The sequence below is a fragment of the Zingiber officinale genome, chromosome 3A (genome assembly GCF_018446385.1).
Source record: "Zingiber officinale cultivar Zhangliang chromosome 3A, Zo_v1.1, whole genome shotgun sequence".
Taxonomy (NCBI): Eukaryota; Viridiplantae; Streptophyta; class Magnoliopsida; order Zingiberales; family Zingiberaceae; genus Zingiber; species Zingiber officinale.
The window spans coordinates 89,909,181-89,981,269 of record NC_055990.1 but is presented as its reverse complement, the minus strand read 5'-3'; the positions used below and the strand labels follow the sequence as shown (position 1 = coordinate 89,981,269).

Here is a 72,089-nt window from a genome sequence, read left to right as displayed (position 1 = left end):
CTGGAAATCGCTCCTTTCGGAGGTGCAACCAAACCCATTCTCCTGGTTCAAACACAATTTTCTTGCGCCCCTTGTTAGCTTGTTGCATGTATTGCTGAGTTCTTTTCTCAATATTCAATCGTTCTTGTTCATGAATCTTCTTTACGAATTCGGCCTTCTGCTTACCATCTAAGTTTATATGCTCACTTACAACTAAAGAAATCAAATCTAATGGTGACAAGGGATTGAAACCATAAACAATTTCAAATGGAGAAAATTTAGTCGCAGAATGTATGGTCCTATTGTATGCAAATTCAACATGAGGTAGACAATCTTCCTATATTCTCAAATCCTTGTTAATGACCGTACGAAGTAAAAAGGACAAGGTTCGATTGACCACTTCAGTTTGCCCATCAGTTTGGGGGTGACAAGTAGTAGAGAACAACAATTTAGTTGCTAATTTCCCCCACAAAGTCTTCCAAAAAATAACTCAAAAATTTTGCATTTCTATCAGAGACAATGGTCCTAGGCATGCCATGCAACCTAATAACCTCTTTAAAGAACAATTCAGCTATATGTGATGCATCATCTGTTTTATGACATGGAATGAAATGCGCCATTTTAGAGAATCTGTCTACCACAACAAAAATTGGATCTCACCCTCTCTTGGTCCGGGATAATCCCAAAACAAAGTCCATTGAAATATCAGTCTAAGGTTCACTAGGTATAGCAAAGGAGTATACAAGCCATGGGGTTTCAATTTATATTTAGCTTGTTTGCAAGTGATACACTTCTCACAAATTCTTTCCACATCGTGTTTCATATGAGGCCAAAAGAAATGATCTTGTAAAACCCCTAAAGTCTTACTAACGCCAAAATGACCCATTAATCCATCACCATGGGCTTCCCTAGTGATTAATTCACGTAATGAATACATAGACACACACAATCTACTTTCATGAAATAAAAACCCATCATGCCTATAGAACTTACCAAATGCAACCTTATCATATGCTTTGAACATCTTAGAAAAATCAGTATCGTTAGTATATAAATCCTTGATATATTCAAATCCAAGTAACTACGTATCTAAAGTGGACAGTAAAGCATACCTTCGAGATAGTGCATCAGCAACTACGTTCTCCTTTCCTTGCTTGTATTTGATCACATAAGGAAATGTCTCAATGAATTCTACTCATTTAGTATGGCGTCGGTTCAACTTATGTTGGCTCTTCAAATGCTTTCTTTAGAGATTGATGATCTATGTGAATCACAAATTCTTTTGGCCATAGGTAATGTTGCCATATCTCCAATGCTCTCACCAATGCATACATTTCCTTGTCATATGTGGGATAGTTGAGAGTGGCTCCACTCAACTTCTCACTGAAATAAGCAATGGGTCTCATTTCCTGCATAAGCACAGCACCTATACCAACACCAGAAGCATCACATTCGATTTCAAAGGTTTTAGAAAAATCTGGTAGGACTAGTAAAGGAGCAGAACTTAGCTTTTCTTTCAAAGTGTTGAAGACCCTCTCTTGCTCCTCTCCCCACTTGAATGACTCATTTTTCTTGATGACTTTAGTAATAGGAGCTGCAATATTGCTAAAATCACGAACAAACCGTCGATAGAAGCTGGTCAAACCATGGAAACTCCTCACTTGGCTAATTGTTGTCGGTGTTGGCCACTCTTGGATTGCTTTCACCTTTTCCTCATCCATCTCAACGCCTTTAGTACTAACAACAAAACCAAGAAACACGACTTTCTCCGTACAAAAGGTGCATTTATCAAGGTTAGCAAAAAACTTTTCTTCTTTTAGCACTCTCAAAACTAACCTTAAATGTGTAACATGCTCTTATAAGCTTCTGCTAAAAATCAAAATATCATCAAAATACACAACTACAAATTTCCCTAAGAAAGCACGCAAAACGTGGTTCATCAAATGCATAAAAGTGCTAGGAGCATTAGTTAAGCCAAAAGGCATTGCTAACTATTCATATAAGCAATGCTTAGTTTTAAAACCAGTTTTCCATTCATCACCTTCCTTCATCCTAATCTGATGATATCCACTCCTAAGATCAATTTTTGTGAACACACAAGAACCATGCAATTCATCAAGTATATCATCAATCCTAGGAATTGGATGGCGATACTTTACCGTGATGTTGTTGATGGCTCGACAATCCACACACATCCTCCATGTTCCGTCCTTCTTGGGAGCTAGTAACACAGGTACAGCGCAAGGGCTCATGCTTTCTCGAACATACCCCTTTTCTAATAATTCATTAACTTGCCTCTATCGATTCAGAATGGAGGCACCAGGTATAAAGTCAATTTGGTGCTCAATTCCTCTAATGGGAGGTAAACCATGCGGAACCTCTTCAGGAAAGACCTCCTCGAATTCCTGTAAGAGAGAAACAATAACACTAGGCAAAGAATTGTTAAGGTCGTTAGTGCTCAAGAGTGCCTCCTTATACAAAAGGATAAGGGGCAGGTGATTTGAAAACAAAGCTCGCTTAATCTCACTTTTTTTTGCATAAAAAATATTTTTCTTTCTCTCTCCTTTTTTTTCCTTGCCCACTCCTTTTGTCTCTTTCCTCTCATCTTCTTTCCTCTCATTTTTCTTTCCTTCTACTTCTTTTTTCACAATTTTTTTTCTCTCAATTTCTTTTTATTTCTTCTTTTCGTTTGCTTTTTGTAGTCTCAACTTGTCCTCCATAACTTGTCTTGGAGTCAACGGTACAAGAATAATAGGTTGCCCTTTCAAAGTAAAATTATACTTATTTGTGAGGCCATCATGTGTTACCTTTCGATCGAATTGCCAAGGTCTTCCCAACAATAGATGGCATGCATGCATGGGAACCATGTCACACAACAGCTCATCTTCATATTTGCCAATGGAGATTGCTACCAAGACTTGTTTTGTTACCTTGATTTCTCCGCAATCGTTTAGCCACTGGAGTCGATAAGGTCGCGGCTGTTTCCGAGTTGGTAGTGACAATTTCTCCACCAAATCAGTACTTGCCACATTGGTGCAACTCCCCCCATCAATAATAACACTACAAACCTTATTATTGACAAAGCAACGGGTATGAAACAACTTTTCCCTTTGATTACCTTCTTCCTCCTTAGCTTGTAAATTGAGAACTCGTCGGGCCACCAATAAGTCTCCGATAACAGCATGTTGTTCATCATCACTGTCCTCTTTTTGTGGCATTTCTTCAACTATTTCATCCTTATCTTCCGACTCAAGTTCACCTTGAACGTTTATTACCATCACCCTTTTGTTCACACATTGACTAGCTATATGACCATGCCCTTGACATTTAAAACACTTGATATCATGAGTTTTGGAGGAAATGGGCTCGCGATTACCTTGAGTAGTAGATGGTGTAGGTTTGGGCTTCTTGAAGGGTTCAAACTTTGGATTATTTTGAGATTGTTCCTCCTTTCTTGGAGCTGTCCGCCATGTGCCATGAGTGGTCATTGGTTGTCCCCTCCTAGCCAATCCTTTCCTCTTGAGTTGTTCTTCCACTTTTTGTGCTTGGTGGACCATGTCTGATAGCTCAACATAATGCTGCAATTCAACAATATCAGCAATTTCTGGGTTTAAACCATGTAAAAACTTGGCCATGGTGACTTCCCGATCTTCATCGATATTAGTTCGGATCATGGACAACTCCATCTCCTTGAAATATTCATCCATACTTTTGGAGCCTTGAGATAACCTTTGAAGCCGCTAATATAAGCTTCTATAATAATGGCTGGGTACAAACCTTCTTCTCATGAGCACTTTCATCTCCTCCCAAGTGGACACAGGTTGCTCTCTATTCCTTCTCCGAGTCATCACCACTTGATCCCACCAAACAATAGCATAATCAGTGAATTCAATGGCAGCTAACTTCACCTTTTTAAACTCTGAGAATTCATGACAGTTAAACACCATTTCCATCTTAGTTTCCCATTCCAAGTAAGCTTCTGGGTTATTTCTTCCTTGGAAGGTCGGAATTTTCATCTTAATCCCTCCTAAATCATTATTTCTTCTAGTTCCGTTTCTATCTCCTCGATGTCCAATCTTGCCCCGATTGTAGTTTTGCTCATCAAAGTCTTCCATAATAACCTCTTCATCTTGTTCGACATCAATCCCTTGGGCATGTCTTCGTTGTGGTCTAGTAATACGGTCTTGTTGATGTCTTCTTGGTGTCCCATCCTCCACCCGATCCAACCTCTCATGGATAGATTCTAATTCCGCCCTCATCATCCGCTGCATCTCCTCCATCAATGTTTGTAATTGCAGGTTCGGAAGTGGCCTAGCCCCCTCATTTGCTCCATCCTCCTGATTGTTGGACATGGCTGCAAAATGAAAGAAAACCTCACAAGCACTCAACTCACGTTTGGGTGGTAGCTCTCAATTGATGATATCTCTCAGTTCTTGATCAAACTCTAGAACAAATCAGAATATTACGTAGCAATTCAAAAGATACCACCGAAACTTATGATGACATAATTTTAAGAGTAGAAGTTTGAGAATAAGGAAAACAAGAAAAGAATTATTGAAGACAATTTACTTCGATTCACATAAGCAGTTTTTTTTTTGCGCTTTCTTCTTCTTCTTCTTTTTTTGTCTTTTCGTTGAGCTCTTTTTTTTCCACGATTTTTTTTTTGCTTTGGCTGAACAACAAGTAAAGATAGATTTGCGCTTGCCTTCGAACCGAAGCTCTGATACCAGATGATACGAACCCCACCAATAAATGTGATGGAACCCGAAACAAAGGTGGATAGAACCCCAAGAACTAAACGACAAGAGTGTGAGCCTTAACCCATAACCAAGAATTGGCACGAACTAAGCCTACGAAGGAAAGAAACGCCACACCTAGGGGTGATAAGTTTCAATGGGTTGAACGCCACGAGTGTATACTCGATAAGTTCAGCAAGTTCTTTCAAGAACTAAAACTAAGTTCCTTCATACTAAGATGTCCCTCCCTTATATAATGGGAGTGAACAAGGAAAAATACAAGATAAGTACATGCATAATTAGAGTCCCAATGTTGCATGCCTCATGTAAGCTATCTAGAAACCCAAAACAAAATAAATACATGCACAATTAGAGTCCCAAGTTGCATGCTTCATTAAACAATCTAAAATACTTAAGTCTTCATGCATGAACGAATTCCCATGCTTTGCATGCTTATTAGCGTTCTTCCGTTAAGCGCGACCAGTCATGGATGGTTATACCCGATTATGTGGATTAGGCCACGACTAGCAGTTGCGATTATCTTGGTTTCTCCTTGTTCATAGTCCTCACAATATTTTCTGATTAGCCCATTTAGTGCTTCCTTGAAACGCTTTGCCCGTAGTCTTGTAATTGGGCATTCCGGAAGTAATAACTGATCTCTCCTATCTTCAGCCCTTGGGCATACATCAGCAGAGGTGCGGCAACGAGGCTTGATGGTGGGTCGGTCCTCTCTGCCGAAGAGTTAACAAAGGGAGACAGCGGTGGTGGCGTCGGCTAGGGCAAGGTGGCGGCAGCCGGCGCTAGGGTTGAGAGAAGCGACGGTGAACACAAACTAGGTAGCAGAGGAGGTCGGCGGCGCCACTGGAATCTCCACAGCGAGGGGCGACGGACGCCGGTGGCTAGCTAGGGCACGAGCACAGAGAAGGGCTGGCAATCGACTTGTGTTGCTGGGCTGGCTTCGTGCGGGAAGAAGGCTCGGCCGGCGGCAAAAAAAAAATCTAGGGCACGCGATGAAGAACGGATCAGGTTGGCATCGGGCAGAGGAGAGGAGGGAAAGAGAGCTTGGCCGAGGGTTTATCCGCGAGAGGAAACGACGGTTTGCATCGCCAGTTGGGAGAGGGCGGTTAGGGCACGGATGGTTCGGCGCGAGGAGGAGAAGGGAACGGAGAAAAATTGGAAAAAGAATAAAAAGAAAAAAGAATTAGAAAAAGAAAAGAAAATAAACTTTTCCTCTTTTAAATGGGGTAGCCTAAACAGACTTTTCCGGACTCCATTTTTATCTATGTTAACTCGTCCATACAAGCTCCGAAAAATTGCCGAAAAATTTCCAAAAATTTTGGAAAATTTTTCTTATCATTATCTGCCCTTTTCCGATATTTTACACTTATGACTGACTTAACGCTTCTTTGCAGCCTTAACCTCTGGCCTTCAAGCCTACTTCCTTTGACTCTCGTTCCTCAGATACATACAAGTCCGTGGCTCGTTTCCAATGTCATCTTTCGCGTATGCCTCGAAGTCGCTTCCCTCGGCCCTTGTCCTCGCTGCCTTGTCCAGGGTCCTTCGGATGCTCTATCTTTCACCGGACCCGAAGCTATCAACCTGAGTCACATGTATATCCTACATACCTGCACACTCACTGTTGGTTAGTCCTAGGAAAATTATACCGGTTCCACTGTACAAAAAATTTTGTATAAGTGTCGAACCTTTCCTTAAATAACTTATTGTGTTCTTTAGAAGTTAAATTAGGAATCGCAGACGAAACTTAACTTCATTGATTCCAAATTTAACTTATCTGTTCTTAATGATTTAGATTTGAATCGCAAGCGGAACTTAACACTATTGATTCAAATCCACCTATGTTATTAATTCCATTAAATATTAATTTTCAAAATTGACTTCCAGGATTGCATGGCGAGGCACATGACCCTCTTGGATATGGGAGCAACCACCACCGCCTAGACAAAGTCTTTTAAGGAAAACTAATATTTAATTTCCTTAAATAACTCTAGGTTAACCAAAAAGAACAATCGAATCACAAATTCGAAAAAGAAGAAAGCACAAACTCAAAAAACTAATTCAAAAAACTAGATCTAATGCCTCTTGTGTTTGGAATTCTTACAAAGAAAAATAACTATCATGATGCGGAAAACAATTGCTAATTATACCTTCTCTTTGTAAACTAATGACCTCGAGATCTTCTGCCGTATTCCTCGTCTTGCCTTGGACGTTGTGTGGGCGACGAACCTCCAAGATGATCACCACCCAAAAGCTTCCTTCCTCTTCCTCTAAAAACCGGCCACCACCACTACCAAGGAGAAGAGAGCAAAAGGGAAAAGAGAGGGGAGAGGGAGGGCCGACCACTTGAGGTTCTCCAAGCAAGAGAATAAGAATTGTGTCTCATGAAGCTTCCTCACCCCTTCTTTTATATTAGTTGCCCAAGGCAAATAAGGGAAGAATTTTTACAAAAAATTAAAATCTTCCTCTAACTTTTCCTTTTCCCTTTTAATTTTCCTTTTCTTTCCTCTTGATTGAATCAATCACCAAAAATAAATTTGATGATTTTATAATTTTAAACATGGTCGGCCACCTTGCTTGGGCACTAAGCAAGGGTGGCCGACCCCCATAAGAGGAAAAGGAATTTTAATTTTTTTATAAATTTTACAAGAAGAAAAACTCTTATAAAATTTTACAATCTCTCTTTCCTAAAGTAGGAGTTAAAAAAGGAAAGTTCTAAAAATTAAAACCATGTTTTAAAATTTAAAACCTCTCTTATAAAATTTCCTTTTTAACATGATGATAGAAAATTTAAATTTTAAAACTTATCTTCTTTTTTTTTCTAAACCATGAGGATGGTTAAAAAAATGAAAGTTTTAAAACTTTTTAAAACTTTATTAAAACATGTGACCTAATTTAAATAAGGAAAGTTTTAAAAAATTAAAATCTCTCTTTTAATACTTATAGTTTTCTACAAAGAGAAGATTTTAAAAATTCAAAAACAACCCTCCTTGTTTGAATATTGTGGCCGGCCCCTACATGTTTGGACACCTAGCAATAGGGTTGGCCCCTATAGATGAGGATGTGGCCGACCCTTGCTTGGTCACCAAGCATTGGACCGGCCTCTTTCTTGGACACCAAGATGAGCTTATATTTGGATGAACTTGAGGTTATAATGAGGCTATGACAGGGACCTAGAGGAGAAATTAGTTTTGACCTTCCAATGAGCTTGAGTATCCCGTGTTCGCCCCGAACACACAACTCAAGTTCATCGATAATAACTCATTCCACTAGAGAGTTATTATCGCACTACCACACCAATCCCAAATTACATTATGGGCTCCTTCTTATCATGAGTATGTTAGTCTCCCTGTGTTTAAGATAAAAAATGTCCACTAATTAAGTAAGTTACTGACAACTTACTTAATTAATATCTAGCTCCAAGAGTAGTACCACTCAACTTCATTGTCATGCCGGACTAAGTCCACCTGCAGGGTTTAACATGACAATTCTTATGAGCTCATCTTGGGGACATTTTCATCCTAGATAACTAGGACACAGATTCTTTCTATAATCAATAACACACACTATAAGTAATATCATTTCCCAACTTATCGGGCATATTGATTTTGTTGGTGCAGCGGGGACCGGCAAGAGGGGGTGAATTGCCTGCAAATAAAAGTTACCCTCTTCAAAGCGTTTCAACTCTAAAATAATGCAACACTAAATAAAAGAAAGAGAAGTGAAGACATAATTTTTAACCTGGTTACAACCAAGAGGGTTGTTAATCCAGGGCGATGGAAAGCGCAGTAAGAAACTCCTTCTGTGAAGGCGGAGAAGCCTTTTACACTTTGAGAGCACAGAGGTTGCTTAAACAAAGATTACAAGAGTTGGGTTTCATATCAAATCGTTGTTCTCTAAAGCTACCCGAGACCCTCTTTATATAGGGGTTCTCGAGCTTATCAGATCACCTGATCCTTCGGGATCAGGTTTGACTCGAGAGGGATTGGTCGACCGATCCCCAGGTTCGGTCGACCGAACCTGTTGTACCTGCCTAGTCTTCCGTCCAGGTGCAGTCTCTGAGGATGAGCTTTTATTCGGTCGACCGATCCTTATGTTCGGTCGACCGTTCGGCCAACGGTCTTCCAGCTGAGTTGGCCCGATCATCTTGCTCGACTAAGTCTCTGGATTAACTTCGGTTCGGTCGACCAATCAGGAGGTGCGGTTGACCGATCAGCTTCACCAACGGTCAGCTTCTGACGTGGCATTCGACGTGTCTACTACGGTTGGCTTCGGCTAAAGAAGGGTTCGGTCGACCGAACCGTTGACAAGTCAACTTCCAGTTGACTTCCTCTGGTTCGACTCCTTGGGTGATTGCGGCCATCCGGAATAGGGCTCACCCGAACCCAGTTCCCGGCCTTCTCCTCGAGCAGGCTTCCGTCCAGCTTCTCGTCCCTCGAACGCCGCGCACGTTCTTCTCGCTCCACCGGAGTACTCTTCCACAGTTCTCTCATCCTTCGGACGCACCGAGCCCGTCGTCTCCTTTCCCGTGCCGTTCTTCTCGCTAGCTGCGTCTTCCGCTCGACTTCCTGTGCTCCTAAGTTCCTGCACACTCAGACACAGGGATCAGACAAAACGCAGGACCTAACCAACTTGGTTGATCACATCAAAACTACCACGGGGTCCAACAATCTCCCCCTTTTTGATGTGCATCAACCCAAGTTCAAGTTAGGGTTAAAACTAGACAAATGTAATTTTAAGAAAATTAACAAGTATAGCATAAATTTGCAATAAATAAAATTGCAACATAGTTTAGAGAAAAAAATATTAAATTTTAACTCCCCCTAAACTTGTACTTTACTCTCCCCCCTTGATCACAGCAAAAACGGGGTTAGAATTCAAAAATATTTTAGAAAAATTTGTAACTTTAGAAAAAAAACTTCTATTTAATAAAAAAAATGATTTTGCAGATATTTGAATTTGTAAATAAAATTTTTAAGTAAGAATGAGGTTTGAAAAAATTTTCCAAGTTAAACTCAATTAAAAAAAAATTCTAAGTCAATTAATAAAAAAAATTCTAATTTCCAAAAAAAATTTCTAAGTAAAAAAAATGTTTGATAAATTTTCAAAGGATTATTTAATTTTTATTTTTAATATTTTTTCAGAAAGTTAATTAAACATTTTCTTTCAATATTTTAGCTTCCAGGTCGTGGCGAGGCACTAGACCTTCTTGGTTATTGGAGCAACGACCACTTCCTTAGACAAAACTTCCATAAAGAATTTCAATATTTAATTTTCTCACTGTAAGCTTTTAACTAAAGGTGAAATTTTAAACTAACAAAGATTTTAGAACCCAATAAAGGTTCCTTCCTGCAGGGTTGGTCAAAAACTTAGGGGGTACATGATTTTTGGGCACTTTTCTAAGTTGACCCTGGTGTTTCCTAATGTACCAATTTAATTTTCCATAAGTTCTTAATTTTGATTTAGGAAATTTATTTAAACATGCATCAGATTTCAATTTTTCAATTTCTAATTTTAATTTATCATTTTCTGATTTCGTACATCTCAAGTGGGCATGCTTTTGCTAATTTCATTTTTAATTCTTTATTTTCTTTTTCTAAATCGAATAAGTCTTTAGAAAACGATTTAATAAAGTGAAAAGACTGAGTCAGGGTTAGATTTCGTACCTGACTTACCTGACACGGTGAGGCTCCCCCTTCACTGTAGCTTTCCTCTTCTGATGTTCCTTTCCTTTATCGATGCTCTTCTCTGAGCTTGACTCTTCTTCTGGCTGATGGTTAGCTAGTAGAGCTAATCCTGCAAATTCTTCGACTTCTGACTCGGAGGACGAAGAGTTGTCCCATGTTGCCTTTAGATTTTTGTGCTTGGGTCGAGCTGGCTTCTTGCTTCTTTCCTTATCTTTCTGTTTGCTCTTCAATCTTGGGCAATCATCCTTGATGTGTCCTTTTTTGTTGCAATTGTAGCACTGGACTGTCCTTATTTTTTAATGACGTTTACTTGACTGCGATCTAAACTTGTTAGATTTAAAAAAACTTATTAAAATGTCTTACCATTAACGCAGCTTCGTTTTCGTCGATTGACGCTTCGGAGTCGGAATTGTCCTTTTCAGCTCGTAGGACAATGTTGAGGTTTGACTTCTCTATTGGTTTTTCTGCAAGTCGAGACTCGTGAAGTTTGAAAGTTGAAAACAAGTTTTCTAAGCTACTTATCTCAAAGTCCTTAGAGATGTAGTAAGCATCTACTAAGGACGCCCATTCTGAATTCCTCGGGAAGGCATTGAGCGCGTATCTGATGGAATCCCGGTTGGTTACTTCTTCTCCAAGGTTCGTTAATTGCGTTATCAGCTCCTTGATTCTCGCTTGGAGTTGCGCTACCTTCTCGCCGTTGTTCATCCGGAGGTTTGTTAGTTGTGTCCGGAGGATGCCGCGCCGTGCCAGCTTCACTTCAGAGGTACCTTCGTGAAGCTCCAGGAATTTCTCCCAGAGATCTTTGGCTGAGACGTAGCTTCCGATCCGACTTACCTTCTGAGGTGGCAGAACGCTGAGGAGGTGGAATTCAGCTTTTCCGTTGGCGACGAAATTGGCTTGCTCCTTCTTGCTCCACGTGTTTTCTTCTTTGTCTTTAGGAGCTGCAAAATCATATTTCATAGTAATTAAAATATCAAAGTCTGTTTTAAAAAATACCTCCATTTTTCGCTTCCATGTAACGAAATCTCCGTCGAACTTGGGGGGATAAATGTTTGCGCCGGCCATTGTCTTGATCTCAGTGCTTCAGACGACGGTTAGTCCTTCTGAGGTTGTCAAGCTCTGATACCACTTGTTGGTATAGCGGGGACCGACAAGAGGGGGGTGAATTGCCTGCAAATAAAAGTTACCCTCCTCAAAGCGTTTCAACTCTAAAATAATGCAACACTAAATAAAAGAAAGAGAAGTGAAGACAGAATTTTCAACCTGGTTACAACCAAGAGGGTTGTTAATCTAGGGCGATGGAAAGCGCAGTAAGAAACTCCTTCTGTGAAGGCGGAGAAGCCTTTTACACTTTGAGAGCACAGAGGTTGCTTAAACAGAGATTACAAGAGTTGGGTTTCGTATCAAATCGTTGTTCTCTAAAGCTACCCGAGACCCTCTTTATATAGGGGTTCTCGAGCTTATCAGATCACCTGATCCTTCGGGATCAGGTTTGACTCGAGAGGGATCGGTCGACCGATCCCCAGGTTCGGTCGACCGAACCTGCTGTACCTGCCCAGTCTTCCATCCAGGTGCAGTCTCTGAGGATGAGCTTTTGTTCGGTCGACCGATCCTTATGTTCGGTCGACCGATCGACCAACGATCTTCTAGCTGAGTTGGCCCGATCATCTTGCTCGACTAAGTCTCTGGATTAACTTCGGTTCGGTCGATCGATCAGGAGGTTCGGTCGACCGATCAGCTTCACCAATGGTCAGCTTCTGATGTGGCATTCGACGTGTCTGCTGCGGTTGGCTTCGGCTAAAGAAGGGCTTGGTCGACCGATCAATAGGTTCAGTCGACCGAACTGTTGACATGTCAACTTCCAGTTGACTTGCTCTGCTTTGGCTCCTTGGGTGATTTCGGCCATCCGGAATAGGGCTCACCCGAACCCAGTTCCCAGCCTTCTCCTCGAGCAAGCTTCTGTCCAGCTTCTCGTCCATCGAACGCTGTGCACGTTCTTCTCGCTCCACCGGAGTACTCTTCCACAGCTCTCTCGTCCTTCGGACGCACCGAGCCCGTCGACTCCCTTCCCGTGCCGTCCTTCTCGCTAGCTGCATCTTCCGCTCAATTTCCTGTGCTCCTAAGTTCCTGCACACTCAGACACAGGGATCAGACAAAACGCAGGACCTAACCAACTTGGTTGATCACATCAAAACTACCACGGGGTCCAACAGATTTATAGAGCTAAACCACACCCTTTGATAAGTCAAAGAAATAAATATTAAATATATGTGCTTGTTATTATATTAGGATTAAGAGCACACACTTCCATAATAACTAAAGTTTAGTTCTTTTAATAAGTCAGTACAAAAAAGAACTTACCTAAATGGTCCAATACACTTAGAGTGTACCAGTGTAATTTATTAATCAAGATAAACTAATACTTAATTACACTACGATATTCCGATGGTTTGTTCCTTTCCATCTTAGTCGTGAGCAACTGTTTATAATTTATAAAGAACCGTCAACATGATCTTCTGTGTGTGACACCACACACCATGTTGTCTACTATATAAATTAATTGAACTATTACATTTAACAAATAAATGTAGATATTGACCAATTTATTCTTTTATTTCAAAAACAAATGTTTTCAAAAGCTAGACTTTTAGTATACACTCCAACAATCTCTCACTTATACTAAAAGACTAAGCTGCTATATCTGTTGTCATACATCTGATTCTCATCCCCTCCACATGCCGATCAAAAGCTTTCGCCGGAAGGGTCTTAGTGAAAAGATCTACCAGGTTATCTGCTGATGCAATCTTGGCGACAACAACTTCTCCTCGCTTGACGATGTCTCGTATCAGGTGGTACTTGCGCTCTATATGTTTACTTGCCTTATGGGCTCGCGGTTTCTTCACGTTTGCAATTGCACTGCTATTATCACAATAAATTGTGATGATTTTGGGCAAACCAGGAATCACATCTAAGTCCATTAGAAAGTTCCTGAGCCATACAACTTCTTTGGCTGCCTCAGAGGCTGTCACATACTCAGCTTCCATGGTTGAGTCCGAGACGCATTTCTGCTTAACACTCCTCCATGCAATGGCTCCACCTCCTAGAGTAAACACATAGCCTGACGTAGACTTACTATTGTCCCATCTCGATGAAGTCTCGAACTGTAACCCATGTGGAGCAAATCGTCTTGTAGACTAGCATATAATCTCTAGTCCTTCTCAGGTACTTCAATATATGCTTTACAGCAGCTCAATGTCCTTGTCCAGGGTTACTCTGATATCTGCTAACCATGCCCTCGACAAAACAGATATCAGGTCTCGTACAGAGCATTGCATACATAAGGCTACCTACAGCCGAAGCATAAGGAACTACCTTCATATCCTCCATCTCCTTTGATGTCTTCGGAGACATCTCTTTAGATAAGGCTATTCCATGCCTAAAAGGTAAGAAATCTTTCTTGGAGTTTTGCGTGCTAAAACGAGCAAGGATTGTATCTATATATAAAGCTTGGGATAGACACAACATTCTTTTCTTGCGATCCCTTATAACTTTGATCCCGAGAATGTGTGCACATTCTCCTAAGTCCTATATATCAAATTGTTTGGACAACCATACCCTTACGTCCGATAATACCTTGACATTGTTGCCAATTAACAAAATATCATCTACGTATAGTACAAGAAATACCACCACGTTACATACACTTCTTGTATACACAAGACTCATCTGGACACTGAATAAATCCATATGATTGGATTACTTTATTAAACCGGATGTTCCAAGATCTTGAAGGTTGCTTCAGTCCATAAATGGACCGATTGAGCTTGCACATTAGATGCTCTTTGTCTTTTTCAATAAATCCCTCTGGTTGCTTCATATGAATGTTTTCTTCAAGACTTCCGTTAAGGAATACTGTCTTGACATACATTTACCAAATCTCATAATCCATATGAGCCGCAATGGATAAGAGTTTCTGGATAGACTTAAGCATGGCTACCGGCGAAAAAGTCTCCTCATAGTCGATTCTCTCTTTCTGAGTATACCCTTTCGCAACAAGCCTTGCTTTGAAGGTTTCTACCTTCCCATCTGTCCCTCTTTTCCTTTTGTAGATCTACTTGCATCCAATGGCTTTTATACCATCAGGTGGTTCTATAAGCTCCCAGACTTTATTAGAATACATAGATTCTATTTCGGAATTCATTATCTTTTGCCAATATACTGCATCTATATCTTGTAGTGCTTCGTCATATGTTCGGGGATCAAGTTCATGTTTACCTGGGATCAAGTCCGAAGACTCTCCCAAAAACATGAATCTCTCAGGTTGCCTCACAACCCTCCCACTACGATGAGGCACTGTCTCTGGCTGTGTATCATGTGTTACACGTGTTGTAGTTTCTTGTGGTACTTCATCTTATACTGTTGGTATTAAAGTAGACGTGTCATCTCTTATTTCTTCTAGAACTATTTCACTCATGGGCTTATGGTTCATTACATAATCTTCTTCTAAAAATCGAGCATTGGTGCTAACAATGATCTTCTGATTTTTAGAATTATAAAATAAACCACCTTTCGTTCCTTTAGGATATCCCACAAACAGACAAACTTCTGTACGTGATTCCAACTTGTCAGTATCTCCCTTCAGCACATGTGTTGGACTACCCCATATCCGGATATGATTCAGACTAGGCTTACGCCCATTCCATAATTCCATAAGAGTAGAAGGAACTGTTTTAGAAGGTACCATATTCAGAATGTACACTGCTGTTTTCAGAGCATATCCCCAAAATGAATTTGGTAATTCTGAATAAATCATCATCGATCTAACCATTTCCATAAGAGTCCTATTCCTTCGTTCTGCCACACCATTCTACTGGGGTGTACCAGGTGCAGACAATTGGGATTGAATCCCGACTTCTGATAAGTAATTCCTAAACTCTCCAAAGAGGTATTCGCCACCACTGTCAGACCGTAGTGTCTTGATACTTTTACCAAGACGTTTCTCCACATCAGCCCTATATTCTTTAAACTTGTCAAAGCATTCAGACTTGCGGCGCATCAGATAAATGTATCCATATATTGAATAATCGTCTATAAAGGAGACGAAGTATTCATAACCACCTCTTGTCTGGATAGACATAGGACCACACAAATCAAAATGAACCAGTTCTAACGCATCTTTGGCTCTATACCCCTTGGCCTTAAGAGGTCTCTTGGTCATTTTACCTTCCAACCAGGATTCACATGTTGGAAAGTTTTCCAACTTTAATGAACCCAAGAGTCCATCTGTCACGCCCCGGGAAAGTCCCTGTCCAAAGAAATTTCGACAGCACTTCCCCTGTACGACGGACAATCTGAAACTTTCTACATCCACAATATACATCAGCCACATGCGGCTGGAATATATACACAAACACAGTTATATATATCATCAGGCACTCGGCTGGAACAAAACCAACACAACGAAAAATGACAGAAACCAAATACAAACCAAAACACAAAAACTGCTAGCCGGCTAGGCTTACACAACCAACAACCAATACAAAATACCACATAACAACATCAACACTCCAAAAACAAAACCGGAGTACAGAGCTAAACAAACTGATACATAAACAAACAAAACCTAAGGGAAACCGATAAGTCTTCTGATGTGACGTGGGGACCAGCAGACAGGATACTCCAAGCGACACCATAAACAACCTGGTACCTGAAAAATATAGTGTCCACGAGGGTGAGTTCAACAACTCAGCAGATACCTAGTTGACATGTATAGTAAACTATAACAAATAGTAATAACTATGGAGTACAGTCTCCTGAACAAAAGAAAGTAATGCATAATAGAAAAGGGTGAAGAGTACTCATGTGGCCACCCATCGAATAATCAGTCGTCGACTAGAAGTGTTATAAATCAGATGATGTCAAACATACGATCCATCTAAACGCGATATAAGTGCAAGAAACACAAGCAAGAATGCAAAATGTATGATGCCAATGATGTGTCCTGGTCACCCCGACGTCAATCATCTCACACACAAAAGGCGAGACCGAGTGGGTAGGGCTATGCACTGCACCTGATGAGTGAGCGAGTGGACGGGATGCTGTCGAGTACACCTATCCTCCTACCCCAAATCATAAATGGGGAGTGCAATACTCTCGATGACGGGGAGGAATCCCTGCTGGCTAACACGTTGCATCACGCTACCCATGAGCGGACTAACGGAGCCAAACAAAGTCCCTGCTGCAACACACTCTGCCTGAATCAACCACTAACCCATGAGTGGTGGTGTATGCAGATCCATGTAACTGGCGATGTGCTCAACAATAATGGAGCGGACTATCGCACAGCATGCAATCATGATGCATGACACTAAGCATAGCAATAAACTGATCAGCATAACCATATCCATATATATAAAATGAGTACCGTAATATCGATGGTCAAATACGAAGATCTAAAGTACACAGGTCAGATAAGATATCAAAACCCTAGGTCCTGAACATAACAAGCATGGTATGTCACTACCTCACTGAGCATATATATAATCATATGGGTACTAGCATAAAAATGCATAACAGGTGAGCAAACAAACATGTGACGAGTATCTGGTAGTGACGTACCGAAACAAGGACGAACATAATTATTACTAAAGGCTATAACCTACTAGACATATCAACAAGACATATAAAAAAGATAAGTCAAGGTACCTGCCTCCGATATAGATCGAATCGAACCAATCCAATGTCGAGACACCCATCTCGAATCACAATCCTGTAACAACATGATATATGGATTTAGCCAATTACATATAAATTAATTAGCTAAATCATATCCCCGAGAAACTAACCTAAATCCAAATCCAATTATATATGTATCAATTCATACCTAAAATAACATGTATCAAGAGCGTGCCAACTCAATCCATACACCAAACCCTTACCTTACTTCTTAGCTTAAATCCTCGACCCAAAAAGAATTGCTGCCGGAAAGGAGAGGCTACTGGAAGAATGTAACTGCTGCTAGAAACACCACAGCTCTTGTCGGACACCTCTTCACTGCCCAGATCCAAAAAGGAAACAATATGATGCTTCAACCAATTGCTAATGCAAACTAACATGTAGACCAAGAGTCTAACAATTCTTCAGAAGCAAACACGGATCAATGCACTAGCACTATATGCTTAGAATGACAGAATTTGACATAATGCACTTCGATTCCTAGTTGCCTTCCTGTTGGTAGACAATATGAACAGATGAACTTACGGTGTATGCAGTGACTTAATTTGGAAAAATCTCTACCTTTTGGTCCTGATGGGAGCTTGAGACTACTCTCTTCCGGTGACGGCGATGCCAAGTATGTTAGTTAGAGCCCTAGAGCCAATCATTTGATGATTGTATGGACTCATTGTATCATATTCTTATATATTAATAAAGGCATTTGTTTGGTTATTATACTTATTTGTATTAGTGCCAAATAGTCTAAGTATAATAGCGTCATTGAGTAGAAGGTTCATACCTATATCAATCGATTAGTTGAATCGATAGTGAGATGATATAGGGAACACTACTCTAAATCATTCCTAGTCGAGTATTAACATTCAAGGACAATGTTAATGCAATAAGACTAGCATGTAGGTCAGCTCGATGACTTGATCTCCAAGTCATGGATATAGAGATATCAAGCTGACACATGGGTATACATTGGAGAATGTATACTGAATGACCCGCCATGAGAAAGTATCATGGATCGTTATATGAGTGTCATATATTTTCTCATGTGGCTATTAGTATGACTATTAGTCCTTAGACCTGAAGTCACCATGGATCCCTACATAAGGAGTTATGTACTTTGGTTTCGTCAAACGTCACCTGTAACAGGGTGGACTATAAAGACGATTACTGGGTATGTAACAAATTATGCAGAGGGATGTGAGTGATGTAAATGGGATCTATCCCTCCCATATGACGGGAGCGACATCAATATTCTTGATAGAGTTAGACCACGAAGTGCATGGCCATGCCCAAATGAGTCAACATTAGATGTTGAGCTCATTTGATCGAGTGAGTCTACTTGGAGTTCAAGATTTAGATTGATTAGAGGATGACACGGTCTATGCCTCATATTGATCAATCTAGATGTCTAGGATAGAAGGACAATGACATATTTTGTGAGGAGTCACAATTGGTAGTCACAAGGTGATGTCGGATCTCGACATTCTTGTAACTTGGGTAGTAATGATGTGTTGCTAGATACCGCTCATTACTTATGCTCCTAAATGGGTTTAGGGCATTGCCAACGTTACAAGAACCTATAGGGTCACACACTAAGGACAATTAGATGGAGATTTGGTTCATATGATGAACCAAGAGGATTAGATTCATTTGATGAATCATATTGGATTAAGAGTAATCCAAATTGGGCTAATTGAGTTGGACTCAAGTTGATTCATGTATTCAATGAGTCTAATTTAGATTATGACTTATTAAATCAACTTAATTTAATGAATTAGATTCATTATATTAAGTTGGCTTGAATCATATGGTTGGATTAGATCAACCATGAGAGAGATTTGATCAAGTTTGACTTGATTTGAGAGGAAGAGAAAAAGTCATGTTTGACTTGACTTTTTACCACATCACTAGTGAGTTGGCAAGATGTGGACCAATAGGATTGCTCCACATCATCAATGTGTGCCACCTCATGGAGGTTACAAGCCTCCATAGCATTTAATGTGGCCGGCCCACATTAAATGAGGAGGTTACACTTGTTGCCATGTCATTTAGTGAGGTGGCAAGATGTGGACTAATAGTGTTGATCCACATCATCCTAGAGTGCCACCTCATGGGGTTACAACTCTTAATGGTCTCCACATTAATTGGAATTAATGTGGGGGTTACACCTCCTAGAGTGGCCGACCACTTGATGGCTAAGGGGTTGTTTGAATTTCCTCTCATTGATTTGATTCACTCTTCTTCTCCCTTGGGTGCTCTCTCTTCTCCTTCTCCCATTCCTTGGCCGAACACTCCATTGGTGCTAGCACACCTTGTGTTTTGGTCATCTCCTTCTAATTGTGTCCATGTGGATACATATAGAGGTTGCCTACTTTGACAACTAGAGATCCGGCAACATCTTGGACAAGCGGGAACGCGAAGGGCTTCGCTACAAGGGTAATGATCTTAACTTTAGTGTAGATCTAAAGTTTTTACAAACTCGTACAAGAAAAGGTTTTTCGATAATTTTGTTTACGAATCTTTGCACGAGATCCATGGCTTTGGGTGACTCGGGGTTTCCGCGACGCGAAAAAGCGATTTTCGCGGCCCGAAGAACCCAACAGTGATATCAGAGCCACGTGCAAAGACTTGTACAAGTTCGTTTGTATTTTATGAAAAATATACCTTCTGTGATTTTCTGTAAAAATTGAGTTTTTAGAGTTTTTATGAGTAATTTTTCCGTAGAAGCGAAGCACAAGTGTCTCGGCACTTGTAGGCTTCGGCTACCGGAAAGTTTTCTTTTAAACGGCTTCGTTTTACCCCAAATCCGTTTGGAACAGCGGGGTCGGGTGCCATTAGATCGCAAAGGAGCAACTCACGATGGTTAGATCGTGGGTAGGGGCATTGCCCCTAACCCCGCAAGGGAATTTGCTTCGCGATTGCACCCGAAATCGCTAAAAACGAACCCACCGGGAAGATTTTTCCGAAACGACAATGTCTCGACCCAAATCGTTTTGGGACAGCGGGTTTAGGCGCTGTTGGATCGCAAAGGAACCCTCGCGATGGTTAGATCGCGGGTAGGGGCGCTGCCCCTGGGCCCCACAAGGGGATCCGTTCCGCGATTGCGCCCGAAACCGCTAAACGGGACCGCCGGGAAATTTTACTCGTAAAAATTGTAAAAATTAATTTTAAAATTATAGAAAATTATGAAAATATATAATTTTGAATTATATATTAATTTGTGATAGTCATGGCCCAAAATACCCAATAAGATTGGATTTGTGTTGTATTCATAATACTACCTGCGTCATATGATTGTGTCGATTTTTATTTTTCCACACCAGGCCTTTCTCTTATTCGTTGTAATTAGATTTAGACTCGAATGTAACTCGAGTTTCAAATTGTAATGTACAAATTGGAGCGGTGGAGGGTCCACACGAGACGGAGTTCTGAGGCGGGCACGAGTAACACAAGGTGGTCAAAGGGAGGAGCTTGGAGAAGCTGTTGACCCTAGGTTGACCATTCGATCTTCTCATTAGCTTGAGAAGATCGTAGTAGGGCCATGACTAAATCACAAATAGATTAATTAATTAATTGTTATGTATCTGATGCATGTTTAATAATTAATTAATTAATTAGTGCCTTAACGATTAGATTAGATCTAAGTCGTGCACATGATGCACCCTTGAGATTAGATTAGATCTAAGTCGTGCGCAAGATACATCCTTCTCGATTAGATTAGATCTAGATCGAACCAACTCTAAATGCCTAACTGTGCTGTGATACCTATCACTACCTCGATCACATGTATTGTTGAATCTACCAAAGCAGAGCAATACATATTATCTTGGTAGGGTACGGAGGGACAATCTTGGTCCCGCCTATCAACGCATGGGTGAATACAAACTCAATTAGATTGAGTATTCCTAGTTACTCGGTTGGATCGAGTCAGCTATAGGCATTCATCCAAACGGTTGGAAAGGATAGGTCAAAATCACATTTATATTAACTCTCGAGCGTATTTGCCAAAGCTAACTCAAATTTTAATATAAATGCGGATATTGATTTTATAAACAAGAGTTGCATAGAGATGTAATTGGCAATCGTTACCTACCGATCATACTAAATCTTGGGCGTATTAGCCAAAGCTAACTCAAGGGTTAGTATGATGTGGATCTTGTCCCACAAGAATTATAGTATTCAGTGGGAGCATCATTTAGTTAAAGACCTAATTAAATGATTTTAAAAGAATATGATATTTATTTCTGCAAATTTTATGTTGTAGATAACCATGACGTCGAATACGAACTCTTTCTCCCTGCGTTCTTTCCTTAAGAAGGACAAGCTCAACGGAGCAAATTTCCTGGACTGGTACAGGAACCTGAGAATTGTTCTCACTCAGGAACGAATCAGACGCTCGAGCAACCATTCCGAGGTTCCTCCCGCCACGCCACGCGAAGGCATCGAGATGCTTACAAGAAGCATCAAGACGACGATTAGATGTGTCCTCGTTTACGCCGACCATGAACTCGAGGCAACATGAGTTGATGGGCGCCATTTATATGGTTGAGCATCTTTGTCACCTATATCAAGGACAAGCAAGGCAATGGAAGAGGAACTCAAAGAATACCGAAGATCTTAAGAAGAAGAGAAATAAGATTTCTACTTCATGTATACATGTTATAGAAGTCAACCTCTATTTCTTCATCGTGGGTATTAATACGGATGTGACATTTGTACTAATGTACAAGTTACCGAGGAATAGCAGGCATTGACAAAGGGTGAGATACCACGAGTAGGCAATGGAGCACGAGTCGCTATCTTTGTAGGAACTTATCATCTATCTCTTCCTCCTGGCTTGTACTAGAATTAGATGATTGTTGTTATGTGCCTACATTGACTAAGAACATAATTTCAGTGTTTGGACAAGAAAGGATTTTCGTTTATAATAAAGAACAAATGTTGTTCCGTTTATTTAAACGATATGTTCTATTGTAGTGCACCACCGATAAATGGACTCTATATTCTAGATCTAGAGAGCCCTATCTATAACGTTAGTACCAAGAGATTCAAATCGAACGATATGAACCACACCTATCTCTGGCACTGTCGCTTAGGTAATATAAATGACAAGCGCTTATCCCAGCTCCATAAGGATGGTTTGCTGGACTCATTTGATTTTGAATCATATGAGATATGCGAGTCATGCCTACGAGGCAAGATGACCAAGACTCCTTTTGCGAGAGAGCGATCGATTTGTTAGGACTCATACATAGTGATGTATGTGACCTTTCAATGTCACCGCTAGAGGTGGTTATAGGTACTTCATCACGTTTATCGATCACTTGAAGATATGGTAATGTGTACTTGATGACACATAAGTCCGAATCCTTTGAAAAGTTCAAAGAATTTAAGAATGAAGTACAGAACCAGCAGAGTATTAAAATACTTTGATCGGATCGAGGTGGTGAATACTTAAGCTATGAGTTTCGTGACTATTTAGCCGAGCGTGGGATTCTATCCCAACTCATTCCTCCTGGAACACCACATGGAATGGTGTGTCCGAAAGGAGGAATCGTACTTTATTAGATATGGTACGAACTATGATGAGTCACATGATCTTCCGACATATCTATGGGGATATGCTAGACACGGCATTTTTCATTCTCAACCGAGTTCCATCCAAGGCCGTGATAAAGACACCATATAGGATATGGACTGAGAGATGCCAGTGTCTTTTATGAGGATTGGGGTCAGGAGGCTTACGACGACGCCAAGTCTCGCATAAATTAGGACCCAACCGACAAGTGCTATTTCACCTGATATCCCAATGAAACTAAGGGATATTACTTCTACATTCCACAAGGTAGTTGTGGCAAAGACCGGGATCTTTCTAGAAAGGGATTTTGTTTCTAGAAAGACTAGAGGGAGTCGATCTTGAAGAAGTTCAAGATGCGAACAATAGCACCGATGCCTCAATGGAAATTGAACTGAACCACAAAGTGTTGTGCATAATGTTGTTCCACAAAGAGTCGAGGAACAACAACCGGTCAATAGACATACCTCTTCGCAGGTCCGATAGGACAGCCTCAGAGATATTCATTTCTCTTGTCGACCATGATGACGTTGTACTCATGAGGATGAGCCTACCACCTATCAAGAAGCCGTGACGAGACCAGATTCGAGAAATGGCTAGAGGCCATGAGATCCGAGATGGATTCCATGTACACCAACCAAGTATGGACTTTGGTTGATCCACCGAAAGGATAAAACCCATTGGGTGTAAGTGGGTCTTTAAGAGAAAGACCGCATGGATGGACTTATCTATAAGGGTCGCTTGGTAGCTAAAGATTTCAAGCGATTCATGGTATTGACTATGATGAAACCTTTTCTCGAGTAGCGATGTTTAAGTCCATTTGAATCATGCTTGCTATTGCAGCTTACCATGACTACGATATGGATGTCAAAACCGCGTTTATGAATGGAAACCTGCTCGAGGATGTGTACATGACACAACCCGAGGGTTTTGTAGATCCACACCATACTAGCAGAGTATGCAGGCTATAGGTCCATTTATGGACTAAAGCAAGCTTCTGAGGCTGGAATCTTCGTTTTGATGCGATCAAACAATTTGGTTTCATCAAGAACAAAGATGAACCTTGTTCACAAGAAGGTTGTAGGGATAGTTGTCTTCCTCATATTGTATGTGGATGACATACTACTCATTGGGAAGGACATCCCTATGCTTCAGTCTGTCAAGACCTGCTTCTCAATGAAAGACTTAGGCGAGACATCCCGCATTCTAGGGATACAGATCTATAGAGATAGATCTAAGAGATTGCTTGGCCTAAGTCAGAGTACATACATTGACAAGGTACTCCTTCGGTTTGCCATGCAGAACTCCAAGATGGGATTTCTGCCGATGTCACATGGCGTGAGTCTTTCGAAGACTCAAGGTCCTTCTTCTAGACAGGAGAGAGACCGCATGGATCAGATCCCTTATGCCTCAGCCATAGGATCGATCATGTACGTCATGCTATGTACTCGACCTGACGTCTCGTATGCTTTGAGCATGATGAGCAGATACCAGTCAGATCCAGGTGAAAGTCAATGGATAGCGGTCAAGAATTTTCTTAAGTACTTAAGAAGGACTAAAGAATATTTCTTGATATATGGAGGCAATGATGAGCTAACTGTAAAGGGTTACAGTGATGCCAGCTTCCAGACCGATCAGGATGATTATCGATCGCAGTCAGGGTTCGTGTTTTGCTTAAATGGTGGTGCTGTGAATGGAAGAGTTCAAGCAAGACGCTGATTCTACAACAGAGGTCGAGTATATCCGCATCGAGGCAAGAAGGAGGCGCTGATCCGCAGTTCATATGAACTGGGTGGTTCCTAGCATCACGACCCACTGAGCTCTATTGTGACAACAATGGAGCTTAGCACAGGCGAAGGAACCTCGCTCACACGGACCAAGCACATACTACGGCGCTCCATCTCATTCGAGAGATTATCGATAGAGGATATGTGAAGATTTGCAGAGTACCCACAGAGGCTAACATCGCAGATCCCTCGACCAAGGCTTCGTACAGAAAGCATGATGGTAGCACTAGGTTATTAGGCCTTAGAGCCTATAATCGATGGCACTAGTGGGAGATTGTTGTTGAGCCCTGAGCCAATCATTTGATTATTGTATGGACTCATCAGATCATATTCTTGTATATTAATAAAGGCATTTGTTTGGTTATTATACTTATTTGTATTAGTGCCAAATAGACTAAGTATAATAGCGTCCTCGAGTAGAAGGTTCATACCTATATCAATCGATTAGTTGAATCGATAGTGAGATGATATAGGAACACTACTCTAAATCATTCCTAGTCGAGTATTAACATTCGGGACAATGTTAATGTAATAAGACTAGCATGTAGGTCCACTCGATGACTTGATCTCACAAGTCATGGATATGAGATATCAAGTCGACACATGGGTATACATTGGAGAATGTATATTGAATGACCCGCCACGAGAAAGTATCATAGATCGTTATACGAGTGTCATATACTTTCTCATGGCTATTAGTATGACTATTAGTCCTTAGACCAAGTCACCATGGATCCCTACATAAGGAGTTATGTACTTTGGTTTCGACAAACAACTGGGTGGACTATAAAGACGATTATCGGGTATGTAACAAATTATGCAGAGGGATGTGAGTGATGTAGATGAGATCTATCCTCCCATACGACAGAGCGACATCAATATTCTTGATAGAGTTAGACCACGTAATTATTCCCAAATGAGTCAACATTAGATGTTGAGCTTATTTGATCGAGTGAGTCTACTGGAGTTCAAGATTTAGATTGATTAGAGGATGACACTCTATGCCTCATATTGATTAATCTAGATGTCTAGGATAGAAGGACAATGACATATTTTGTGAGGAGTCACAATTGGTAGTCACAAGGTGATGTCGGATCTCGACATTCTTGTAACTTGGGTAGTAATGATGTGTTGCTAGATACCGCTCATTACTTATGCTCCTAAATGGGTTTAGGGCATTGCCAACGTTACAAGAACCTATAGGGTCACACACTAAGGACAATTAGATGGAGATTTGGTTCATATGATGAACTAAGAGGATTAGATTCATTTGATGAATCATATTGGATTAAGAGTAATCCAAATTGGGCTAATTGAGTTGGACTCAAGTTGATTCATGTATTCAATGAGTCTAATTTAGATTATGACTCATTAAATCAACTTAATTTAATGAATTAGATTTATTATATTAAGTTGGCTTGAATCATATGGTTGGATTAGATCAACCATGAGAGAGATTTGATCAAGTTTGACTTGATTTGAGAGGAAGAGAAAAAGTCATGTTTGACTTGACTTTTTGCCACATCACTAGTGAGTTGGCAAGATGTGGACCAATAGGATTGCTCCACATCATCAATGTGTGCCACCTCATGGAGGTTACAAGCCTCCATAGCATTTAATGTGGCCGGCCCACATTAAATGAGGAGGTTACACTTGTTGCCATGTCATTTAGTGAGGTGGCAAGATGTGGACCAATAGTGTTGATCCACATCATCCTAGAGTGCCACCTCATGGGGGTTACAACTCTTAATGGTCTCCACATTAATTGGAATTAATGTGGGGATTACACCTCCTAGAGTGGCCGGCCACTTGATGGCTAAGGGGTTGTTTGAATTTCCTTTCTTTGATTTTCATTCACTCTTCTTCTCCCTTGGGTGCTCTCTCTTCTCCCTCTCCCATTCCTTGGTCGAACACTCCATTGGTGCTAGCACACCTTGTGTTTTGGTCATCTCCTTCTACTTGTGTCTGTGTGGATACATATAGAGGTTGTCTACTTTGACAACTAGAGATCCGACGACATCTTGGACAAGCGGGAACGCGAAGGGCTTCACTACAAGGGTAATGATCTTAACTTTAGTGTAGATCTAAAGTTTTTACAAACTCGTACAAGAAAAAGGTTTTTCGATAATTTTGTTTACGAATCTTTGCACGAGATCCATGGCTTTGGGTGACTCGGGGTTTCCGCGTAGCGAAAAAGCGGTTTTCGCGGCCCGAAGAACCCAACAAAGTAGTGGCTGCATTAGAAGCCAGTAGCAAGCAAGAGACGGCTAGGGCACAGGGTAAGGTCGGCACTGTAGAGAAGCGGCGGTAGGGGTGTCGGCACTGCTCCCTTCGGCCTCAAGCGGTGGCACCGACCGGTGCGGCTCGGAAAGGAAGAAGAGAGGCCGGCTCTAGGACTGAGGAGGAGCGGCAACCGGCGGTGCTAGGGCACAGGTGAGGGGGTCGGCGTCGGCAGAGATGGGAATTGACTGGGCCGATTAGGGCACAGCTTGCGGTCCGCGAGGAAGAGAATCGACGGCTTGCGGCAGTGAGTGAAAGAAGAGAAATCAAAGGAGAGGAGGAGAAGAACCGGCGTTGAGGAAATGGAAACCGTCGGTAGGGGAGAAGAAAAGGATCGGGCACGCGGGGAGTCGGCGAAGAAAAAGAAGTAAAGAAAATAAAAGAAAAAGGAAAATAAAATAAAACTTTGCCTCATTAAAACAGGATAACCTTAATAGGCTTTTCCGGGCCCCGTTTTTATCCCCGTTAACTTGTCCGTACGGTCTCCGGAAAATTTCCGAAAAATATCCAAAAATTCTGAAAAATTCCTTTATTAATATTCGCCTATTTCCGGTATTTTACACCATCGGCTACAAGCCTTTGAATCCTACTTAAATTAATATGACCAAGCTTTAGATTCCAAAGATACGTTTGGTTCATTTTCGAAGGTTCTTTTCTCTTATTAGAGTTAGAAGATGTGTTATTAATTTCCATATTTTGCTTTGTGGGAGAAATTGGATTTAAAGTATAAATTACAAACCAATGTACCAGAACAGATAATCACTTTATTTCTCTTTATAACCACATTGTTACTAAAGGAAACTGAATATCCATCCAGATACAGTTTAGAAACTGAAATTAAATTCTTTCTAAAATTGGGTACATAAAGACAATTTCTTAAAACCAAATTTCTATTCCTATCAAAAGATAAGTAGACGTCTCCCACTGTAACAGCCGCCACCTTAGTAGCATTACCCATGTAGACGGTTATCTCTCCTTCAAATAGTCGTCGGGTTTCCTGGAACCCCTGCAAAGAATTGCAGACATGATCAATGGCTCCCGTATCTACACACCAGGACATAAATCACATTTATATTAATTCTTGGGCGTATTAGCCAAAGCTAACTCATGTTTTAATATAACTGCGGATAATGATCCTATAAACAAGAGTTGCATAGAGATGTAATTGGTAAATCGTTACCTACCGATCATACTAAATCTTGGGCGTATTAGCTAAAGCTAACTTAAGAGTTAGTATGATGTGCATCTTGTCCCATATGAATTATAGAATTCAGTGGGTGCATCATTTAGTTAAAGACCTAATTAAATGATAAAAAGAATACGATGTTTACTTTCTGCTTTTATTTCTGTTGTAGATAACCATGACGTCGAATACGAACTCTTTCTCCTTGCGTTCTGTCCTTGAGAAGGACAAACTCAACGGAGCAAATTTTCTGGACTGGTACAGGAACTTGAGAATAGTTCTCACCCAAGAACGTAAACTGCACATTCTAGAGCAGCCCATTCCGGAGGCTCCTCCTGCCACTGCCACGCGAGCTGACCGAGATGCTTACAAGAAGCTTCAAGATGACGCATTAGATGTGTCCTGTCTAATGCTCGCGACCATGAACTCTGACCTTCAGAAGCAACACGAGTTGATGGACGCTTACGATATGGTTGAACATCTTCGTCAATTGTATCAAGTACAAGCGCGGCATGAGAGATTTGAGATCTCAAGGGCACTATTTCAGTGCAAGATGTCAGATGGGGCTCCCGTAGGCCCATATGTACTCAAAATGATTGGGTACATAGAAAACCTACAGAGGTTGGGATTCCCGCTTGGCCAAGAGCTGGCCACTGACCTGATCTTGCAATCCTTGCCGGATAGCTATAGTCAATTCGTTCTAAACTATAATATGAACGAAATTGACAAGCATTGCCTGAGCTGCTTAGCATGTTGAGAACTGCTGAGCTGAACCTTAAGAAGGCAAAGCCCCACTATGTTATGATGGTTCAGAAACACAAGGGCAAGGGCAAGCCCAAAGGTAAAGGAAAGTCCCAAGCCAAGGGCAAAGACAAGGCACTGAAGCCTAAAGGAGGGGTCGCCAAGGATGCTACCTGCTTCCACTACGGTCTGACCGGGCACTGGAAGAGGAACTGCAAGGTGTACCTGGAAGATCTTAAGAAGAAGCGAAGTGAGACTTTCATTTCAGGTATATATGTTATAGATGTCAATCTATCTATTTCTTCATCATGGGTATTAGATACCGGATGTGCTTCTCACATTTGTACTAATGTGCAGGCGCTGAGAAATAACAGGGCATTGGCGAAGGGCGAGGTGGACCTAGGTTGTTGCTGTTGCTGTAGGAACTTATCATCTATCTCTGCCCTCTGGGCTTGTATTAGAATTAGATGAATGTTGTTATGTGCCCGCTTTAACTAAGAACATAATTTCAGTTTCTTGTTTGGACAAGAAAGGTTTCTTTTTTATAATAAAGGATAAATGTTGTTCTGTTTATTTAAAAGACATGTTCTATTGTAGTGCACCTCTGATGAACGGACTCTATATTCTAGACCTTGAGAGCCCTATATATAACATAAATACCAAGAGGTTCAAGTCAAATGACATGAACCAAACCTATCTCTGGCACTGTCGCTTAGGTCATATAAATGGCAAGCGCTTATCCCAACTCCATAAGGATGGTTTGCTGGACTCATTTGATTTTGAATCTTATGAGACGTGCGAGTCATGCCTACTAGGCAAGATGACCAAGACTCCCTTTAGTGGGCACAGCGAAAGAGCGACTGATTTGTTAGGACTTATACATAGTGATGTATGTGCCCCTTTCAATGTCGCTGCTAGAGGCGGTTATAGGTACTTCATCACATTTACTGATGACTTCAGTAGATATGGTTATGTGTACTTGATGACACATAAGTCAGAATCCTTTGAAAAGTTTAAAGAATTCAAGAATGAAGTACAGAACCAGCTTGACAAGAGTATTAAGATACTTCGATCAGATCGAGGTGGTGAATACCTTAGCCATGAGTTTCGTGACTATCTAGTTGAGTGTGTGATCCTATCCCAACTCACTCCTCCTGGAACACCACAGTGGAATGGTGTATCCGAAAGGAGGAATCATACCCTATTATATATGGTACGGTCTATGATGAGTCACACAGATCTTCCTACATTTCTTTGGGGCTATGCTCTAGATACGGCAGCTTTTATACTCAACCGAGTTCCATCCAAGGCCATGATAAAGACACCATATAGGATATGGACTGGGAGAGATGCCAGGTGTCTTTTATGAGGATTTGGGGTTGTGAGGCTTACGTTCGACGTCAAGTCTCAAACAAGTTAGGACCCAAATCCGACAAGTGCTACTTTATTGAATAACCCAAGGAAACTAAGGGATATTACTTCTACATTCCCAGTCAGCACAAGGTAGTTGTGGCAAAAACTGGGGTCTTTCTAGAAAGGGACTTTGTTTCTAGAAAGACTAGTGGGAGTACGTTTGATCTCGAAGAAGTTCAAGATGCGGACCATAGCACTGAAGCCTCGATGGAAGTTGAACTAGAACCACCAAGTGTTGTGGATGATGTTGTTCCACAAGGAGTTGAGGAACAACAACCAGTTCAAGTAGACATACCCCTTCGCAGGTCTGATAGGGACGTCGTCAGCCTGAGAGATACTCATTTAGCTTGTCTGACCATGATGACGTTGTGTTCATAGAGGATGAGCCTACCACCTATCAGGAAGCTGTGATGAGACCAGATTCCGAGAAATGGCTAGAGGCCATGAGATCCGAAATGGAATCCATGTACACCAACCATGTATGGACTTTGGTTGATCCACCTGAAGGGGTAAAACCCATTGGGTGTCAGTGGGTCTTTAAGAGAAAGACTGACATGGATGGACTTAGCTATAAGGGTCGCTTGGTAGCTAAAGGTTTCAAGTAGATTCATGGTATTGACTATGATGAAACCTTTTCTCCAGTAGCGATGTTTAAGTCCATTCGGAACATGCTTGCTATTGCAGCTTACCATGACTATGAGATATGGCAGATGGATGTCAAAACCGCGTTTCTGAATGGAAACCTGCTCGAGGATGTGTACATGACACAACCTAGGGTTTTGTAGATCCACAGCATACTGGCAGAGTATGCAAGCTGCACAGGTTCATTTTTGAACTAAAGCAAGCTTCTCGGAGCTGGAATCTTCGATTCGATGATGCAATCAAGCAATTTGGTTTCATCAAGAATGAAGATAAACCTTGTGTCTACAAGAAGGTTGTAGGGGACATAGTTGTCTTCCTCATATTGTATGTGGATGACATACTACTCATTGGGAAAGACATCCCTTTGCTTCAGTCTGTCAAGACCTGGCTAGGGAGTTGTTTCTTAATGAAGGATTTAGGTGAAGCATCCCGCATTCTAGGCATATAGATCTATAGAGATATATCTAAGAGATTGCTTTGCCTAAGTCAGAGTACATATATTGACAAGGTACTCCTTCGGTTTGCCATGCAGAACTCCAAGAAGGGATTTCTGCCGATGTCACATGGCGTGAGTCTTTCGAAGACTCAAGGTCCCTCTTCTAGAGAGGAGAGAGACCGCATGGATCAGATCCCATATGCCTCAACCATAGGATCTATCATGTACGCCATGCTATGTACTCGACCTGATGTCTCGTATGCTTTGAGCATGACGAGCAGATACCAGTCATATCCAGGTAAAAGTCACTGGATTGCGGTCAAGAATATTCTTAAGTACTTAAGAAGGACTAAAGAATATTTTTTGATATATGGAGGCGATGACGAGCTAGCTGTAAAGGGTTACAGTGATGCCAGCTTCCAGATCGATCAGGATAATTATGTAACGCCCGCCCTCCCTGCTACTCAAAGGGACGAGGCTACTTACTTACTTAACCATTCCAGGATACATACATATTCAAAAATTCTTTTTTATAACTTAAAGCAGCGGAAATGTCATAGAGTTATACTGGAATGTAACATAAATACAATGGTTCATATCAAACATAACAAAGCATTATAGCAGGTCTTATTCGTCCCAGCCGAGCCACTGTCACACACACCTCCTTGCCTCTCCTGTAGCTCCCTAGGTCATCCATCCCTTGCCTTTATCTGTGGTACAAGGAAGTAAGCTATGAGCACATGGGCTCAGTAAGATTCTTTCCTACTCACAAAAATTCGTATCTCAAGCATAATCATACAAGCATATCATCAATGAACAAATAACATAATCATCACTATGTGAGCATGGTTTCTTATCATAACATATTATTAAGAATCATGTTTCTAACATATCATAAACAAAGTAATCATATGAGGTAAACCATGAGAAGCATAACATATCATGAACATGGAAAGAAACATATCATATAAGGAGGGGTGCATTATGCAAAATGTCTTTTTAAAACATATGCCATGTTGAGTGCAAAATGTCTTTATACATATCTTTTAATACTTGAACATAATATTATCATCATGAGGGCCCGGCTTGTACCACATACATACATAAATGCGCGCAATCCCTAGGACAGGGTAGCTAGCCCCGAACCTACTAGGGATCTAGACCCGTTCATAGTTCGTCGGTCTAGGGGCGTACTAAGGAGCTCATCCCTTTTTACTAGACCCGTTCATAGTCCGTCGGTCTAGGGGCGCTTATGGAGCCCACCCTTGGTACAAGCTATACAAAGTAAAGTACATGTCATGCATATCATATCATCATAATTGTCATATCATATCATCATAAGGTCATGCTCTTGTCTTAACATGAAGAGTGCTCGTAATCCCAACTTAAGGGAAGCAACTCTTTGTCATTTTCTTATCATATCATAAGGCATGCATTCTTGGCACATGACCATCATATAAAACCCTTATCATGCTTGGTTCATAAGCTTACATATATGAGCATGCAACATGTTGAAATCATACATGCTTGAGTACATAATCATCATAAGGATCATATCATGCATAATTCATAACATACATAATCAACATGTTACTGATCTTATCATAAAGCATGCACACTTAACATAAAACATATCATAAACAAATTCATGGCTTGCTAAGTTTAAGTTAAAAACTTTCTTGAATTCTAAGTTATAGTCATGGCCGAAAGTTCATAACAAAAGAATACTCCAAAGCCACATACAATATGAATACTTAGCAAATCTTATAACATATCATAAGATGTCTATGAACATACTTGCTTAGGTTTTGAGTTTCATGAACCCTAACATCTTATCATAGCCAAAACATCATAACAAGAAGTAAACTTCTAAGCAACACATGAACATAAATACTTAGCCAAATTGTTAACATATCATAAGGAAGTCTATAAGCATGCTAGATTAGGTTTTGAGCTTTGTGAAACCCTAAATTATTATCATGGCCGAAACTTCATAAGCCAAGGATGTACACTTCTAAACCACATGTAGCATGAACACCTAGCTAATTCCATCATATATCATAAAGAAGTCCATAAGTACACTAAATTAGGTTTTGGAGCTTCATGAACCCTAAGGATTCATCATGGCCGAAACTCCATCATGTAGAAAATGAACTCCTAAGAAACATATAAGTACAAGTTTCTATCCCATTTTATAACATATCATCAAGAAACCTATGAGCATACTAACTTAGGTTTTTGGGCTTCATGAACCCTAAAATTATCATAGCCAAAACATCATGCACAAGAAGTGGACTTCTAATAAATCTCTTAACATGAATACTTAGCTAATTTGATAACATATCACAAGGAAACTTATAAATATGCTAAATTAGGTTTAGAGCTTTATGAAACCCTAAATCACTATCTTGGCCGAAACTTTACAACTAGGAAATAAACTTATGAACAACATGTAGACATAAATCTTTTTAGTTAATTTCATAATATATCACATGGAGGTCTATGATCATACTAAATTAGGTTTTGAGTTTCATAACCCCTAATGTTTCCATCATGGCCGAAACTTCCTCAAGCAAAAACATAGTTTCTAAACAACATATGGCCGAGCCCTTCTTCAAGTAAGAACAAAATCTCTAGATAACATATGAACATGAATCTCTAGCAACTTTCATAACACATCATAAATAAATCTAAGAGCAAGTTAGATTAGGTTTTAAGCCTCATGAACCCTATATTTCTATCATGGCCGAACCTTTCTTCAAGCAAGAATAAAATCTCTAGCAACTTTCTTAGTACATCATAAATAAATCTAGGAGCAAGTTAGATTAGGTTTTAAGCCTCATGAACCCTATATTTCTATCATGGCCGAACCTTTCTTCAAGCAAGAATAAAATCTCTAGATAACATATGAGCATGAATCTCTAGCAACTTTCTTAGTACATCATAAATAAATCTAGGAGCAAGTTAGATTAGGTTTTAAGCCTCATGAACCCTATATTTTTTATCATGACGGAAACTTATAAAAAGGAGAGAAAGTTAATAAACATCTCAATAAAAAGATTAAGCTTAACATCACACACATAATTTCCTTTCTAACTAAAATCCTATCATAACCTATCAAGTTCATAAGCATGGTTCCTTCTCTTCTCTTATTTCAAATTCTAAGAGTTCGAGTCTTTCGAGAAAACCGTAAGCAACTTGTACCACAGGTGAGGGAATACTTACATCCTTATTCGCTTAAGGAAAGAGGGATCTTGCTTGTTGAGCCTTCCTAGAGAGGGGTCTTCCTTGTTTTTGGGTTTCGGCAATGAGAGGTAGGGGAGGCTCCTTGGTCACGGTGAGGAAGAGAAGGGAGGAGGAAGAGAAGAAAAAATGAAGTTTCTTCTTAATTTCCCCTTTTATTCATCATGAGAGGAGGAAGGGAAAATGTATTTTTCCTTTTCCTTTCTTTTACTTCTCCTTAACGAAAAGAGGAAGTAAAAATCCTCTTTTCTTTTGAGAGGGAGAGGCAACTCTAACTTCTCCTTCTCAATGAAACAAAAAATCTCTTTTCTTACCCTTAACTATATTGTCACTTCCTTCTTTAACAATAATTTCTCTTGGTCTATTGGTTAACACATGTATATATCTAGTGGGAGATCCAAGGTTCAAGCCTTGGTCATCTCTCTTTTTGGTTCTATTTCTATTTTTATTATTTTTTTGTAAATTCCACATAAGGCCTATTTTTATTCATGATAAAAATATCTAAAATATTGCTAAGTACTCCATGGGTGTTACAGATTATCGATCGCAGTCAGGGTTCGTGTTTTGCATTAATGGTGGTGCTGTGAGCTAGAAGAGTTCGAAGCAGGACACAGTCGCTGATTCTACGACAGAGGCCGAGTACATTGCTGCATCAGAGGCAACAAAGGAGGCAGTTTGGATCCGCAAGTTCATCACTGAACTTGGGGTGGTTTCTAGTATCGCTGACCCTATTGAGCTCTATTGTGACAACAATGGAGCTATAACACAGGCTAAGGAAGCTCGCTCACACCAGCGAACCAAACACATACTACGGCGCTTCCATCTCATTCGAGAGATTGTCGAGAGAGGAGATGTGAAGATTTGCAGAGTACCTACAGAGGCTAACATCACAGATCCCTTGACCAAGGCTTTGGCACAGAGGAAGCATGATGGTCACACTAGGTCATTGGGGCTTACAACCTACACTGATTGGCACTAGTGCTAGTGGGAGATTGTTAGTTAGAGCCCTAAAGCCAATCATTTGATTATTGTCTTATGGACTTGTTGTATCATATTCTTATATAAAATAGGCATTTATTTTTGGTTATTATACTTGTATTGGTGCCAAATAAACTAAGTATAATAGCGTCATTGAGTAGAAGGTTCTCACCTATATCAATCGGTTAGTTGAACCGATGGTGAGATGATATAAGGAACATTACTCTTAATCATTCCTAGTCGAGTATTAACATTCAAGGACAATGTTAATGCAATAAGACTAGCATGTAGGTCAACTCGATGAATTGATCTCACAAGTCATGGATATAGAGATATCAAGTTGACACATGGGTATACATTGGAGAATGTATACTGAATGACCCGCCATGAGAAAGTATCATGGATCTTTATAAGAGTGTCATATACTTTTTCATGTGGCTATTAGTATGACTACTAGTTCTTGGACCTGAAGTCACCATGGATCCATACATAAGGAGTTATGTACTTTGGTTTCGTCAAACGTCATCCGTAACTGGGTGGACTATGAAGGCGATTACTGGGTATGTAACGAATTATTCAGAGGAATGTGAGTGATGTAGATGGGATCTATCCCTCCTATATGACGGGAGCGACATCAATATTTTTGGTAGAGTGAGACCACGAGGTGCACGGCCATGCCCAAATGAGTCAATATGAGATATTGAGCTCATTTGATTTAGTGAGTCTACTTGGAGATCAAGATTTGGATTGGTCATAGGATGACACGGTCTATGTCTCACATTGATCAATATAGATGTCTAGGGTAGAAGGACACTTGTCATATATTGTGAGGAGTCACAATTAGTAGTCACAAGGTGATGTTGGATCTCAACATTCTTGTAACTTGGGTAGTAATGATGTGTTGCTAGATACCGCTCATTACTTATGCTCCTAAATGGGTTGAGGCATTGCCAACGTTACAAGAACTTATAGGGTCATACACTAAGGACAATTAGATGGAGATTAGGTTATATGATGAACCAAGAGGATTAGATTCATGTGATGAATCAAATTGGATTAAGAGTAATCCTAATTGGGCTAATTGAGTTGGACTCAAGTTGATTCATGTGTTCAATGAGTCTAATTTAGATTATGACTCATTGAATCAATTTAATTAAATGAATTAAATTCATTATATTAAATTGGCTTGAAATAAATGGTTGGATTAGATTAACCATGAGAGTGATTAAGTCAAGTTTGACTTGACTTGAGAGGAAGAGCAAGAGTCAAGTTTGACTTGACTTTATGCCACATCATTTGTGACTTGGCATTAAGTGGCCAATGATGATGTGCCACATCATCATAGTTAACACATGTGTGTGCCACCTAATGGAGGTTACAAATTCCCTTTGCTTTAATGTGGCCGGCCACATTAATGAGAGGAGTTACACTTTGTTGTGGTCGGCCACTAAGGGGAATGAATGGGATTCATTTTCATTCAAGTGTTTTTTGATTCCATCTTATTCCTTGTTCTCTCTTCTTGCTCCCCCTCTCCTCATCTTGCCGAGACCTTCTTGGAGTGCTAGCACACTCTAAGGTTCTCCCTCCATCGAGTTGTTCGTGTGGATACTTATAGAGGGTTGTCTACTTTGACAATCTTGAGATCCGACACCTTGGACGAGCGGGATTCGCGAAAGGCACGCATCAAGGGTAAAACTCGTACTCTAATGTAGATCTAGAGTTTGTAAACTCGTACTCGTAAGTTTTTCGAAAGTTTTATTCTTCGTATGGATCCGGTGGCGGGGGTTTTGGGATTCCCGCGACGCGAAAAAACAGTTTTCGCGGCCCGAAAAACCCAACAGTTGTATCAGAGCCACGTGCGAAGCGAGTACAAATTTAATTTGATTTTTTATGAAAAATATAGGTTCTGTAACTTTTTGTAATTTTATGGTTTTTATGATTTTTTATGAAAAATATAGGTTCTGCAAAGCACAAGTGTTTCGACACTTGTAGGCTTTGACTACCGAGAAGATTTTTCCGAAACGGCAAGGTTTCGCCCCAAAACTTTTTGGGACAGCGGGCTAAGGCGCTGTAGGATCGTTTAGGGACACTCGCGATGGTTAGATCTGTTAGCTAGAGCCCTAGAGCCAATCATTTGATGATTGTATTTTGGACTTGTTGTATCATATTTTATATAAATAAAGGCATTTGGTTTTTTGGTTATTATACTTACTTGTATTGGTGCCAAATAAACTAAGTATAATAACGTCCTAGAGTAGAAGGTTCTTACCTATATCAATCAATTGGTTGAATCGATAGTGAGATGATATAGGGAACACTACTCTAAATCATTCCTAGTCGAGTATTAACATTCAGGGACAATGTTAATGCAATAAGACTAGCATGCAGGTCAACTCGATGACTTGATCTCACAAGTCATGGATATAGAGATATCAAGTTGACACATGGGTATGCATTAGAGAATGTATACTGAATGACCCGCCATGAGAAAGTATCATGGATCGTTATATGAGTGTCATATGCTTTCTCATGTGGCTATTAGTATGACTACTAGTCCTTAGACCTGAAGTCACCATGGTTCCCTACATAAGGAGTTATGTACTTTAGTTTCGTCAAACGTCACCCGTAACTGGGTGGACTATAAAGGCGATTACTGGGTATGTAACGAATTATGCGGAGTGATGTGAGTGATGTAGATGGGATCTATCCCTCCTATATGACGGGAGTGACATCGGTATTCTTGATAGAGTGAGACCACGAAGTGCATGGCCATGCCCAAATGAGTCAATATAGGATATTAAGCTCATTTGATTTAGTGTGTCTACTTGGAGTTCAAGATTTAGATTGATTAGAGGATGGCACGATCTATGTCTCATATTGATCAATCTAGATGTCTAGGATAGAAGGACACTTGTCATATATTGTGAGGAGTCACAATTAGTAGTCACAAGGTGATGTTGGATCTCAACATTTCTTATAACTTGGGGTAGCAATGATGTATTGCTAGATGCCGCTCATTGCTTTTGTTTCTAAAGGAGTTTAGAAACATTGCCAACGTTACAAGAACCTATTGGGTCACACACAAAGAACAAGTGGATGGAGATTGGGTTCATATGATGAACCAATTGGATTAGGTTCATATGATGCACCAAAGATTGGATTCAAATTAGACTTATTGAGTTAGACTCAATTAAATTCAATTGTTGAATGAGTCTAATTTAAATTTGATTCATTGAGTCAATTTATATTAATGAATTGAGATTCATTAAATTAAAATTGACTTGAATCAAAGGTTGGATTTAACTCAACAAGGAAGAAAATTGATCAATTTTGACTTGACCAAATGAAAGTTGAAACATCAAGTTTGACTTGATGCATTGCCACATCATGAAGGTTGACTCATCCTACATGGCATGACTAACATTGCCACATCATCTCCACCTTATGAGGTATGCCACCTAATGGAGGTTACACATCTCATGCCATTTAATGTGGCCGGCCACATTAATGAGGGAGGTTACATGGTGTGACCGGCCACACTAATGTAGTGTAGAAGTTTTTATTTTTGTGTATTGATGTGTGCATTCATTCTATCATATTCTTCCTTGGCCTTTCTTCCTCCTTGCTGTGGTTGCCGTGAGCTTTCATCAAAGGAGAAGGTGGTTGAGTGAGTCCAAAAGAATAAGGAAGGGTGAAGGTCACAAAGGAGGATACTACTTCTTGAGTGTATGAGATTTCTTTTGCATCCTCTTTTTTTCTTCCTTTCAAATCCTACCCGAGAGCCCTAGAAAGTGCTAGCACACTTGGGGTGCTCTCTTCTCCATCCTTGAGTGTTAGAGAACACTTCTTGTTCGTGTGGATATCACTAGAGAGTTGTCTACGTTGACAACTTCGAGATCCGGCGTACCTTGGACTTGCGGGATTGCGAAGGGCACGAATCGAAGGTATAAAAAATGTTTTTCCTTTGTAGATCTACTGTAGATCGAAGTTTGAAACACGTACTCATACTTTCCGAAATTTTTCTTCGCACGGATCCAATGGCTAGGGGGTTTCGGGGTTTCGCGGGTAGGGGCGCTGCCCCTGGCCCCGCAAGGGGATTCATTCTGCGATTGCGTCCGAAAACCGCTAAACGGGACCGTCGGGAATTTTTACTCGTAAAAATTGTAAAAATTGAAGAAAAAATTACAGAAAATTATATAAAATATATAATTTAGAATTATGTATTATTTGTATAATTTTGTGATAGTCATGGCCCAAAAAGACCCAATCTGATTGGAAATGTGTTGTAATTCATATTACGGCCTACGCGCCATCATTTGTGTTGTGTGTGCTGTATACTTGATACGCGACCTGCGTGTCGTGCCTTTCTCCATTTATTCTTGTTGTAAATTAATTTTGACTCGAATGTAACTCGAGTTTCAAAATTGTAATGTACAAAATTGGAGCGGTGGAAGGTCCACTCGAGATGGAGTTACGAGGAGAGCGCGAGCGCGAGCAACACAAGGTGGTCTAAGGAAGGAGCTTGAGAAGCTGTTGACCTTAGGTTGACCATCTGATCTTCTCATTGGCTTGAGAAGATCGTAGTAGGGTCATGACTAATCACAAATAATTTAATTAATTGCTTGTATGTATGTGATGCATAAATAGTAATTAATTAGTGCCTAACGATTAGATTAGATCTAAATCATGTACAAGATACACCCTCTCGATTAGATTAGAGCTCAATCGCTTCAACTCAAATGTCTACCGTGCCGTGATACCTATCACTACCTCGATCACATGTGTTGTTGAATCTGCCAAAACAGAGCAACACATATTATCTTGGTCCCGCCTATCAACGCATGGGTGAGTAGAGACTTAATTTGATTGAGTACAACTAGTTAAATTGAGTTTAACTGTAGGCATTCTTCCAACGGTTGGAAAGATAGGACATAAATCACATTTATATTAATTCTTGGGCGTATTAGCCAAAGCTAACTCAAGTTTTAATATAACTGCGGATAATGATCCTATAAACAAAAGTTGCATAGAGATGTAATTGGTAAATCGTTACCTACCGATCATACTAAATCTTGGGCGTATTAGCCAAAGCTATCTCAAGGGTTAGTATGATGTGGATCTTGTCCCACATGAATTATAGAATTCAGTGGGAGCATCATTTAGTTAAAGGCCTAATTAAATGATAAAAAGAATATGATGTTTACTTTTTGCTTTTATTTCTGTTGTAGATAACCATGACGTCGAATACGAACTCTTTCTCCCTGCGTTCTGTCCTTGAGAAGGACAAGCTCAACGGAGCAAATTTCCTGGACTGCTACAGGAACTTGAGAATAGTTCTCACCCAAGAACGTAAACTGTACATTCTAGAGCAGCCCATTCCGGAGGCTCCTCCTGCCACTGCCACGCGAGCTGACCGAGATGCTTACAAGAAGCATCAAGATGATGCATTAGATGTCTCATGTCTAATGCTCGCGACCATGAACTCTGAGCTTCAGAAGCAACACGAGTTGATGGACGCTTATGATATGGTTGAACATCTTCATCAACTATATCAAGGACAAGCGCGGCATGAGAGATTTGAGATCTCAAGGGCACTATTTTAGTGCAAGATGTCAGATGGGGCTCCCGTAGGCTCATATGTACTCAAAATGATTGGGTACATAGAAAACCTACAGAGCAACCGATTCCCGCTTGGCCAAGAGCTGGCCACTGACCTGATCTTGCAATCCTTGCCGGATAGCTATAGTCAATTCGTTCTAAACTATAATATGAATGAAATTGACAAGTCATTGCCCGAGCTGCTTAGCATGTTGAGAACTGCTGAGCTGAACCTTAAGAAGGCAAAGCCCCACTCTGTTATGATGGTTCAGAAACACAAGGGCAAGGGCAAGCCCAAAGGTAAAGGAAAGTCCTAAGCCAAGGGCAAAGACAAGGCACTGAAGCCTAAAGGAGGGGTCGCCAAGGATGCTACCTGCTTCCACTACGGTCAGACCGGGCACTGGAAGAGGAACTGCAAGGTGTACCTGGAAGATCTTAAGAAGAAGCGAAGTGAGACTTTCACTTCAGGTATATATGTTATAGATGTCAATCTATCTATTTCTTCATCATGGGTATTAGATACCGGATGTGCTTCTCACATTTGTACTAATGTGCAGGCGCTGAGAAATAACAGGGCATTGGCGAAGGGCGAGGTGGACCTACGAGTAGGCAATGGAGCATGGGTTGTTACTGTTGCTGTAGGAACTTATCATCTATCTCTGCCCTCTGAGCTTGTATTAGAATTAGATGAATGTTGTTATATGCCTACTTTAACTAAGAACATAATTTCAGTTTCTTGTTTGGACAATAAAGGTTTCTCTTTTATAATAAAGGACAAATGTTGTTCTGTTTATTTAAAAGACATGTTCTATTGCAGTGCACCTCTGATGAACGGACTCTAAAATCTAGACTTTGAGAGCCTATATATAACATAAATACCAAGAGGTTCAACCTCATTAAAAACATACTAGTGGGCCAGCCTAGGCGGCCTTGGCGCCTAGGCGAGATTAGGTGGCCTTGTCGCCTAGGTGAGATTAGGCAGCCCTAAGTGTCAACTAATCGGTTGAATCTTCTAGGCACCGCAGAAATCGTATAGAATTTTCATGATTTGTTTTAGTTTGAGCTTTTAAATGTAAAACCCAATTAAAAAAAACTGAAAAAACCTTGAGTTTGTGTCAGATGATGATATTGAGTTTCTGTTCGATATAGCAAGTTGTTGAAAATTATGGAGAATGAGAAGTAGAATAAATTTGTGATATTTTATAGTTGTGTAATTTTGACCTTATTTTAAATTTGATATTATTGTGTTGGAATTATAGAATATGATTTATTAAGTAATTTATATTGATACGGTAGAATTTGCCTAGTGGTGCCCGTCCCTGCCTAAGCGACCTTGGAGCTAAGCGCTGGTCTAACGCCCGACTAGCACCTAACAAACATTAGAACCTTAGAGTTTTCCTAAGCGTGTCAAATGTCGGCATAATATGCTATTCAAATGGTACAAAACTGACTAAAGACCAAAACACTAGTGTGGAACGAAACAATAAACCTAGCTCCAAAATTTTAACAATTTTTTTTTGTTTAACCTTAGTTTGAGACATACACTTGAATGGGCTTTAGCTAAGGTCATGGTAGAGGTGGTTGAATATAGATGACATATATTATTTATAGTAATATGATGCAATAATTTATGGATTTTGTAAGGTATAAGTATTATGATGGTCAGCATGATTCTTGTAGGTTGGTCATGCAGTGGCAGGTAACTAGCTGTTGAAGGTCTCCATGAGGCTTTCAAATTTTAGGGGATGTTTTGTTGATGGGTTTGGGATGAGGGGATCGAATGATAGTAAAATATGGTGTTTAGATTGTAGATTTGGGAATGACAATTTGGGAATGATTTCTAAATTTATGGAAATCAACCAAACTCATATAACTAGGTGAGTTTCATTTCCATTTTCATTCCCATTACACCTTACTATCAAACACATACTCATAGTCATTCCCATCATTTAACCAAACGCCACCTTAGTTAATGCTATAAAAGTCATTCACAATATGTTTAGGCAATCCCAGGAGCATGCATAAGTCATCCTAGCATCAATCTATGTTAGGGCAATGGCTTCAACTGGTTAAATAGGGAACTAGCACCAAATCAGATCTGATTTGACTCAACCAATTATTTCAAAAACCGTTGAAGACCAGAAACCCTGTTACAATAGCATACAACAGAGTTTCTGATCTCCTGGTGGACCTTCTACATCACCATTAACTCCTGAGTGTTCGGGAGAAGCTTAAAAACCAGAACAATCGCATAACAGCTGGGTTTCAATCTCATGGTGCAGCTTCTGTAATTGAGGTGTGGCAAGCTCATGCTGGGCCTTCAGCACCTCTATTGGGTTGGGACATTTTGAAGCCCAGCTGTGATTCCATTAACTGCTATTGTGTGTTTGGTAAAAACCAGAAAAACTGGTACAATCACATGCAACTAACTTTCAGTCTCGAAATAGGCCTTCTACACCTCTATTGAGGTTATTGAGGTGGGGTGTTATTAGTTTGAAGCCTGTTGTGATGCATTACCTGCTGATGTGTGTGACAAAAATAGTAAAACCCAGAACATTATTAAAAATCAGGTAAATTAAAATTGTTGATATTGACACTAGGGCAGAGACTTGCTTTGGAATGAAGAGGTTTGTGTCAGAATGGAGCAAAAGAGTGGGGAAAACAACTTTGGCTGTCAATTTTTTACATTGACAGCAATTTTACATCGTATCAACAAGTTTGTTCTATTACAACAAAGCATAAAACTAAACTCTTCATAGCTTGTTGCTTTAAAACCTTGGACTTCATATGTTTATTTATAACTTATTTTCTTGGGCATATATTATTTTATTATGCATTTTTTTGTTTTATTGTGTTATATGTTTTCTTACAATGTGATATGATGAATTATATGCCTAGTGTTTAGTCATTATTTTAAATGCCTATATTGATTAAACTGTTATTTTACGATTTTTAATGCCAATCTTATGCCCCTGCATTCACTATAAAATTGTTTGAAATGGACCAATGGTTTGCCACCTGAAATGGCCTCTTAAATCATTGAAGGAGAAGAGGATAACCAGATTTCTCTTAACAACTTTTATTTAAGCCAACCAGTAAGTACAAACATTGTTAATTCATATTCCCCAAACCTACAAATTCATATTAGTCAGGAATACTATAAACAAAAAACTTTCTTACACAATACTCCACAAATTACAGTTCATCTTAGCAAGAATAAGGGAAGTGTGCCATTCAATAGATATTCCAAAAATTCCAATTTGACATGAATGATTCAAAAATAACACATCTTTGTTATTTGTTATTAAAAAATCAGCATCCTAGTTTCAGCTAAATGCATAGTAGTTAATGCAGGTCTTCAATGAAATCATACATTTTAGAAAACTGGAAGTCTGCTCAATCATGATAAATCAGAGTTGACATGAAACAGAAATCATACAGTATTTTCTAGTGTGTTTAATGCATCAGCAAGTTCTTAATATAGTCACTCTCGGATAAGCTATATATAACTACAATACAGGTTCCATATTAACAACATAATGTAAATAAGTTACCAATCAAATTTTAAAAGTTCTTCAGCTAAACACATTATGTATTGGATTGTTTAATGTAACAAGGAAGCGAGTAATGGAACAAAGATAACAAAATAACAGCATTCGAAGGCACAGAGATCTGAGAAAATAACCCACAAAAAAAGAACCTACGAATTGTAAGGAGAGTAATATTTTCTAAATTCTAAATACAAACCTACGAAATCAGGCATGTAAATTAAAAACAATCATTTTGTAAATCAAATGCATCAGAACTTCCTCTGATCTAATTGATTGCACAACAAGAACCGGAAGTCGATGCTGCTAATCAGGATACAATGGAACAATGATAGCGAAACAAGGCATAACGATAAGAAAAAATAACCTCCGAATTGTTAATGAAAAAATTAAAACTTTCTGAGTTCAAACTAAATGGCCACGAAATCAAATGCATCAGAAGAATTTCCTTTGATCTGATTAATTACCTAACCAGAACCGACGATGATGTTGTTGATCGGGATAAAGATCAGCTTGACGAAGAACCCGACGAACCCCATCACCACGAAGCCAATCGCAGTCCGGACAGCAACTTTAGTGAACTCTGCAAGGTCGATCCGTGTAGATCCATAAGAACGCAAACAATATACACAAAATTCTAGACAACCGAGAAGACACCGATCGAATCAACAAAAACGTTAGAAAAATTGATGGCGAACTCACCCTTGCGATCGGGCTTGTGGCATCGCTTCACGAGACGGATGCTGTCCTTGGAGAACTCCCTCAAGGGATCGACCACAGAGTCTAAGGCGTCCATCGATAATCACCACCAACCCTAAAACGGAGATCGCGATCAAGATAGGACACGACGAAAACAGAAAACAGAGCACCCCATCAGGGCTTTTATACAGGATAAATCACTCCCCTGCTCCCAATCGTAGCCGTTCAAAGTGAGATTGGGAATACGAACAGAATCAACGGCCAGATAAAATCCCCGATTTCATCATAGTCAACAAATTTAGTAGACTATATATATATTTGCTATGAATCTTCACGGATTCGTCCAGATTGAATTTGGGACGTTTGGAATTGATTCAAACAGTCATAGGTGATATGGTCGAGTCATTCCAGACATTCCAGACGTCTAGACTCATTCAAGTATTGTTTAAATATTTTTTAAAAATTTATTTTAGAGTATATTATATATATTTAGTATTTAAAATTTTAGGAGTTAAGAGTTAAATTATAATTAATTTGAGTTAATAAGATTTTTTCTCTAGATTGAAACTTCATTTTTAGATTATAGTATTTAAAATTAAAAATGTTAAATACTTACAGAATATATTATATATATTTAGGGTTTAAGATTTTCAAATTTATGAATTAAATTATAATAAATTTAAACTAATAACATCTTCTTCAAAGATTCAGGTTTAACTTTTGGATTATAATATTCAAGATAAAAAAATTTAAGTGTTCACATGATATAATATATGTATTTTGGATATTTCAGATTCCAGATTTAAGGAATTATATATATATATATATAAAAAAGACATCTCAAATAAAAACTAGATCAATTTTTAATCCCATTTGAAAAACTAGGAAGAGCACATCTTTTATTGGAATCCAAGGAATGCCCTTTCGCCTAGGGCCGACTTTGTTGATAAATATATGAAATAATAATGGAAGAGCACATCTTTTATTGGAATCCAAGGAATGTCCTTTCACCTAGGGCCGACTTTGTTGATAAATATATGAAATAATAATTATAGTGGTCGGGGTTGAAACTCAATAGGAGATTTAATCACCTTTGTGGACTCCTACCCATGTACTTACCAACTTGGATTCCTGCTGAACTCTCTCAATGATGTTGGGCAGTTGTGAGGGAAGGGGTCATTAACCTAGCAAATACCATGAAGGAATACCATTTTTTTTTCATTTATTATCAAAGCGGTACCTTATCCCACGTCAATACATTTTATTTTTCAAGAGTGTCATCCTTATTTTTGATGTTGTTGTAGCAATTATGAGTGCTACAATATAAACATTTTGATGTAGGATTCACCCAAACTTTAAAGAAACATAACTTTTTACTCAGAACTTGGAATCAGGCTCTGTCGAATCTCATTCATGCAGAATTTAAAAATCTACATTTATTAATGGGTATCCATAATCACAAACTTCTAGGCCTAAATTCTGGTTCTCACCGAGCCTTTAAAGATTTTATTATTATTTTTAGTAATTTCTATTTTATGGAATTTAGAGTAATTTTAATATTTCTAATATTTATAGATCTGATCTAATCAAGCTTATTCTATTAATTTTGATTTCTTTTCATTTTCTAGAAAGATATTTTTTCTTTTTTTTTATAATATTGGAATTGAAGTTCATATATTAGGATTTCTTCTTTTTTTAGGTTATAAGGTCTAGAGTTTATATAAATACATGTATGCATTGTTGGAAACAATCTTGCCTTAAGATGGTCCTGTGTGACCATGAGTTTTAACGGTTTGGGCAAAGGATTTAAGTTATATTTACCCTTATATTTGATATGTGTAGACCTTTGGCGGTCGGATAGAAGGGAGGTGAATAGCCCCTACAAAGGAAAATAAACCTTCCTCGAACTTTATAGTTTTATTAGAATCAACATTTGCATAAAAGAAATAAGAGACTAAATAAAGAAAGGAAGAGGCACAAAAGATTTACTTGGTTACAACCGGGGAGGTTGTTAATCCAAGGAAGATGAAAAGCTCACTAATGTCTCCTTCAGGTAGAGAAGTCTCTTACAGCAGTTAAAGCACTCAAAATGCAAAGCTAAACTCAAATGAAATCAATTACAAGTGTTGTATTGAAACATTGGGACCATGATTATATTTATAGCCCTGGTCGGGGTATCTAAAAGGATTCCAGGCGTCTCTAGGTGGATAAAACTTTATCCCCACCATAATGCAACATGCCACATCGCGTTTGGCTAATTTTTTTGGGTCCGGGTGCCCCAGACAGGTCTAGGCACCACGGAGTGGGTCAAGGCACCCCAGACTAAAAAGTCAACATTTTGTTGACTTTTAGTCTCGGTCTTCCGCTCTGATTTTGCTTACATTTGTTGGTGTGGGTAGTACTAACGATCTAACTCAGATTTTGATGAATGACAAATTAGGTTAAGTTAGGTTTGCCGTTATCTAACTCTCTGACCGAGTGTGCAGGCGAAGTCCAAACAGGTCGACGGGCTGACCGGATGTCTGACACGAAGTCCAAGCTGGTCGACGGGCTGACCGGATGTCTGACACGAAGTCCAAGTGGGTCGACGGGCTGACCGGACGTTGGCGAGAAGTCCAGCTAGGTCGACGGGCTGACCGGATAGCTGGTGAGAAGTCCAAGCGGGTCGATGGGTTGACCGGACGCTTGGAGAGAAGTCCAACTAGGTCGACGGGCTGACAGGATAGCTGGCGAGAAGTCTAGACGGGTCGAAGGGCTGACTGGACTTCTAGCAGGTGAGTAAAGGTAAGTCACTGGAAGGAAGTGACTGTGAGGGCGTGTTCCCGAGAAGGGAACATTAGGCGTCGATCCGGCTTAAATCCATTTCGGATATCTAAGTCGAGATCGTGACTAGATTCCGGTCTCGGAAAGACGGAATCTAAGTCATACTTTTTATATTGAACTTATAAACTGTGCTAACACTTTGTTTTGCAGGATAGACATTATCTATTTGCTTTGGACTAACCTTGTTTTGCAAGAAAGATGTTCCCTGGAAAAAGGTGGTCCGGGCGCCCGGAGGTCCGGGCGCCTGGAAGGGATCCTGGTGCCCGGGAGGCAACTTTTATCCTATCACGTCGTCGCCACGTGGAGCTCGCTGGTTGGACCTATCACGTCTCACCAGGGCACCCGGAAGGGATCCGGGGCGCCCCGAGCCTCATATAAAAGGAGGGTCAGGGTGGAGCTCAAAACAACAACTGACAAGAAGATCTTCTGCTGCTTGCTCTGCTGCTCTACGCTCCTGCGACGCTAACGAAGTTCCGACAACACACTTCTCCTTTTTGATTTATTTCTTTGTCACTATTTCTTTTTTCATTAGCATTTTCTGTACTTAGTTTGTAATAAATTTCGAATTGCTAGTGATTGCCCACCGAAAACACTCAAAGAGTGCGGGCCTTGGAGTAGGAGTCGACATAGGCTCCGAACCAAGTAAAATTGGTCTATGTTAGCATTGCTTGATTTTTCCGCTACGTTTAACTCTTATCGAAGAATTTTTCGTAATCGATATTCACCCCCCTCTATCAAAACATCACGATCCAACAAGTGGTATCATAGCAGGTACCGCTCTGATTTAGTGCAACCACCAATCAGACAAAGGGGGGGGGATATTTTTAAAGAAAAATTAGATATCGTTCGTTCTTAAAATACTGGTTAGACAAAGGGGGGGGTATTAACGAAATATCACGCCTTTCATTTTTTCCCCTCCAAAACTGGTTATAAAAAATACATAGTCATCTTTTCACCAGTATTTAGTATCAACAAAATATTACATTTTCAAAAATTTGAGATAATATTTTTTATAAATATTTTAATAATATTTTATTATTTTTCTTTAAAAAAATAGTGAAAATTTTTTTTTTCTCCAACACTGTTAATCCAAGACCAAGTCTTGGGACTTTTTCTCTGTTTCCATGTGTGCAAGACCAATACCTCTTCAAGAAGGATGGAATCCCAACGAACCACCACCGTACGATCAAGATTTCAACTACTGGAGGCGAAGAATGAAATGTTTCTTAGGAAGTCTAAACTTTGATTATTGGCTGATATTGAGAAAACCTTTTCAGAACTTAGAACTGAATACAAATGTAAGTAAAATTATTTATAATGTTTTATCTAACAATGTTTTATGCAGACTAGAAAAGTACAAAGATGCACATGAGCTTTGGACCCAGTTGATCAAACTTCACGAGGAGCCGATGGAGCTCGAGGATCAAGTAAAAATCGAATCCGAACTCGGGTCAGATCCAATCGAAAAGTCTACTGAATTAGGGGATGCGGTTAAGGTGAGTAATATTTACCAAAATACCCCTGCTAATAGTAGTTTAAAGAATATACATGTTAATTTGGATATTTCTGAAAATATCTATGAAAATAGTGTAGCTTGCAATACTTGCAAAAATACTTGCAAAAATACTTGCAAAAATACCCCTAGGATATTTTCTGATAAAATAAATCTAATTAATTTAGAAAATTCAGAAAATCTGAAAATAATTAATAAACCTAAAATTTCAAACTTAAACCTAAACAAGTTTGAAAACTCAAATGATAGAGATGACAAGGTCAATATTGATCTAGATAAAATTAATAAATTATTTAATAATCTAGACAATATTAATCTAGAAAATCTTATCCAAACCCAAGATAATTTAATTAACAAAAAATTAAATTTTAAGGATAAGAATAATCTAATAAATTCCACTAATTATATTAACTTAAAAGACAAAGAAAATATAAAGATAAAATCAAGCACTTTGATAAAATCAAACACTTTGATAAAATCAAAACTAAATTTAACAAAATTAAAATTAAATGTTAAAGATAATATATTAAACAAAGATAATCTGAAAAATTCAAAATTAACAATTAATAAAAGGTTAAAAGATAAACTTTTAAGGAAATATAATTCAAACACTTCAATTAATTCAAATTTAAAAATTAATAAAAACTTAAACATTAACACTAATCTATTAATAAAGATAATTCAATTAACTTAATAAAATTAAAAGAAAATTCAAATATTAAATACACTCTCTAATTCAAATATTAAATACACTCTCTTAAATAAAGATAATTTTATCAATTTAATTAATTCAAAATTAAAAATTTAAATCTAAATTACAAATTAAACACTAAATTTTAACCAAAACTAAATTATACAAGAAATCTTAAAAAGGAAAATCAATAATTCAGGGGGAGGCTCCAGAATAGCTGGCATATCCAAAACTAACCTACCCGACAGGGTAACCCTAACCAACCTACCCGACAGGGTAACTAGGACTAGTTAAAAAGGGTTTAAGTTTAACTTGGGTACTGGTGAAGTTTTGGATGATAGTGTTGGTGCAACCTTAGGTCAAGGTTGACCTGGTTGACCAGACTCAAGATGACTTGACTCGAGTTATGTTTTGATGTTTGACGAGTTATGACGATGTTTGACGTGAACAGAAAAGTTGTATCTTGATGTTTGACAAGGATACAAGCTTGGGAGATTGTGGGTGCAACTCGTGGTCAATGTTGACCTGGTTGACCCGAGGTGAGTTGACCTAACTCGGAAAAGTCCAAGCAGGGAGCTTGGCACTGGAGAAAGTCCAAGTATGGAGACTTGGCACGGAGAAGTCCAAGTATGGAAGCTTGGCACATGGGAAGACGGAGAGGGCTCGGTAGCTCGTTCTCCGGACTGTGGTCAGAGAGGGCTCGGTAGCTCGTTCTCTGGACCGGATGTGGAAAGTCCTGGTGAGTGAAGCCAGGTGAAAATCCTAGCGAGTGAAGCTAGGTGAAAGTGGAAGTCCCAGTGAGTGAAGCCGGGCATTCGGGAAAGTCCTGGTGAAGCGGGCGGTTTGGAAGTCTGGTGAGTGAAGCCGGCAGATTGAAAAAGTGAGGAAGCTGGAAAACCCTAGTAAGTGAAGCTAGGTGAAAGTCCCGGTGAGTGAACCGGGCAAGGAAAATCCAGATGGATCAAGGGTGATCGGACATCCGGTGTTGGGAAGTCCAAGTAGATCGAGGAGGATCGGATACTTGGCACGAAGAGGAAAGCCCAAGTGGGTCAAAGGATTGACCGAACACTTGGTGGAGAATTCTAGCAGGTCAAGGGAGTGACCGGATGCTAGGAATGATGAACCAACAGGTCAAGTTGGCCGGATATTGGTGTAGAAGCACGAGGGTCGGGAGTTTGGATCGATCGGGGCCGATCCGTGATACATCGATAGCTGATCGGTCACCGGCCGATCGGAATCATCCAAGAGTTTCATCAGAGTTATCCGATCGGTGCGAGACCGATCGACAACGATCGAGGCGCAGAAGTTCGGAGAGAAGCTGATCGGTCTACGACCGATCAGAGGTTCTGGCACGATTCCCGATCAGGAGGTTCCGATCGGTCCATGGACCGATCGAGACGAATAAGCGAAGGCTAGGAATGGATCGTGCGTGGACCGATCCATGGAGCCCGATCGGTCCACGATCGATTCAGGCTGCGACGCAACGGCTAGATTTCTTCTGTGTTTCTTCGTTTTCTTCGCAGGTTATAAAAGGAGGGCTGCTGCTGCGAGCCTACTACTTCTTCTTCTTCTTCTTCTTCCATTGGATTGAAGCTTCTGCTTCTGTGTTTGATTCACGGGCTTTGTTGAGCTCGCTTCCGAAGCTTCGCTTGAGCTTCCAGTCGTCGATCAGCTGCTGCGTTTGGGTTGTGAAGTTGCTGCTTCATCGCCTCTGATCGACAGAGAAGGCAAGCGAGTGTTGCATTCATATTGTTGTTTGTATTTGCTTCTTGCTTTTCTTGTACTCCTTTCTTGTTGTTACAAGCATTGTGGCGAGGTTTCTCCACCCACAAGGAGCATTTATTAGCCGGTTCTCCGGGGACTCATCCACCGACGGATTGATAGGCTTCGTCCACCTTACGGACACGCCGAGGAGTAGGAGTTTATCTCCGAACCTCGTTACATCGGTTTGTTTGAGGTTTGTCTTCTTTCCCTTTCGTTTCTGTGTTTATTTTCCGCTGCGCTAACACGTTTTGTAGAAACGCGATGATTTGGGGTCGGCTATTCACACCCCCCTCTCTAGCCTCCGTACGAAGGATCCTAACAGATAGTACGTTAGGGAAGCTTAATCTATGCATGTCTAGGAAGATATGACTTCGACCTGGTGCATTTGGCTAAGTGGAACTGACCGAAGTTACTCTTTATGGATCCTAACCAGTTAGACTAAAGTTTTGTATTAAGTCCAGTGGATAGGACTATTTGGAAAACCTCGAAGGCATGTTTACTTTAATGATGTCCGAGTGACTCACCATAGCCTAGAAGTTTATCCAGAGAATGCCTATTTGTTGAACCCAAAGCCAAACATGAATCTAACACAAAGTTAAATCAAACCCTAAAATGAAATCTAATTCATCTCACAAAACTGTAAGATTCCCAGATTGATAATTTAGATCAGGTGAGATGATTAAGGATTTAAATTAAAATTAAATTAAACTAAAATTAAATTTAAATTAAATTTAAATTAAATTAAATTAAAATTAAAATTAAAATTAAAATTAAAATTAAAATTAAATTTAAATTTAAATTTTGTTTTAACCAAAAATTATTTTCATTTAAAAACTTTTAAAAAATCACTTTAAAAATTCTTTTAAAATTAGTTAAAATTTCTTTTCAAAAAAAAATTCTTTTAAAATTTATTTAAAAATTCTTTTAAAAATCATTAAAAAATTCTTTTTAAAATTATTTAAAAATTCTTTTAAAAAAATAATTTTAAAAACTATTTTAAAAATTATTTAAAAATCATTTTAAAAAATTATTTTAGAAATTATATAAAAAACCTATAACACTTATTTTTAATTATTTTAAAAATTATTTTAAAAACCTTTAATAAATCACTTTAAAAATTCTTTTAAAAATTATTTTAAAAACTTTTAATAAATCACTTTAAAAATTCTTTTAAAAATTATTTTAAAATTTTTTAAAAAATCATTTAAAAAATTTATTTTAAAAAACTTTTTAAAAGTATTTTAAAAAACTTTTAAAATATCACTTTAAAAATTCTTTTAAAAACTTTTAAAACTCATTTTAAAAATTTTTTTAAAAAATATTTTTCAAACTTTTAAAAAATCACTTTAAAAACTTTTAAAAATTATTTTAAAAACTTTTAAAAAATCATTTTAAAAATTATTTTAAAAACTTTTAATAAATCACTTTAAAAATTCTTTTAAAAATTATTTTAAAAACTTAAAAAAAAACTCACTTTAAAAACTTTTAAATTTTTTTTAAAAACTCTTTTTAAAAATTATTTTAAAAACTTTTAAAAAATCACTTTAAAAACTTTTAAAGTTATTTAAAAAACTTTTTAAAAATCACTTTAAAAATCTTTTAAAAATTATTTTAAAAAATTTTAAGAATCATTTTTAAAATTCTTTTAAAAAAGAACTATTTTAAAAATACTTTAAAAAATATTTTTAAAATTCTTTCAAAACTATTTTAAAATTTCTTAAAAACTATGTCAAAAATTCTTTAAAAACTATTTTAAAAAATACTTTAAAAACTATTTTAAATTTACTTTAAAAACTATTTTAAAAAATTCTTAAAAAACTATTTTAAAAATTCTTTAAAAAAACTATTTTAAAAATTCTTTAAAAATTATTTTAAAAATTCTTTAAAAAAACCTATTTTAAAAATTCTTTTAGAAAAATCCTTTTAAAAATTATTTTTTTAAAAAAATTCTTTTAAAAAATTATTTTAAAAAACTTTTTAACTTAAAATTATTTTAAAAATCCTTTTAGCTTAAAATTATTTTAAAAAACTTTTCAACTTAAAATTATTTTAAAAATCTTTTCAACTTAAAATTATTTTAAAAATATTTTTAACTTAAAATTATTTTAACAATTATTTTAACTTAAAAATTATCTTAAAATCTATCTTAACTTAAAAATTATCTTAACTTAAAGATCATATTAAAAAAAAAATTTAACTGTAATATTATTGTAAAAAAAAAAATTAAAAACTTAAAAAAAATCATTTTTAAAATTCTAATTAAAATTGTTTTAAAAAAAATCATTTTAAAAATTATTTTAAAACTTTTAAAAAATCATTTTAAAATTTTTTTTGAATTATTTTTTAAAAAAAATTATTTTAAAATCTTTTAAAAATCATTTTAAAAAAAATCTTCTAAATTTTTTTTAAAAAAACTTTAAAAATCATTTTAAAATTCTTTTAACAATTGTTTTAAAAACCTTTTAAATATTATTTAAAAAAAAATTATTTTAAAAACTTAAAAAAAATTCTTTCAAAAATTATTTTAAAAACTCTTTCAAATACTATTTTAAAAATTCTTTTAAAAATAAATATTTAAAAAATTCTTTTAAAAATAATTATAAATTTTTTTTCAAAAATTATTTTAAAAATTTTGTAAAAAAAAGCATTAAATCATTTTAAAAATTCTTTTAAATATTATTTTTCTCTCTTATAAAATTTTGTTAAATATATATATATATATAATAATAATAATATTATATTATTTTTATAGATTATTTTAACTTTAAAAATTAATATTTAGATTTTAACCTTATTTTTAATCTTAAACATTATTTTAACCTTAAAATTATTTGTAAACTTAATTTAACTTTACTGCAAATTAAAACTTAATATTGAAATTACAATTAAAAATTTTTTTACTTAAACTTAAAATTAAACTTAAACTCAAATTAACCACTAATATTAATCCAAAATCAAAACTGATCAAACCTATGTTAATCATTGTAAATTCCTTTTTAACACTATTTTAGAAATCTCGTTAGAAATCCCTTTAAAAAATATTAAAAAATAATAATAATAATAACTAACAATTTCATTGACCAACTCAATCAATTAATACGAAATTTAAATTATTTCACTAAGTATTAAATTATTAAATTAAGTAAAAACCAATCCGTTGTAACGACCCAAATTTCCTCATTTTGAGCCCAGAAATAATTCAAAAATATTTAGAAATGCTATAGAAATATTCTAGAGATTTTATAAATTTTTAGAGTGTTTTTATGTAATTTTTGGAGGTCATTTGGTATTTTTACTAAACGAAGAAAGTTTTGACAAAAAAATGTCTAAGCCGAGGTTCGAACCAGCAACCTCTGATCTGGGCAAAACTCAACTAACCAAGTGGGCCGGCGGTTATTGCTGATCATGTAATGGGAGAAATCGTATTTAAGGGATAGTAGATATAGAAATATCTTAAGTTTATAAAAGGTTGTGGAAAAATGTTTCGGCCGAGGTTCAAACCCTCGACCTCGGACCCGAAGCAAAGATTTAAGCGGAGCGGCTGACCAAGTGTGCTAGCAATCGTTTGTTATTAAAAAAGTAGAAAAATTCCATTTAAGCTATAGTTGGAAACGAATATAACCTTGAGTATAAGTTTTAAATTCTTTTCCCTAAACTTCAAATTTCTCCCGAAATTCCCTTTCTTCTCTCACGCTCACGACGCCGCGCGACGGCTCCCTCTTGGGCGGAAAACGAAGACGACTTAGGGCACGTCTTCGACGGCCGACGAGCATCGTTTTCCGGCCGGTCTTCATCCGTGCGTGACCACCTCGACGAGAGGAGCTCGGAAACGCAAAGAGGCCGTCGGGATTCTCATCTATCCGAAACCCTAGATCTCCCTTTCCGGCTGTGAGTTCAAGGATACAAGGAGTAAGTCGCTACTCACCTGCAGTAGGATAGCTCCGAGGTTCATTCGTTTTTTTTCTTCTTGTTCCCGAAGCTTTGCATGAGTTTCCAGTAGTAATTTCCTTTTTGTTTCTACCGTGGAGTTTATCAGGGAGATGAGAAGAGGTTTTAGATAAATTTGGAGCATGTAGTTTGGTTTATTTCTGTGTTGATGAATCCTAATTCCTATCTAGATGAATTGTTGCCAAAAGGGATTAAATTCGGTTGATGTGAATATTACTAGCAGTATAGTCTCATACGACTCAATGGGCTTAATGGAGGAATAAAATCTATATAGCTGAGTCCAAATAGCTATGATAAGCATGGTTTAATATATTTGATGATGATGATCTGGTTAATTTGTTGCACAGAAATTATGGTTAGGGATTTAGTCTCTCTTTCATGCTTTCAGAACATGTAGAATTTATGTTTGTGTTCCTTTGTTTTAATTCTGTCAAAGTATCTCAATTTGGATTCTTAAAAAAAAAATGGCAGGTATAAGTATATGTAACAGTTTAATGGCATTGGGTAGCATCTTAGTTTAGATTTTTCTTGTGTTTTGGAACTTGCTGTACAGAATTGAGGAATTGATAGAGCTTTAGTTTCCTTTCATGTTTTTTTTTTCCGGAATTGTTGCTAGGGATGTAGCCTTCCTCTCATGACTTAGTATTGTAGGTTATGATTTGATTTCCTTTGATCAGATTTGTGGTTTTATTTTAATTTTTCTTCCTTGGCAGACTCATAGATAAGGAATTGGTTTGATATAAGCTTTGGTTCTATAATTAGGAAAATAATTCCTGTACCAATTTTTTGAGGTTAGCTTAGTTTAAAGGGTTTGATGCCGTGAGTTTTTAAAGGAAGATAAGAAGGGGTTTTAATGGATTTGGCATATAGTTGGGTTTTTAATTACTGATTTAAAGTTATTCAAATTTGATTCTTTAAGTTTCAATTCAGCAAGTTGACTTCTTGAGGTTCAATTCAGCAAGATTAATTACTTGCATTCAGTTCTAGTGTTGTAGCATTTGTGCATTGCTTGTACATTGTAAGTGTTTGTAGAAGCATGAAGATTAATTCCATAAGCAAGAACAACCTTATAGTTAGCGTGACAGATGGGGGTTCTTTGGTAAATTAATGAGTATGAATAGCTTTAGGTCAGCATTTCAGTTTAGTTCTTTTGCAAAGGTTATTAAGCATGGACAACTGGCCTTCTCTTTTAGCTTTGCAGTTTTATTTCCTTTGCAAATCAGTGAGCTTGAATGGTCTATTTTAATGTATGCAAATCTTAGATTTCCTTGTTATTGGACAACATGTATAGTTAGATGCAATTTCTTATGTTCACAGCAAGTCTTAACGAATTGAACTTGTTTTGTGCAACTCTAGAATCTAAATGTACATATAGTATTCTACTTAATCCTTTTAGGGATTCATGAGAAGTTATGAGTAAAGTAAAGACCAAGGTCTGAAGAAGAAAAAGATAAATATTTTAAAGTATAAGAAGTATAAGTTTTATAGAGTTTCAAGTTCTAACCAGTTAGACCCTTTTGTTATCAATTGTTTAACATGCTATTAGATTCTTTGTTAGTGATCCTTTAACCTGCAATTATAGTTTTAAGTTTAGCATGTTAGATTCAGATTTCATGAAAACATTTCAGACTCTTTTATTCCAAGTATATAGTTAGATTTTTCTTTAAGTTTTAGTTTCCCTTTGTTTTGCTATTAGGCAATGAACATAGAATGACTTTGATTAAGTATTGGTTTATTAGGCTAATTGGAGGTTGATATGGCAGTGATTTTGGTTTATTTTTAGATGAAGTAGGTCGTGTCATCTCTTTAATGTAAAGTGAGGGATGTTGAATGACTTTAGCTTGTGCAATGATAGACCAAGTAGAGAGGAGCAGGATTATTTTAGAGGATCACCTAGACTATTGAATGGATTTAATAGAATCTGAACTTTTGATGCTTAAGTAAATGTTCTTTCAATGTGCACTTAAGTTATTTGGATTGAATATTCATAGTTTACAATTCCAGTTAGATCACTTCTTCATATTGGTTGAAGTAGGAACGGACTTAAAAAAAAAGTAAGGAAAATTGGAGTAAATATCCTTTTAATCATAAATAGATCATGTTGATGATGAAACAGAAAGTTTAGAAAGCAGTGGTTGATATTAGATGAGTGGGGAAACTGAGATAATTGAAATCAATTTGGAAGTTTTAATGTAGTTTAGATCTCCTCATAGTGCAGTTTTAAAAGATTATAGTGAAGTTTGATTAAGTCTTTAGAGTGCAGATTTTTATTAGGAAGAGCTGTGCAGATTTTTAATAAGTAGATTTTTATAAGTATAGTATGCAGATTTTAATAAGCAAATTTGTATAAGTATTGTTTGCAGAATTTAAAGTGCAGATTTCATTGTGTTATTAGCTGGACATAAGCAGTTTCCTCTGCAGAATATTAAGTGCAGATTTAGTTTAGTTCTTTAGCAAATGCAGCTTTCATTTATGCTATTAGTAGAGCACGAGCAGTATTTCTCATTTGCTATTAGAATAACATGAGCAACCTTTCTTTTAAAGCATTAGGGTTCTAGATTTCTTTTTGTATACTAGCTTGAGGTGATTAGTTTGTGGCAAAGTATAGATTTAGGTTTCTTTGCTACTTCAATATGCATGATTGTGTGTTACCTAGTAAGTTTCACTCATAGATGCATATGAAAAATACCCTATCAGTATTTTGAGTTTAAGAAAAGTATAAGAAAGATAAAGAAAAGAAAGAAAAAGGTCAAGGCCTTAAGTAAATTCCAAAGCCAAGACTTTAGGGATTTTTGGCATACAAGGTGTCTATTAAAATGTCAAGGCAATTAAAGAAGAAGTAATTAAGTATTTTACTTTTAAATGGCATGTACTGGACACAAGGTCCATTGGGTGGGCTCCTAGATCGCCCCTAGGCACAAGATCGCCTAGAAGTACCTTAGTAGTTTCGGGATTAGCTACCTCGACTCATATTAAGGATGCACACAAATTGGTACAATGCCAGGCCCAAGAGAAGTTGATTATTATTTTAAAGTAATAAATTATAAGTTTTGAAACAAATGAAACAAGCTTCATTTATGCTTAGAATAAGTAAGTTTAGTTTTTTTTTGAATTCTAGCATGCAGTATTAGTTTTGTTTGTTTCCTGATTTGATATTTAGCATGGTTAGCTTTATCTTCCAATATGCAGTTTTATCCATGCATAGCATGATTAGTTATTGGAATTACATGAGTAGTTTCCTTAGTTTTCTTTGCTATTAGTTTGGCATGAGCAGTTATATTTATGCTTTACTTTCTTTTAGAGCATATAGTTTCTAGTTCTTTCTGTATACATGCATTTTCATGTTTTTGTGAGTTAGATAGCGCTTACTAAGCAAATTTTGCTTATAGATTACACTTCCTCTTACTGCAGATACAGGAAAGGAAAAGATATAGAAAGGAAGGCGACAAGGAGGCGTTCGAAGGATGTGTGATGCCAGGACTATGGAAGCCTTAGGACTAGGAAAGAAGTTTTATTTTAGTTTCTATTGTCTTTTGCTATGTTAGAAGTGTTTGAGATAGTACATGACATTGTGATGTTGTAACGACCCAATTTTCCCTATTTCGAGTTCTAAAAGTCCTTATAAAATCTGGAAATGCTTTTAAAATATTCTAGAGATTTTTAGGAATTTTTAGAGTATTTTTATGCAATTTTTGGAGTTCGTTTGGTATTTTTACCCAGAGGAAGAAGTTTTAAAAATAAAAGAAAAGAAAAGAAAAATAAGTTTGTAGAAGCTGGGGTTCGAACCCAGCTCCTCGGCCCAAGCAGAACTCGGCCGAACCCAACCTAACCGGACACAGCCAACCAACTGGGCTGCGAGTGTTTCGTTAACCCTATATGTAACGAAACACATTTAAGCAGTAGTTAGGGAATAGGAAATAAATTGGAAATAAAAAGGGGGCTCGGCAGGATTCGAACCCGTGATTCCAAGTATGAGCCAAGCAGCAGCCAACCAACTGTGCTGTGATTGTTTCGTTAATCATATATGGGGCAGAATTAATTTAGGTAATAGTTGGAACTGAAATAACCTAGGTTATTAAAGGGAATTATTTTCCTTTCCCGAAACCTAATTTCTTTCTCACCTCTTCTCCTCACGCGGCGTCGCGACTTCTGCTCGGGCGAAGGAGGCGGCGGAGCTAGGTTAGGGCTTCTCTTCCGACGGCTGGTCAAGGTTCTCCGAGGGGTCTTCTCCACCTCCTTGAGATCCTCTCGTTGAGGAGAGTCCGTGAGCACAAGAAGAGACCGAGATCGCAAGCTTCTCCAAACCCGAGAATCTCATCTTCTCCGGTTGTAAGTCAAAGTATTCCAAGAAAAGGTGAGTTGCTACTCACCTGCAGTAGGAGTAGTTCCGCGAGTTTTGATTCTCCTTTGTTTGTTTTTGGGCACGCTGTACAGAATTGGATTTTCTTTGAGGCTTTCGGATTTTCGTTCCTTTGAATTTCGAGGCATGTTGTAAGGTTTTTGGTTTTGATGTTCCACCGTGAACCCTAAAGAAAGAAGAGAAGGGTTAGTTCAGTTTAAGCCCGAAGAACAGTTACAAATATGGTCCTAGATTTCCCGTAGTAATGTTCTCTTATTAGTTGCATCTTGGTTTTTCCTTGCTGTGCTACAAGGCATATAGAATAGTTGCAATTTAAGTTCCTTTTGTTTAGTTGCCGTGTGCCTCAAAGAAGGGAAATAGGCCAATGTTCCTTTTGTTTTTGAATTCCAGTAGATTGCAGAATAGTATACCTTGTTAACAGAACGTGAAAAATAGCTATGTTCATAAGTTCTTAGTAGCAAATCTTTGTAGTATCGAACATGAAGAAGGATTATCGATTTTGGTTCTTTTTAGTATAAGATAATTCCATGTTGTTAGGTCAATGAAACAATGATTTTGATGTTATGTTTATATTTTTCTTGATTCTGGATGAGATAGCTTTGATAGTATCAGAATGGGTGGTGCTGCTAAATTGGCATGAACAGAACATCCTTTGAAATTTGCTGTGTAATAGGATTTGTGCAGTTCTCTGTTCATTTCTTTAAATATGCAGTTCTAAACCCCTTTGTTGCCAAGTAAACAACAATGAACTGATTTAATTCGGAAAGTTTCAGTTGGATTCTTAGTAGTTAATCCATGCATGAAGTTTTGATTTCTAGTAGCAATTTTCTTGATCCATCTTTTACTTCCCTATGCATGAGTTAGATTTTTATTTGTTAGTTCCTTTGAAGCTAGTTTAAGTTCCGTGAAGCATGATATTCTGTTAATTCCATACAGCAACGATTCCTTATTTTCTAGATTCTATTGCATGCCTAGTAGTTGAATTGGTTTACTTTCACAGCATGCTTAAGTTGTTCTAGTTTCCTGTTTGCTATTGGAATAACATGAGTAGTTCTATTTTTATAGCATGCAGATTTTTATAAGTAAAGTATGCAGATTTTGATAGACTTAATATGCAGATTTTTGTTAAGCTTTGCATGCAGATTTATGTTAAGCTTTGTATATAGATTTTCAGTACGTAGGGTGTGTTCTAGCGGACACCAAGTGCTTGATAAAATACTTAGCTCCATATAATGCTACAGTAGGCATTTTAATAGCTCAGTTAATGCAGTAGAAGCATTTAAAATAACTTATTTAGTCTTGCTTCAGCTTATATGGGACTACGGTCCAATGGGTGGGCTCCCACAGTCGCCTCTAGGTTCAGATAACCTAGTTCTAGGTTCAGATAACCTAGTTAAAGCAAGGTAAGAAAATTAGCTATGAAATCAGTATTTTATTTTCAGCAGTGGCACTGTACTGGATTAGATATCCATTGGGTTGGGCTCCCACAGTCGTCCCTAGGTTTAGATAACCTAGTAAACCCTACTAGACTCGGAACTTGCAATCCCGGGTTTAGTTAGGGATGCGCGCACAGCAAGTACAGTTGTCGGGCCCATCAGCAGCATGATTATTATTTTAATCTATTATGTAAATAGTTTTTCAAAACTTCACAAATTAGTTATGTGAATACAAGTTAGACTCAGTTTAGCATTAATTAGTTTAGCTTAGGTAGCAATTCAGTTTCTTATTGATACACATGATAGTTCTATGATTAGCTTTACATGTTAGCTTTTCAGTTAGTTCCTTCGCTATCTATGAGCATGATTAGCCATACATGTTTAGTATTTCAGTTAGCATGATTTCTTTGCTATTTATGAGCATGAGTAGCTTTACATGTTAGCTTTTCAGTTAGTTCCTTCGCTATCTATGAGCATGATTAGCCATACATGTTTAGTATTTCAGTTAGCATGATTTCTTTGCTATTTATGAGCATGAGTAGCTTTACATGTTAGCATTCAGTTTTAGCATGTTTTTATTTATATACATGCATATCGAGTTTTTGTGAGTAGGATAGCGCTCACTAAGCTTTTAGCTTATAGATACTATTTTCCTCCTACTGCAGATAAAGGAAAGGAAAAGATTTAGCAAGGAAGGCGACAAGGTGGTGGTGATGAAGGTGTGTGATGGCTGGACTATGGGGAGATCAAGAGTTTGCTAAGGAATTATTAAGACATTTCTGTTTAGAGTTCTTTAGTTTTCTTTCAATGCTATTATGAGTCAATATTGTATTTAAGTTTATTCCGCGTTTGTAGTTGGGTTCTATTGATGGAGTGATATTGATGTTTGCTATTGATAGGGTAGTTTCTTTCTTTTATTTGTGATATTATACTGCGTGGTTGTGAAGATATATGTTCCAGCCGCCTGTGGCTGAGTATATTATGCTTGTATTATGGGAAATGGTCACCGGTACAGGGGAGACTCTGCCGAAATTTTTCGGTAGGGTATCCATGTGGTTTTTAATCACACCGGTTAAGTAGAGTTAGTAGTTAAGTAACGGTCGCCCTTAGAGAGTAGTAGTAGTAGTAAGAAGGGTGGTCGTTACAGATGTGATTAGGACATAGTAGATGAATTGTGATATGGTGTGATGAGTTGTGGTATTGTTTTCTGATTTTTGGATTTATTATACTGCGTGGTTGATTGATATGTGTTCCAACCGCTTGTGGCTGAGTATATATTACATGTATTGTTGAATATGGTCACCGGTACAAGGGAGATTCTGTCGAAATTTTTTGGTAGGGTTTCCATGTGATTTTTAATCATACCGGTTAGGTAGAGTTAGTAGTTAAGTAACGGTCATCCTTAGAGAATAGTAGTAGTAAGAAGGGTGATCGTTACATCAGTAGATTATTGATAATGGTTAACTGTTATTGAATTAATAAAATCTTATCTTATTTGACCTTAAACTAAAGTTAAGCACCTGAATCTAAAATTAATTATTGATTCACCTGAATCTAAAATTAGTTATTGATTGATCAAACTCAAATAAACAATTATACCAAGGATACATAGATAATTATGTGTTACTAAATCCCCTAGAACACTTAGGTAGAAAAATGTGTTAGGGCTTTAAAATTTAACACACTCAAACCTTATCATTATATTAAGGGGATAATAAAATAAGGAAGATTAGTAAATTAAGAGAGAGTAATAAATTAAAGGAGTATCAAATTCAGGGGGAGGTTTATTTTTTTATCTCCTTAAGTGGTATTTTTTTCTCTTTAAAATCTCTTTAGAAAATTCTACCTCAATCTATTAAAAAAAAAATTACTTTGAAAATCTTATATTAAATACTCTTAGCAAATATTTTCAAAAGGTTTATTCTAAATGTCAGGTTTAGGGGGAGGATTAAATTAACTTATTTTCATACTTAGTACCAAAATTATTTTCTCTGTTTTAAAAGTAATGACTCCTCTTAAAAACTTTTTTAAATATGATCCTTGGAAATCTAATAAAATCTATTTTTTAAAACTAGCTTTCATAAAACTAACTTCTTCAATTAGATTTTATAAACTAAGATTTTGAAAATTGAATCTTTTGCAAACTTAGTGTTAATCAGTTTTGAAAAGTAAATATTTTTTAAAACTCAGCTTTGAAATTTTTTCATGTTTGAAAAGTGTTTCAAATTTAAAACTTATGTTTGAAAATTTTCTTGATAAATCTAGTTTTGAAAACTTAGCCTTGAAATTTTGATTTTGAAAACTTATGTTTGAAAAATATTTCAAAGTTGAAACTTACTTTGAAAATTTAAAACTTGATCTTAAAATTTGAAACTTATACACTTATACTTGAAAATTAGCTTTTCAAATTTCTGATTGAAAAAATTCCTTCTAAGTTTGCAAATTCATTTGGAAAATTAATTTTGCAAAAATTATCTCAAAATATCCTAACTTATTACTAAGTTAGTTTGCTACAATTAGCCACTTTTCAAAAAACTTAGTTAAGTTACAAAAGTTAAGTTACTATATAGTGAAATTTAAAAACTCCCCCACGTTAGCTTGACATTTTTCTTACAACTTTTTTTCTGCTTGAATCCTGTATTGGTTACTTGTTTATGTCCTTATTTGATGAATGCCAAAGGGGGAGGGATAAGTGGTTAAGTTAGAGCAACTAAATGCAAATTTGAAAAACTAACTTAAAACCTTAAAACCCCAAAAATCATGCTTGATTTTTGCATATATTTTCACTAACTTAACCAGGTTGTCATTCCATCAAAAAGGGGGAGATTGTTGGTGCGGTTAGCATTAACGATCTAATTCAGGTTTTGATGAATGACAAATTAGGTTAAGTTAGGTTTGTCGGTATCTAACACTCTGACCGAGTGTGCAGGCGAAGTCCAGACAGGTCGACGGGCTGACCGGATGTTTGGCACGAAGTCCAAGCGGGTCGACGGGCTGACCGGACGCTTGGCGAGAAGTCCAGCTAGGTCGACGAGCTGACCGGATAGCTGGCGAGAAGTCTAGAGGGGTCGAAGGGCTGACCGGACGTCTGACAAGTGAGTAAAGGTAAGTCACTGGAAGGGAGTGACTGTGAGGACGCGTTCCCGGGAAGGGAACATTAGATGTCGATCTGGCTTAGATCCATTTCGGATATCTAAGTCGAGATCGTGACTAGATTCCGGTCTCGGAAAGACGGAATCTAAGTCATACTTTTCATATTGAACTTATAAACTGTGCTAACACTTTGTTTTGCAGGATATACATTATCTATTTGCCTCGGACTAACCTTGTTTTGCAGGAAAGATGTTCCTTGGAAAAAGGTGGTCCGAGCGCCCGGAAGGGATCCAGGCGCCCGGGAGGCAACTTTTATCCTATCGCGTCGTCGCCACATGGAGCTCGCTGGTTGGACCTGCCACGTCTCACCAGGGCGCCCCGAGCCTCATATAAAAGGAGGGTCAGGGGTGGAGCTCAAAACAACAACTAACAAGAAGATCTTCTGCTGCTTGCTCTGCTGCTCTGCGCTCCTGCGACGCTAACGAAGTTCTGACAACACACTTCTCCTTTTCAATTTATTTCTTTGTCGGTATTTCTTTTTTCATTAGCATTTTTCTGTACTTAGTTTGTAATAAATTCGAATTGCTAGTGATTGCCCACCGAAAGCACTCAAAGAGTGCGGGCCTTGGAGTAGGAGTCGACACAGGCTCCGAACCAAGTAAAATTGGTCTGTGTTAGCATTGCTTGATTTTTCCACTGCGTTTAACTCTTATCGAAGAATTTTTCGTAATCGATATTCACCCTCCCTCTATCGAAACATCACGATCCAACAGCATTGGTCCGGATCTTCCGATCCGGCTTTGCTTGCTTGGGTGATCTTGGCCATCTGGAATAGGACTCATCCGAACCCATTTTCTAGCCGTTGAACAGTCTTCCTCTCCAACTTCTTGTCCCTCGGAAACGTTGAGCGCCTCCTTCTCATCCGCACGCGTGCTCTTCCACAGCAGCTCGTCACTCGGACGCACCGATCTCGTCGGCTCTCATTCATGTCATCTTTCTCGCTAGCTATGTTTTTCGCTCGACTTCTTGTGCTCCTAAGTTCCTGCACATTTAGACATAAGTGTTAAATACCAATAGGACCTAACCTGACTTGGTTGATCACATCAAAACTACCTTGGGGTACTAATAATTTCTCCTTTTTTGATGTGAACAAACCCAAATTAAGTTAGGGTAAACCTAAAAAATAGCAGCTATAAAAATAATAGTTACAAAATAATAGTTATAAAATTTACAAGTATTTTTAGCAAATACAAAAATTAAATTGTACTACCCTCCACCTAGACTTAATCTTCACTACTTTCCTTTTTTATCACATTAAAAATGAGATACTTTAAAAATGTTATTTGAAAAAATAAAAGTCTAAGAGAAAATTCTAGAAAAATATTAAAGTTTAAGCTTTGAAAAATTTAGATTTTTTTAAAAAATTTAACATATATAAGGTAAAAAAATATATATGAAGTTGAAATTATTTTTAAGTAGAAATAAAGTCTTTTGTGCATTAAATTTTTTTTATTAATAATTAAAAAATTTAACATTCAGAAAAATTTAAAATTTTTCTTACAGATAAGTGATAAAGTTATTTTTCTCAGAAAAATTAACTTATAATTAATTTCTAACAAAAGTTTTTAACAAACAATTGAAAACATTTTTATAACAACTAAATGTTTAATAGTTAGTTAATTAAATACTCATTTCAATAATTAACTTTCAGACTGTGGCGAGACACTAGACCTTCTTGGATATTGGAACAATAACCACTTCTAGACAAATCCTTTTAATGAAAGTAAATATTTAATTTTCTCTCTGAAAGCCCCCCAAAAAATAATTAATCTAAATATGATTTTGAAGCCCAAAATAGATTCCTTCCTAGAGGATTAATAAAAAATTTCTTAGGAATATATTTTTATGATATTTTCCTAATTTAGCCCTTATGGTATTTAAAATGTCAATTTAAACCATTCTATCTTCTAATATTTTGAACATGTGAGCATGTACGTTCCTTCAAATATTCTATTTCTGTTTTCAATTTTTTATTTTTCATTTTTATTTTGTCGAGATCTTCTAATCGACAAGATATAACTAAGGTTGATTTAAACTCTTTGTTTTCTTTTTCTAACTTACATCAATTTTTCAATAACATTTTTACGAACTGAAATAACTTGTCAAGAGGAAGAGATCATACCTGACTTACCTTGTCGATCCCATAATCTGAAGCTCCCCCTGAAGTGCTGATTTCTTCCGATGTCTCCCCCTTCGATTCTCTCGATGCTCATTTTGGACGAGCTTGCTTCATCTTCGTCTTCTTGGTGACTTGCCACTAGCTCAAGTCCGGCGAGAGCTTCTATCTCCAATTCGGACGATATTTCATCCCACATTGCTTTTAGATTATACTTGGTCTGGGTTGGCTTCTTATTCTTTTCTTGGTCCTTGTTCTTGTACTTGTTCTTCAATTTAGGGTAGTTATCTTTCACGTGCTCTTCTTCATTGCAGTGCTAGCATTTTATCTTTCTTTCTCTTCTATTAGCCTGCACTTATTTAAATTTATTAGTTTTAAATAATTTTTTAAATTTTCTTACCATGAGTGTTGTTTCGTCATCGTCGAGAGAAGATTCAGAGTCTTGTTCGTCCGTTTTTGCCTTTAAGGTAACGTTGTACCTTGGTTCCTTCTTTGGATCTGCACATCTTGTTTCATAGATTTCAAATGTTGAAAATAATTCTTCTAACATACTTAATTCTAGATCATTAGATATATAATAATAATCTACTAATGATGCTCATTTAGTAGTCCTAAGAAATACATTAAGCACGTACCTTAGTAAATCTCGGTTGCTTACCTTTTCTCCGAGATTCGTGAATCCGATAATGAGTTCTTTTATTCTTGAGTGAAGGTGTGCAAATATTTCACCTTCTTCTAACTTGATGTTGCTGATCTGGTTCCTGAGTAGATCCCATCTCGTGAGTTTTACCTCCGAGGTCCCTTCATGTAGTTCCAAGAATTTCTCCCAGAGCTCCTTAGCTGACGCGTATGTTCTGATCTGGTTGACTTCTTGAGGTGATAAAATGCTAAGTAGGTGAAACTCTGCTTTGTTGTTTGCCACGAAGTTGACTTGCCCCTTCTTCGTCCATTGGTATTCTTCTTTACCCTTAGGTGCTACAAAACCGAATTTCATTATTAAAAGTAAGTCAAAATCTGTCTTAAAGAATACCTCCATATTTTTCTTCCAGCTCGCAAATTCTCCCTTGAACTTCGATGGTTAGATGCTTGGTCCGACCATCTTGTGTGCTTCGTTCGATGGTTAGTTCTCCTAAAGTGAACCCGCTCTGATACCAATTGTAGGACCTTTGGCGGGTGACTGGAAGGGAGGTGAATAGCCCTACAAAGGAAAAAGAACCTTCCTTGAACTTTATAGTTTTATAAGAATCAACACTTGCATAAAAGAAATAAGAGAGTAATTAATGTAAGGAAGAGATCACTAAAGGTCTCCTTCTGTTACAATAGTTAAAGCACTCAAAATGTAAAGCTAAACTCAAATGGAATCAATTACAAATGTTATATTGAACCATTAGGATTAGGGTTGTATTTATAACTCTAGTCGAGGCCCCTGGAAGGGTTCCAGGTGCCTCTAGGGGGATAAAACTTTATCCCCGTTGTAATGTAATGTGCCACGTCATGTTTGACTAATTTTTTGGGTCCGGGCACTCGGAGGGGTTATAGGCGCTCCGGACAAGTCCAAGCACCCCGGACCGAGTCAGGGCACCCCAGACCGAAAAGTCAACATTTTGTTGACTTTTGGTCCTGGTCTTCCACTCCGGTTCTGCTCTCATTGGTCCGGGTCTTCTGTTCCAGCTTCACTTGCTTGGGTGATCTCGGCCATCCGGAATAGGGCTCACCCGAACCTATTTTTCGGCCTTCAAGCAGTCTTCCGCTCAAGCTTCTCGTCCCTCAGAAACGCTATGCACCTCCTTCTCATCCATTCGAGTACTCTTCTGCAGCACCTCGTCCCTTGGACGCACCGATCCCGTCGGCTCTCATCTGTGTTGTTCATTTCGCTAACTGCGTCTTTCGCTCGACTTTTTGTGCTCCTAAGTTCCTACACACTTAGACACAGAGGTTAAATACCAACAGTACCTAACCTGACTTGGTTGATCATATCAAAACTACCTTGGGGTACTAAGGTAGCAGTTATGAGTGCTATAACACAAACACTTTGATGTAGGATTAACCCAAGCTTTAAAGGAGCATAACTTTTTACTCAGAACTTGGAATCATGCTCTGTCGAATCTCATCGATGTAGAATTTAAAAATCTACATTTATTAATGGGTATCCATAATCACAAACTTTTGGGCCCAAATCTGGTTCTCAACCGAGCCTTTGAAGATTTTATTATTATTTTTAGTAATTTCTATTTTATGGAATTTAGAGTAATTTTAGTATTTCTAATATTTATAGATCCTGGTTTGTCTATATCAACGTCCTATTCTATTAATTTTGATTTCTTTTCATTTTCTAGAAAGATCTCTCTCTTTTATAATATTGGAATTGAAGTACATATATTAGGTTTTTTTTTTTGTTATAGGGTCTAGAGTTTGTATAAATACATGCATGTATTGTTGGAAGCAATCTTACCTTAAGATGGTCCAATGTAACCATGGGTTTTGATGGTTTGGGCAAAAGATTTTAATTAGGTTTATTCTTGTATTTGATATGCATATTTGAGTTATGTAGGTTTGCAAGATATATATATGACTCAGCTTGATGATTTCGGGTTCGGTGAAGATGGAGCATCTGAGGGACCATAGACAAGGTAGCATGGACACACTCCAAAAAAAAAACCCCACATAGGAGTGATTTTTTTTACTTTCAAAAGTAGTTTTCAAGCGCTCCTACACTTTTACCAACGGTTGCAAAACCGCTCCTCTTATTGCCGTCCCTATATCCTATAGTAGTAGTTTTTGTAACCGTTGGTACAAGTTAAAAAATTACTCATATTATTCTATGTAGGTACGGTTTGAAACCAATCTTACACATTGTGCATATAACAACAGTTTCAAACCGCTTTTATAGGTATAAATCCAGGAGCAGTTTAAACCACTCTACAACCCTTTAGGTGTAAGAACAATTTTAAACTGCTCCTACATGCCATGAATATAAGAGCGATTTTCAAACACTATTGATGCTAGAAATTTAGGAGCAGTTCAAACTACTTCTAAATGTCATAGGTATAGGAGCACTTTAAAACGTTGTTAAAGCTAGAAATATAGGAGCGGTTCAAATTGCTTTATAACCCATAAGGTTTAATAATAGTTTTCACAATATATGAGTGGTTTCAAACCACTTCTAAATGTCATGGATAAAGGAGCATTTTAAAACGCTTTAAGAGCTCTATAAACCACCCTTGAACCCGTGCTCTTACACGTCATGAAAATAAGAGTAATTTCAAAATTGATGTTAGAAATTTTAGATTTATTTCAAACTATGCTTAAAAGTACAACCTATTGATTGATTAAAAGTGATCTAAATAATTTTACGGATTAAACTACCTGATTAATTATGTAAATCAAAATTATCATGTTAATCATGCCTGTGTTAGGATGTATACTAAAAGTCTAGCTTTTGGTATAAACATTTATCTAGAAATAAGAATCACATTGGTTAAATGTCTACATTTATGATAAATGTAGTTGTTCAATTATTTTATATTGTAGATAACATGGTGTGTGGTGTCACACACAGAGGATCATGTTATCAGTACCTTATAAATTATAAATAGTAGCTCATGACCAAGATGGAAAGGAACAAACCATTGGAAGGTCGTAGTGTAATTAGGTATTAGTTTATCTTAACTATATAATTACACTAGTACACTTAGAGTGTATTGAGTAGGACCATTAGAGGTCGTTTCTTTTTATACTGACTTTATAAAGGAACAAAGACCTCAGTTATTATGGAAGTATGTGCTCTTAATCCTAATATAATAACAAGCACATATATTTGATATTTATTTCTTTAATTTATCAATGGGTGAGATTTAGTTCGATAAATCAATAAGCCCGATAAGTTGGGAAATGATATCACTTATAGTGTGTGTCGTTGATTATAGAAGGAAACTGTGTCCTAGTAATCTAGGTTGAGAATGTCCCCAAGAGGAGCTCATAAGGATTGCCATGTTAAACCCTGCAGGTGGACTTAGTTCGACATGACGATAAGGTTGAGTGATACTACTCTTGGACTAAGATATTAATTAAGTGAGTTGTCAGTAACTCATTTAATTAGTGGACATTCGACATCTTAAACACAGGGAGACTAACACACTCATAATAAGAAGGAGCCCAAAATGTAATTTGGGATTGGTGCGGTAGTTCAATAATAGTTCTTTAGTGGAATGAATTATTATTGATAAAATTAAGTTGTGTGTTCAGGGCGAACACGGGAAGCTTAATTTTATCGGGAGACCAAAACCAATTCCTCCTCTCGGTCTCTATCGTAGCCTCTTGTATATAGAGATTTATACCCACCACATACCCACCTTCTTACCCATCCAATGGGGTCGGCCAAGCTAGCTTGGAACCCAAGCTAGGGCCGGCCAAGACCAAGTGGATGAGCCAAGTTGGTGGTCGGCCAAAGCTTGGGTCCCAAGCTTAGGTGGCCGGCCACTAAAATATTAAAAAGGATTTTTATTAAAATTATTTCTTATGTGGATACCATGTTTTTAAAAGAAAGTTTAAAAATTAAAAATTTTCTTTTATAGCTTTCTACAAAAGATTAAGAGAAGAGATTAATCTCTTTCCTTATTTGTAGATTAAAAAGATGGTTTTAATTTTTTGGTAAAAACTTTCCTTATTTGTAAATCATCTACATGTTTAAAAGAGTGTTTAAAATTTGAAATCTTTCCTTATTTGTTGATTAAAAGGTGGATTTTAAATTTTAAGAAAACTTTCCTTTTTAACCATGTTCATGATTTAAAAGAGAGTTTAAAAATTAAATATTCTCTTTTATAAGTTTCTACAAGAGATTAAGAAAAGATTTGATATCTTTCCTTATTTGTAGATTAAAGGAGATTTTAATTTTTAGAAATAACTTTCTTTTTATCCACATGTTCAAAAGAAAGATTTTAATTTATAAAATTTTCTTTTATTAACCAATCATGAAGGGATGAAAATTATTGGAGAAATTTTTTATAAATTTTTGGA

General features: G+C 37.7%; 1 protein-coding gene across 3 annotated transcripts; it reads right to left on the bottom strand.

Moving 5' to 3' along the window:
* Window positions 1-16,059: 16,059 nt before the first annotated feature.
* Window positions 16,060-45,437, bottom strand: LOC122052030 (protein transport protein Sec61 subunit gamma-like). 3 transcript variants are annotated; one of them, XM_042613409.1, is made up of 3 exons: window positions 45,273-45,437; window positions 45,038-45,153; window positions 16,060-16,124 (listed from the first exon to the last, which is right to left on the bottom strand). In XM_042613409.1, the coding sequence occupies exons 1-2, from the start codon at window positions 45,364-45,366 to the stop codon at window positions 45,038-45,040; spliced, it is 210 nt and encodes a 69-aa protein (XP_042469343.1). In that variant the 5' UTR covers window positions 45,367-45,437; the 3' UTR covers window positions 16,060-16,124. The 3 variants fall into 3 exon arrangements, with proteins under 3 accessions (XP_042469343.1, XP_042469344.1, XP_042469342.1); XM_042613410.1 differs by lacking the exon at window positions 16,060-16,124 and adding an exon at window positions 17,164-17,186; XM_042613408.1 differs by lacking the exon at window positions 16,060-16,124 and adding an exon at window positions 31,717-31,913.
* Between the last annotated feature and the right edge of the window lie 26,652 nt (window positions 45,438-72,089).

What these genes read in the sequence shown, in the direction of transcription:
- LOC122052030 (XM_042613409.1), bottom strand. Translation starts at nt 45,366, where the DNA reads ATGGACGCCTTAGACTCTGTGGTCGATCCCTTGAGGGAGTTCTCCAAG. An exon ending in CCACAAGCCCGATCGCAAGG is followed by an intron (nt 45,154 to 45,272) that starts GTGAGTTCGCCA and finishes TCGACCTTGCAG; the next exon opens with AGTTCACTAAAGTTGCTGTC.